The sequence below is a fragment of the Salvelinus namaycush genome, chromosome 1, assembly GCF_016432855.1.
Source record: "Salvelinus namaycush isolate Seneca chromosome 1, SaNama_1.0, whole genome shotgun sequence".
Lineage (NCBI taxonomy): Eukaryota > Metazoa > Chordata > Actinopteri > Salmoniformes > Salmonidae > Salvelinus > Salvelinus namaycush.
The window spans coordinates 44,727,453-44,798,319 of NC_052307.1; the positions used below are offsets into that span (position 1 = coordinate 44,727,453).

A 70,867-nucleotide genomic window follows, 5' to 3' on the forward strand; every position below is an offset into this window, starting at 1 on the left:
ACCACCAGCTTCAGCTTAGCTCAGGGTGACGTTCATCCCTCACAACACCGCGCATGTCAATACCTTTACAGCTACCTACAGTAGAGAACCAGAATACAATGATTCCTTTCTCTGTATGAGTAGGTACATGCACATTTGTTTGGGAGAGAAGCGCGCGAGAGAGACAACATTTGTTATCTCCATTCTAGACTAAATACTATTGGATGCTCTCTAGGACTATTTACCAAATAAACTAAACATTTTAAGTGAGCATAAAATCCATGTCTAAGGGTTAAAAATTATGGTATTAGGCAACAGACTGCACTGTGCCGCATAAACGCCTCAGGGCTATTATGTGAAGGTAGTTAAGTTTATATAGTAAAGGCATGAGGCTTGGTTCAGTGTATTGATGTATAATCGTTCTATGGGAATCCCCAGCCATCTTTGTCTACACAGCCCAAACTCCAGACAGACAGACACGAGATGAGGTGGAGGGTGTTGTCCTGGGTTGTACTCTCTACAACGGCTTTGTTTTCAATCCTAGTTTAGGAAGGCTTTGTGTATGTCTGCTCTACAGTTTGGTAAACTTGTAGATAACATCCGTAGAAGGTTTTGTGCGATGGCTCACGCAACATAACAAAGCTGGACACAGGGAGAATGAGAAGTAAACTGTTTGGGTTGGCACCACTGGGAGTTTGATAAATTATGCCAATGAGAAAGCAAAGGCCTCTGTTATCCCACCCACCAGACTGTTTACCTTTGTAAAACTATAGGTTACATCCACACGTCTGTCACATGCAATCTCATTCCATGATAGTGGCATAATAATGCCTCGTCCAGAGCTCTGCACGTCAAGTTCCTTTTATTGAAGGGATGTTGCAGCCATTTCACTATTCACCTGGGTCTAAATTCTACCTTGAGATATTCACAGGCAACAGGTAAATCATGCACTGACGTCAATGGGAGATTTACAGAATCATTGAGTTTCACATGGGGATCACAACCTCTCCCTCAATGTGAGCAAGACAAATGAGCTGATCGTGGACTACAGGAAAAGGAGGGGCGAGCACGCCCCCATTGACATCGATGGGGCTGTAGTGGAGCGGGTCGGGAGCTTCAAGTTCCTTGGTGTCCACATCAATAAGGACCTAGTGGTCCAAACACACCAAGACAGTCATGAAGAGGGCACGACAATGCCTATTCCCTTCAGGAGGCTGAAAAGAGTTATACAGCTGCACCATCGAGAACATCCTAACGGGTTGCATCAAATCAAATCAAACTTTATTTGTCACATGCACCGAATACAACAAGTGTAGACCTTACCGTGAAAGGCTTACTTACAAGCCCTTAACCAACAGTGCAGTTCAAGAAGAGTTAAGAAAATATTTACCAAATAAACTAAAGTAAAAAATAAAGTAACACAATAACGAGCCTATATACAGGGGGTACTGGTACCGAGTCAGTGTGCGGTGGTACAGGTTAGTTGAGGTCATTTGTACATGTATTTAGGGGTGAAGTGACTATGCATAGATAATAAACAGCGAGTTGCAGCAGTGTACAAAACAAATGGAGGGGGGGGGGGCGGTCAATGTAAATAGTCCGGTGGCCATTTGATTAATTATTCAGCAGTCTAATGGCTTGGGGGTAGAAGCTGTTAAGGAGCCTTTTGGTCCTAGACTTGGCGCTCCGGCACCGCTTGCAGTGCGGTAGCAGAGAAAACAGTCTATGACTTTGGGTGACTGGAGTCTCTGACAATTTTATGGGCTTCCCTCTGACACCGCCTATTATATAGGTCCTGGATGTCAGGAAGCTTGGCCCCAGTGATGTACTGGGCCGTACGCACTACCCTCTGTAGCGCCTTATGGTCAGATGCCGAGCAGTTGCCATCCCTGCTTGGTATGGTAACTGCTCGGCATCTGACCGCAAGGCGCTACAGAGGGTAGTGCCATCCAGGACCTCTATTCCATCACACTCTTTACATATGCTGGTGCTTTTCTCTGTTTATTATCTATGCATAGTCACTAACCCTACCTACATGTACATATTACCTCAATTACCTCGACTAACCCATACCCTCGCACATTGACTTGGTACCGGTACCCCTTGTATATAGCCTCATTATTGTTATTTTATGTTACTAGTTTTCCTTTGCAAATTTTTCTTACTTTTTAATATTCTGCATTGTTGGTTAAGGGCTCGTAAGTAAGCATTTCACGGTAAGATCTACACCTGTGATGTATCTGGCGTATGTGACAAATACCATTTGATTTGAAGCTAGGATTCGGCCCCCTAGTTTATATTGTGTGGACTGAGTGTTCTTTCTGAGGATCATTAAACGTGTAAACAAGTGCATGTAGCGTTAGCAATTATTAACATGGATAGTGCCTCAGGACAGCCTTCTGGAACATTTAGGTCTCACTTTAACATGTTGAGATGTTCCAGAACACTCACTGGAACAGGGTGGAAATAGGTGCTTATGGTATCAACCTGAGGATGACCATTAAGTTTGTGGTTGGGTGTTTTTGGAAACAATGTACAAAATCCAGAATTTTGTCTGTAAAGTGCTTTGTTCAATATGTTTTAGTTTAAAACTGACAATACTGTGAGATGGGCTAAGTGTTGGGGTTTCATATTGTGAATAAACATTTTTGTACTTGGTACAGTGTATATAACATGATACTGCTGAGTAATCCAGGCAGGCCATTGCTGTACCATGAGTCATAATGCGATTGTTAGGTTGAAAAGATGCAGAACGCATGTATATTGTCAAACATACAGTACCAGTCAAAAGTTTGGACACACCTACTCATTCCAGGGTTTTTCTTTATTTGTACTATTTTCTACATTGTAGAATAACAGTGAAGACATCAAAACGATTAAATAACACATATGGAATCATGTAGTAACCAAAAAACAAATCAAAATATATTTTATATTTGAGATTCTTCAAAGCACCCAGCCTTTGCCTTGATGACAGCTTTGTACACTCTTGGCATTCTCTCAACCAGCTTCATGAGGTAGTCACCTGGAATGCATTTCAATTAACAGGTGAGCCTTGTTAAAAGTTAATTTGTGGAATTTCTTTCCTTCTTAATGCGTTTGAGCCAATCTGTTGTGTTGTGACAAGGTACGGGTGGTATACAGAAGATAGCCCTATTTGGTAAAAGACCAAGTCCATTTTGGTCTGATGAGTTCAAATTTTAGGTTTTTGGTTTCAACCGCCATGTCTTTGTGAGACACAGAGTAGGTGAACGGACACTTAATGGGACTATCATTTGTTTTCCAACACCACAATGACCCAAAACACACCTCCAAGCTGTGTAAGGGCTATTTGACCAAGGAGAGTGATGGAGTGCTGCATCAGATGACCTGGCCTCCAAAATCACCCAACCTCAACTCAGTTGAGATGGTTTGGGATGAGTTGGACTGCAGAGTGAAGGAAAAGCACCTCTTTCAAGACTGTTGGAAAAACATTCCTCATGAAGCTGGTTGAGAGAATGCCAAGAGTGTGCAAAGTGGTCATCAAGGCAAAGGCTGGCTACATTTGAAGAATCTAAAACATAAACATATTTTGATTTGTTTAACACTTTTTTGGTTACTACGTGATTCCATATGTGTTATTTCATAGTTTTGATGTCCTCTATAATCTCCAATGTAGAAAATAGTAAAAAAGAAAAGAAAACCCCTTGAATTAGTAGGCGTGTCCAAACTTTTAACTGGTACTGTAACATAAAACCATTTCCTCTCTAGTTTAATAGACCCATTAATCAAGTTAAGTATGCCTTTTCAGTATGGTCCCTTCACTACACCCAGCTCTTCCCTTTCAAGACCATATCTCACTGCTCATTATGTCCAATTTGTCTATAATACATTTTTATTATTTTATGATTTTAATTCATCTTAACTATATTTGTTCGTTCTACTCTTTGTCAGGTTGAGTGCTTTGATTGCACTGTACTTCCTCAATTGTAAAAAGGTTCATTTGTTCACATACTGCTACCGTATGCCTACCTCACTCCAAATGTTGCAGTGGGATCTGGTGACAGCTATTTCACTCCTACCGGCTTGCCAAGACCAGAAGTACGTCATTACCACATCAGGAGGGCAGTAGGATCGCTGTGTCATGTTAAGTCTCATTCCCCAGAGAGTCTGAGGGCAGCGGGGTGCTACCTAGTAACCCATACTTACTGTAGGGTCACTCAGACAGTATCTGCAGCAAAGCTCTCTCTAAACAGCATTGTTTGTGTATCCAGTCATTAAAGCTGTAACTACACAGGTTTAGCAGCAGTAGGCTATTCAGTTTGATTTGAATGGACTTCACAGGTATGTGTTATGTTCAAGTCATGTCTGGAGGCTAAAGGAACTTCTGTCAGGTCCTACTTAACCCACACAGAACAAGTCAGAAGATACTGTAGGTCACAGGTGTCAAACTCATTCCACGGGGGGCCGAGTGTCTGCGGGTTTTCGCTCCTCCCTTGTACTTGATTGATGAATTAACATCACTAATTAGTTAGGAACTCCCCACACCTGGTTGTCTAGGGCTTTATTGAAAGGAAAAACCAAAAACCTGCAGACACTAGGCCCTCCGTGGAATGAGTTTGACACCCCTGCTGTAGGTCTTCCACCATCATCTGAACATTGCCTCAGTGTTCTCTCCATGTCAGCGTTTTGTTCAGAGATGGTGTTTTAGGTGGCTGGGCTCTCAGGAAGAGAACTCCTCACAGGTAGACGGGAGATTCTTGTCCTGGACAGTGCTTCTCTCTAAAATGACCTCAATTGTGACTGAGCATTGCACTCACACCTTCTTCTTTCCCTGGTCTGAAATAAAATATGCAATAACAGCAAGTTGTCCTTTGGGTTTGCATAATGTTTCTCACCTAAAACTATTGGCAAAGAGCAAAATGTTATTTTCACACACAGCACTTGTTGCAAGGGGCATGTAGACTACTGTTTTTGGAAGAAGGGGAATAGGGAGAGAAATGAGAGCAATGAGAGTAATCTCATTTGTAAATGCAGAGTTCGTGTGTACTACTGAGTGCAATATTCTGTAAAAACACACCGCAATACGCACATCCTCAGTTTGATCTTATTTGCCTTAATTAATCTCTTAGCAGGCTTTAAAATGTTAAATATGCAGCATTTTCTTTGATGAATGACGGAAGATTAATAAACCCAGTATCCCGAGACACCAGTGCTGCCAGTTGCCGAGCCAACAAAAACACACCCTAGCAGCATCTTATCCTATAATCTGTTTTAAAGAACTTAGACACAGCAACATACTGGGAAAAGTTGTCATGTCACCAGCTGCAGAAAATGTTCCCGTTCCCATTACATCTGTATATCACATCTATAAATCGAGAGAGACAGAGAAGAGTTCCCAAAGCTTAAACTTGTAATCCCAGAAAAGAAGCAGCAGCACAGGGGAGGAATAGAATAACATGAGTATTTGTTGATCAAGCATTTATGAGGACACAACGGTCGTTTCACAGGGGTGATGGAACACTCTTCTTAAAGGCCCAGTGCAGTCAAAAATGTGATTTCCTGTGTTTAATATACATCTACACACTATGAGGTTGGAATAATACTATGAAATTGTGAACATAATGATAATGCCCTTTTAGTGTAAGAGCTGTTTGAAAAGACTGTTTTGGTGGGATGGAGCTTTGGCTTGCCTGGTGACATCACCAGGCGGTAAATTAGTAGACAAATAAGAGAGTTCCAAACCTCTCTGCCAATAACAGCTAGTTTTCAGTTTTAAGGTACTTTATTCTTGCTTAAGCAAAATTCTTGCATAAGAAATGCATCTTTGCTAAGAAGCTATTTTTGTTTCTTTTTGACCATTTTCATTCAAAATAATCACAGTAAGGTACTTTATTGTTACCCAGAAATGATTTGATACGGAGATAAAAATGGCCGCATTGGACCTTAAAGTCAGAGACTTTCTCACACTTTTTAAGTAGCCAACAATCGTTGATGTCATAATCGGAAAATGTGTTTCAATCAGATGACATACAACATTCCATCAGACAAGCAGTAACTGTATGTTTTATAACATAAAAACAGATCCGATCCATGGGAATTTGCAAATGGCAGATCTAGTAGGATATAACTATTTTTAGCAAATAAAAGGTTCTGACTAACTCTTAGGGAGTCAATATGGAGCCTCCACACAACAATGGCTCTTGTTTGTGACTTAAAAGTATTTGTGCTGTCTATTCAGCTTAGTCTACATAACAGGCAGTTTCCCAAGCCCATGCCATGAATGCTCAATAGTTGTAGCATTATGTGGAATGAACACATTATGTGAGCCACAACAGTTATTTTTCCCCATTGATGACTTATCTCCCCCCAAATGAAAAAAAACAACAGGGATAACTTAGCCAGAAATGTTTTTGCCTGTGGTACTTGAGTAGGCTATGTTGGAGTTTACTGAAGTCTCAATACATAATTCATACTTTACCGTTATGCCACTGTTTTGATACACAATACAATTTTCCAGACGTCACAGAAAGACCTCTCAACTTCTAAAACAGGGCCAAGCAATACACCTACGATCTGGATCTATGATAGTGTGCTTTTCTTTGTGGTTGTGGCCTACAGATAAGGCTAAGAAATGCAACTGTATTCATGCCTGCGTAAAGGACACATTTTGTTTTCCCTAGATCATTCATCAGTTCCCCTAGGATTGTATAACATGGGGATTCATTCCCCTGGGAGAAAACACAGGCACGCGCACACACCAGCGCACACAGCCTGCATGTACGCTCACAAACACCTCATTCTGATAGACGAGAGGAAAAGGAGTGGGAGGATTTCCCCCGCATTTCTTATTTTCGGCTTACATGAGGTCATAGTGACCATCAGGCTTAACAATCACTAGACTGGAGCTAGACCAATAACATCATGTTGATGTCCACAACAGGAAATACAATATACTTTCAAGAAAAGTAAAAAAAAATCTAAAGAAAACAAAGCTAAGGACAAAACAGAGGTTATGAGTATTACGTGTAAAACCACTTAAAAGTTATAACTACAAACTAAGTCTTTGCTTTGTTTATACTTGTGTATAAATAATCAAGTAAAGAATCATTATTTGAAGATCACAGTAATTTAATAGACAAACTTCCATTATGGGGAGTTTTGATCTTGTTTACAGTATATTGCTAATCTGCGAATGGCATTTGTCCAGCAGACAAATACTTGATTTTTTGCTTTTCACGTACATATGATATTATTTCAGATATGACCCACGCTTCTTGTGTATGTTTCACTGAAGACGTTGTACGGACCCAACAGTTTATGAAAAAGCACCAGTACTATGTATTGATGCTTTGTGGTGGTAGAAACTGCAGGGGACGCACCCTCGTTGTAGAGTGAGCCCCAGTGGAAGGGGTCAATCCAGCTGTTTGTTCAGCCCTGCTTTGCAGCTGCCTTGGCTGCCTGATGGGCCCGTCTATCCTCCTCAGCCCTCTCCCTCATCTCTTTCTCCCTTCTGATGAGCTGCTGCCTCTCTGCCTCCCACTCCCCCACCTTTCTCTGGTACTGCTCCATGTCAGGGCCCTCTGCGGAGGCTAGGCTCTGCTGGACCAGGCTGGAGACCAGCACCTGCAGGGGACTAGGGTCCACCTTTCCCCTGGACTGGAGCTGCCCGCTCAGATCCTACACATGGCCAGAGGAGATGAGGTGGTGAGCGATGGGGTGTATGGAAAAAGAGGCATTAAGGCCTAGATTCAATCAGATCAAGTGTTAAACGGCGATAGCCGACACCCGCATAGCTGATGTTTAGCCTGGTGTCAGACGGTGTAATTGCTATCAAACCGGTGAGCAGCTACTCTTGTGATCATCACGATGAGGATTTATTTTAGCCTAATCAAGGTGTAGGCCTAGATTACATCACACATTCCAGTATTCGAACTGGTAAACATGGGTAAACATGGGATTCCTACTAATGAGACTCCGTGCTGCCAAAGGCATTGTCCGCGATAGTTATACCGGAAGCCGCTTGTGGATTTAACAGCTCCAACGCGGTTCCACCTCTGACACCGTCAAAACACATGCTATGCGGGTGTCGGCTGGCGCCAATCTAATTGAATCGAGCCCTAAGTGTAACTGTCGTTGTAGATGAGTGCTTAATAGCAATTTATTCAACTGATCAAAACAAGAAATCTGTAACACAACATAAATGCAGTCCATACACAGGCTCTTCCCTTGTTTGATTGATCTTCCCTTTGCCCAGTACCTTAAACCTGCTGGCATAGAGGGGTAGCTTATCTCTCTCTGCCTGGTCGTCCTCATCCACCTCCTCCTCTTTCTTCCCCTCCTCTCCTCCTGACTCGTCGTCCTCTCCAGAGGAGGAGTCTGAGGCAGAGGACAGGTCCTGCAACAGACCCGCCAGGTAATCCACCTAGGAGAAACACACACACACACACACAGCACAGGTTTAAGGAAACACACAGACGCAACTGGGACAGGCGGACATGCACTGACAGACCGACACGATAACTCTGGAGCAATGAGCATCCCCTCATTGTCCATCACCTCATTTGTCCATCAGGACAAAAGACGGACGCGAAAACAAACACACGCAGACAATGGCACACACAATTAATATTTCCTGATCTACACAGAGCCATCAGTTCTGACACTGTCCTGCTTTCTGGCAAACCTGGTTTGGTTCCCAAAGTCTCACAGATTCCCCCTGGTCTCCAGACTCCACTAAATCACATTACTCTGCTCAGAGTTGAACTACTGAACTAGATAGGGCTAAAGGAGCACTGCACCAGGGTGAGTTAATGTGCGTCTGGATATAAATAACCCAGATAGAACAGTCTCAACACTAAGCCCTGGAGATAAACCCTCAGACCGTCTCATACCCTGTACCTGGATAGTAACAGCTCTCTACTGCCACCAGGTTGGTGTCATATGCTCATTGTGTTATTTGCAGCATTTGATGAGTAAAATGAGATTGTAAACAATCAGCTAAACTGTACAGGCTTCTTATTCATGATAATGCTTTATAATGAGTTCGTCTTATACGTGTATAATGTGTTACTAATGATCTTGTTCGTGTTAGATACTGATTTAGTAATTGTAAAAAGTACAGGACTAAGACAGGTATTGGTGAGTACATACAGCATCCTTTGATAGTTTGCCATCTCCAGGAGCGGCAGCTACTCTCTCCATGACGGCCAGGGCCCGGCCCAGATACCCTGGGGTCCACATCAGAGGCATGCCCCTGAACACAGCATGGATCCCTGCCGCCATCTCCACCTTACCTAGAGACAGACAGAGAGAACGAGAGAGGAGCAGGAAGTGGAAACTATCAGAGATGTGATCAGCACAACATGACAACCAGACCATGCGGTTTGGAGAGGTTGATTTAAATGTTTGACAAGAGGATAAAGCAGGGTTTCCTGAGAAATCCTCATCCTTCTGCTATCAACAAATGGTTAGGAATATGAGGAAAGGCTATGGCTTGTTTTAGGACCAGGGGTATGGTCTGACTGGGGGAATTACATACCTAGTAAAGCACAGCCCAGCAGTTGAGCGCTGAGGCCTATAGAGCCGTCCTGCTTCAGACCAGATATCAGCAGCGATGCTCCCAGAGCCCTCTCCTCTGACATCTGCACAGTCAACCAACACAAACATACACTTATGCTTCAGACAACATTTGAAAATAGCATAATGACTGACTTCCACAGAAATACAGTAACTGTGGCTGCTAAATTTAAATGCATACATTTTGCACTCGCCTTTTCCTACTAGCACTGACTGGTGATAAATACTTTGTTGAGGGAAAATCTACTTGCTGCGATTGTGATAAGTTGTCTCACCTAGCTATCTTAAGATGAATGCACTAATGTTAGTCGCTCTGGATAAGAGCATCTGCTAAGTGACTCAAATATTAAAAATATGTAAAATATATATATGTAAATATCCATATTTATCAAGGGGGATGGTGTTGTGCTGGGATCATAGTGATCTTCTCTACACACATACGCCCTCCTTACGTTACCAACAATCACTACTTTCTACAGAATCCAGACACTCCAAATGTTCTTTGGCACGATAACTTCTCCGGACATGTTGGTACACATGAAGTACAGAGCAGTGAATGCTACTTTACTTACGCTGAGCTCTGGTTTGGTTGCAAGGTAATTGCTAAGTGCATACAGGGACAGGATCTGTGTTGTGGGCAGATCAAAAGACTCCTGAAGCATCACCTCTTCCACGACAGAACAGGCACCTGCAGAAGAGGAACAACCTTGTGAGGTTTTAAGCTACATGTCATATGTGTGTACATTGGCTTAGTTTTGTTTAACTGAGTTTTTCCAAAGGGGTTCTGGGATAACTTTACAGTTTGACAGATATTACAGTTTCAGAAGTCAGAGACTCTTTACCTTTGAAGTCTTCATCTTTTATGAAGGAATCTATCAGAATGTTGAACGTGAAAACATCTGGGAACATTCCATATTGCACCTAAATACAGAAACAGAGAACGGTTAAAAACTTTCCATAATCACAATATCATAGTCAACCTCAGACATTGAGGTCAAACTCTTTAGAATGTGGATTTTCAAAAGGCACCTTGTATTGGACAATTACCATTCTAGGTAGAACATTAATGAGAATGTTATGGTCATGGAACATTGGGTGCCAACATGGAGGACAGTTTGTGACACTGTGTTTCTATACTCAGAGTTGATATTCACGTCATACAAGGAATTCCTCTTGACCATCCCCTCAAATTAGGTAAAACATTGATACCCATTGTAAAAAAAAAAGCCAACTTCGTCGTCAGTTTTTGTTATACAGAAACAAAAAAACCATGCTGCTGTATTGTTCAATGTACAAGTAACCAGATCAAAAAATCACGACCTTTGGTAGCTTAATGTTCCAGTCGGTAGCTAGCTAGCACTCACTAACTCGCATAACTGCTAGCACCGTCATGAAAAGGGCATGAGCGAAGCCCTACAATATTAGGTGTTTTAGTATTGAGAACGCACAGGAGCAGGTAATGTTGAAAAGTCATCTTTTGACATGTTGTACTTTTCTTAAATGTAGTTGAATTTGCAATTGACAAAAACAAGCAGACAACAAGAAAATGTCAAGTTTTTGAAATGAGCCAATGGGGTAACCCAGCTAACCACAAGTTGTTTTCACCATTTTCATTCTATCTAATACCGAGTGGACTATGGCTCTGCTTAGCATAATGTAGTCCTACCTTGTTCTTGACTGTGTGCAGGGCCTTGTCTCTGGCCCCGTATCTGAGACACTGTCTGACCCAGCTGTGGACAGTCCAGTCTCTGAGGTACCAACAGTTTGGGCTGTGGCGAAATCTACAGGAGCGAGAAGAGAGATGTTCAGACATAAAAAACAAGAACAAACAAGTCATGAATGTTTATGACTTCCGTTATGTCATTTTTCTGACGCTTTTATGCAGCATAGGTCAAGGCAAGCGTAACCGCTTAACCCATAGGCTTGCAACGCAATATTCTTGTTAATCTTGTAATCACATAAGAAACAGATTCCAGAGGAGGGGAGAACAGGGAAGCTCTTAGACAGCATCGAAGCACAGAACAAACATGCATGTGACTGAACATAAACACACCATAAAAAAAACTTTGGAAGAAAACAGAGGTCAGAAGACAGTGGCCAGGAAGTGAACACCCTAACAAAGAAAATAACATAACAGGGCATGCAAATTAGGCTTACTTATACAGATAGTACTCTGCTTGCTCAACCTCTTCTCTTGACGATATGTTGTCAACAAACTGAAAAAGAAAACACACAGAGATATGGTTATTATTTCATCCCGTTGACTACAGTTTGATCAGAACCTAAATCATATTAGTCGTATTATTTATATCTTACCCAACATGTCATTGGTGTACCAGATATGACAATGAAGTAGTTTGCTACAGCAGAAACTGGTTGACATACATACAAGCTACAAGGATGAAATCTCCCGGTACTCTAACATGCTCTTACACGTGATATTGACAGGGAGCTGACAGGGAAGTTTCGGTCGTACGTCCTATCCATCAAGGCGGCCAACAACGCTGTAGGGTGACATGTTCATATACAGCTTTACTTTCACATTTCACAAGAGCTAGACTTGCTGAAACTTTCTGCCGTTTAAATATATGACTTAAATCTTCAAAAGACTTTACACTACTAATAACACAGTACAGTATCTGTCCATGTGTAGCTAACACTGCCCCCCTGTGTTAATTTAGTGCAGACATTGTCACTGACTTGACAGTTACATCTTCAGTACTACTTATGCACAGAATAACAAATATTTTCACACGTCACTGTGTCTCCCAAAACTAAAATGCAACTGATGTCATGTCCACTTAACAGCTAACAGGTGACAGATATGGTTGAGGCCCACCTTTCATTTGTTGTGCGGGGTAGGGACAAAGAGAATTGTTAGCAATGAGTTTCTTTGGATAGCTGTCTTACCCAGATTTTGATGATCTTTCTCTCTTGCGTCCCATAATTTGGTGTCTGTGTATGGTGTGGAAAGTAGACATCTTCTGGCTGTAGGACATAAACAAGAATGACCACACGTTACATAGAGTAGACAATGGACTCTGAAGGTAACATGCACAATGCGATTACAGTACAAGCAAATACTAAGTTAAACTTTGAACAAACGGGATAAGATGCATCTTATTTAGTTTAGCTTGTTAGGAGTTAGGCTAGGTCAGAATGGGTTCATTATACGTAGCTAGCTAGGTAGCCACCTGGCTAGCCTGCTAGCTACTTGCCTGGCAAAACACAAATAGTTCGGACAAACAGTGAATCAATCAATGATAGAAAACGTTACTGATTTAAATACCTATTTTTTAGTATTAAAAAACTGTACCTATAAAACTGTGATTTCCACACTTCTGGATAACTTTGACAGCTCCTAAACAACGCTTCAAAGTGTAGGCTGCCATCTTGGGACGATACCAATATATGACGGAGGGGAGCAACAATGTTGCGTGAGAGAGAGCCTTGCTCAAATACATGTTTAATGCGAACCGTAACACCATGAAAAACAGTATATATAATACTGAAATTGAAACGGAGTTATTTTTTCTAAATACTATAATTATGTATGTTTAATAAAAATATCAAACATAACATTAGAATGAAACCCTTTATATCTATTGGTACGGCCTCAAGTGCCTGTTATGGTGAATGTCAATTGTCCCAGTGGCAAATTCATTGGTAATAGGTAGGCCTGTCTGATCAAACCCATCAATGATTTTATTTATTTGATTATATCAAAAAGTCGTATCAAAGGTCTAGATATTATGTGCAGACTGCATAGTCATTCAGACTGATGATGGCTCCGCTCCAGTTAATTTATGGCTCTTCCAGTTCTTCCAGGAATGGGCAACATTGATCCATAAAACCAATAGAGATAGATAGAAAACGAATCTTTATATCTGTGCTATTATAGCGTCTGTGACAGCATGGGCAGCGCCATTGAGGCTACAACCCATAGGAATCCCACCCAGGTGACTACTTTAAAATGACTCAGGCATGGCGGAGTCCCTGAATGGCGCTACCCATGCTAAAACGGCCTTTTGGCCACTACAGGCCTCAATCATTCTCTATGATAAAACCACAGTTTATAAACCATATTTGATAAAACCCTACTGAATCGAAGGGAATGGGAAACACTGTAAACTTTGATTTAAAAAAATACACACTATTGTAATGTTAGGCTGGGCGACTATGGGAGTCTTATTCATTAGGCACCAATAGGTACAGTACGCCTTAGAGTTCCAAACATTTTTGGGCTCCACAGTTTTTGGGCTGTGGAATGGTGCAGCGGTCTAAGGCATTGCATTTCAGTGCTAGAGGCGTCACTACAGGCCGTGGTTCGATCCCAGGCTGTATCACAACCGTCCGTGATCGGGAGTCCCATAGGGCGGCACACAATTGCCCCAGCATCTTCCGGGTTAGGGGAGGGTTTGGCCGGGGTAGGCCGTCATTGTAAAATAAGAGTTTGTTCTTAACTGATTTGCTGGTTAAATTAATTATTATTTTCCGATTCAAAACAGTTATTTTTTTAATGTTGTGCCTTAATGAATACGACCCTGATGTCATAACCTGCCCTCTGTCACCTGTTCAGGTACTGTGGGTGCGGATGAGCTGAAGAAACAGTAGGCTCTCCTCCCACAGATCTCAGCTGCCCTGGCAAGACTCTTTTGCTTCCCCTGCAAAAAAGGAGCCAAAAAGTAGTTGTGCAGTTATCAATACCAACTTATTTCAGTGCACCTTCCACCGCTCCTCAAACCCAGAGCAAACAGAAGAGGGAGACAAACACATCCTCTTCTTGATTTTTATCAGGCCCACTAGGCTACAAATTCTGAAGTGCATTTTGCTGTGTGTAGTGCATCATTATTTTGACTAATCACTGTGCCAGTCGTACAGCCAGTGTAGGATATACTGCCCTAACTGTATTGCAATTGACACAATAAGAGTTACTGTAACTAATAACACAAAAAATGCATCCCACCCTGACTCCACCACTCAAATATAAGCTACTTCAAATGTAAGAGATAACGCCCCCTTTAATGGCTTAATCTTCTCTGAATCCTTTAAATGACTTAATTTACCAATACAAAGGTAATGCATAGGCCAGGCCTTTCTAACCAAAGACCATATGGCTGCTAAAGTAGCTTCTAATGTATTTGTGTCAGATCATAGTCCTTCACCTTGAACCATTGTTTTTATATACAAAACATAGTGTAATCTATTTGTTTACTACGGGACGCTCCTTGACCGTGATTATGTGAACTTCTTGGCCCAAGGTCTAGGCAGGTGACAGGTCATGTCCTGGGTGGGTCTCTTTTATTAAACAAAAGCGGGAAGAATTTCTGCACCCTTTAGTACACTGACCACCAAAACAGGAAGTCCCTACCTGAGAACCGTGCCAAAGAGAACACACAGGAAGTGAAGCGTTTTAGCAACACAGTTGCTGCAGACATAACTCTGTCCCTCATCCCGAGACATTATGGCCTCTGTGCAACTTTACAGGGAGAGCTTTGAGTTCCAGCTGTGTGTTCCTGGAAATAGTGAATGAAGAGAGGCAGAGAGGCCACACACCCCACTTAGTCTTACAACATTTACATAAAGACCCTACAACACCATCTCTACACATTATGCACTGATTCAGGTAGACACGATACGATTTATCCTTGCAGTTTGATATTCTACCAGGTTATGAGAATTTACCCACCACGTCTAAAAATGTTTTATCTCAGTGACTGTGAGGTGGAGATAAAGAATCCAGAAGTAGTATTTTTCAGTACCAAACTGTCTTTCATCCCTTAAACCGGTTCCTCTTTATTTTAAGATAGATTTAGCCTGATTTGTGTGTACACTGTACTGTAAAAAGTATGAAAATGTATGCACTCGCTACTGTAAGTCACTCTGGATAAGAGCGTCTGCTAAATGTACCACTGCTGAATTTGTACAGTTCAACTGAGCCATTCATGGTGATTACTGATTAATACATTATTGCTATATTTTAGTAGATGCTCTGGATGACATACATGAGCAATTTGGGTTAAGTGTGTTGCACACTGACATACACTCAGGATATGAGGCAGGTCCTCACCAGACATCACCGACAACAACGTCGCCTGTGGGCACAAACCCACCGTCGCTGGACCAGACAGGACCGGCAAAAAGTGCTCTTCACCGATGAGTCGCGGTTTTGTCTCACCAGGGGTGATGGTCGGATTCGCGTTTATCGTCGAAGGAATGAGCATTACACCGAAGCCTGTACTCTGGAGCGGGATCGATTTGGAGGTGGAGGGTCCATCATGGTCTGGGGCGGAGTGTCACAGCATCATCGGACTGAGCTTGTTGTCATTGCAGGCAATCCCAACGCTGTGCGTTACAGGGAAGACATCCTCCTCCCTCATGTGGTACCCTTCCTGCAGGCTCATCCTGACATGACTCTCCAGCATGACAATGCCACCAGCCATACTGCTCGTTCTGTGCGTGATTTCTTGCGAGACAGGAATGTCAGTGTTCTGCCATGGTCAGCGAAGATCCCGGATCTCAATCCCATTGAGCACGTCTGGGACCTGTTGGATCAGAGGGTGAGGGTTAGGGCCATTCCCCCCAGAAATTTCCGGGAACTTGCAGGTGCCTTGGTGAAAGAGTGGGGTAACATCTCACAGCAAGAACTGGCAAATCTGGTGCAGTCCATGAGGAGGAGATGCACTGCAGTACTTAATGCAGCTGGTGGCTACACCAGATACTGACTGTTACTTTTGATTTTGACCCCCCCTTTGTTCAGGGACACACAATTCCATTTCTGTTAGTCACATGTCTGTGGAACTTGTTCAGTTTATGTCTCCATTGTTGAATCTTGATATGTTCATATACATATTTACACATGTTAAGTTTAGTGAAAGTAAACGCAGTTGACACTGAGAGGACGTTTCTTTTTTTGCTGAGTTTAGTTTAGAGCCTGCTGGACTACAACCCAGTTTGGGACTCTGATGACAGTTAAAACTGTGGTGCAAGGACACAAACATCCCCATTAGAACAGACAAACTGTACAGGGCTGTACTCTGCTGTGCTCTAATGTAGTGCACTGTACTCTACTGTACTGAACTATAGTTTACTTTTCTTTACTGTACTGTACTCTGCTGTGCTCTACTGTGCTGTACTGTGCTGTTAAAACTTGTGAAACATCGATGTCTGTGATTGGTTCAACAATATAAAGACTACAAAACCCAATTTAGAGTCTGCAACATTACAACCCAGTTTGGGGCTCTAATGACAGTTAAAACCCGAGGTGCAAGGACAGTAACATCCCCATGAGAACAGACAGACCTGACCAGGGGAGAAGAAAGGAACTGTATAATTTACATTGAATAAGCAAGAGGAAGAGTATATTTTTGAAAAGAGAAGAGGTTGTATCAACCATTTTAGATAACATCCTAACCATAACATATTAGGTAGAGGGATACAAAATGGTGCTCTGTAGTAACTGCCTGCAGCTCTAGCTGTTATTGTTCAATACATTTACCAACATATATCTGGCTTTGAAATTGAATACAGCTTTGTTATGGTGATTAATCCTGGTTCATCATTAGATTAACACCATACTGCCTGATTTGTAAAAGCACAACCTTTTCAGACCAATCACTAACGGCCACACCAACCTTTTTTCAGCCACAGGACACATTTTCCCATCAGAGTGAATGACTAATTTACCAGAGTCCCTTATTCCTGACTCCCCCCAACGGTTTCACTTCAGCAGAACCTGTGTGAGAGTGAACACCACTACCTCATTGAGAGGTCTTCTCTCTGTGCTCTATCTGGAGCAAGTAGACGTTGCCCTTAACTGCTGATCTATAGTCAGTTTTGAATTTTCCCTCTCACGACTAAGGTTCGGATAGGGGGAAGTTGAGCTGATCGTAGATCTGTGCCTAGTAGGGGTAATTTCTTCCCTTCTCTGTGCTTACTTTCCGTGCCATTTAGCCGACGGTTTGGGTTGAAACATTTAGGTGAGGAGAGAAGAGAAGAAGAGGAGGATGTGAGAAGTTCCTCTTGACGTTTGCAGTTTCATACCTGGGATTTGGTGGTCTCTCTTGATAGAATAGGGAAGCATTGCTACATTGTATTCTCATTTTAAAAGTAATGTCTACCACTTTACCTGCGATGACATAAATGGTGGGTTGGCTGATGCAAATGTCAAATTATCAACATGTCAGTGACCTTCAAGTCAAATAGCACAGTGGATGACAAATTGCTCTTTAATCACAGAAATAACACTTTAGATCAAACCTACAAGGACAATGCACACACTCCTCCTTTCCTACAATCAACAATAAAATGCATTATTCTGAATCACGTGAGTGTTCAGGAGGCGTGTTGTCTGGAACACCCACAGAGTCTCGTGAACGACCGTTTGATCGGGACGTAAAAAGAGGTATGGGGAGAGACGTTCTCTCTTCCGCTTCCTCTCCTTTATGAGAGAAGCGAGAGATCTCTGTTCTCCAAGAAGAAAGTCAACTCGTTCGCAAGTCATTGTGATCATCTCTGGTGCTGTACTGTGTGGTTTTAGAGAGGAGGAAACGTGGCAGTTGGATGAGTCCCTGGGGGAACAGGAGATCTGAGTCTTGCACTCTCATACGTTGTAATTCGTCTCTTAAGTAGACCTCCTAGTATGGGCGTCTCACTGGTTCTGCAGTCGACAACGGTACATCATTGCCTGGCCAATAAAGACAACTGTAAATTGGCTAAAACTGAGACAGACTAGCACCCAATGCGAGACCTAAAATTCACTTTTCATTATTCTAGTGTTAAGTCATGTTTCTCTCTTATCATCAGGCATGCAGTAGTTGCTATAGAAGGCACATTTGGATGTATACAGTAGATCAAAGGCAATCATCATCAGGCCATTCAGCCATATACACAATGCTTTAGCAGAGTCATACAGAGAGATGGAGTTGACAAGACTGGAAAGGACTACGGTCAGACTACTATACTCAACTCGTTAGGCTTCATACCCTCCCAGTAAGCAAAATAAAGTATTTTCCAGGCGTTGAAAATACATATTCTCCGGATGTTGAAATCAGATTCATTTTCGGTTCTGAATGACAGTTGGAAAGACATCACTAACAGACATTGAAAAGATGTATTTCTTTTGTCATTGATAATGTGGTTACATTTTCTACTGCACGTACATTCCTAATGAAGTAAGCATTGTATAATAATCATATTTGTTATCCATTTAATATAGGAAAGAGGAGCCAACTGAAGATTGCAAAATATACTATTTATTATTGCCCTCATCTGTTACATGCACTTATGATTGCATTCTCAAAAGCTTTAAAACCAGCAACTATGATTTTCTGAGTAATACAATTTACAGAATAAACCAACAGACCACTTCAACTACAATAACTTTCTCAGCAATGGTTACAGAAATATTTGTTGTTGTTGCTATGACTGTGATATGTTATTGTTAATCTACCTTAATTGAGTGCACTGACTGTAAATTGCTCTGGATAAGAGGGTCTGCTGAATGACCAAAATGTAAATGTAAAAACAAACACTTCAAATCAAATCACATTTTATTGGTCACATACAAATGGTTAGCAGATGTTATTGCGGGTATAGCTAAATGCTTGTGTTTCTAGCTCCAACAGTGCAGTAATATCTAACAAGTAATATCTAGCAATTTCACAACAATACACACATTACACACAATCTTGCAGAGCATGCTGGGTATTATTATCATGAGCTCAGCCCCCAAACAAGTAAAAATCTGAATGAATCAAGGCTGGTCGAAATCTGAACGAATCATAGACATTTAGACTATGTTTCACAAGTTTGAACAGCACAGTACAGTACGGCACAGTTCAGTACAGTAGAGCATGATTGGTTCAGTACTGGACCTAATCTGAACCAATCATAGATGTCTATGTTTGAGCCAAATTAAGGTTGGTCCGGACCAGATCAAATCTGAACCAAGCATGGACGTCTATAATTGGTTCAGATTTGGTCTGGTCCAGACCAAAAATCTACGTCTGTGGATGTTGAAATCAAGGCCAGTCCGGACCGCACCAAAAAAGGCGGCCAGCCCAGACACGACCAATAAAAGACATCCATAAGACGCCTCCGTTGGTCAGTGCTTAGTGGGCTGTGGTGTGCCTTCTCATTACTGTTCTCTACACAAATCTCCCCCCCAAAAATCCTTAATTCTTACAGCACTTTTATTCATTTCAAAGTCTCTCATTAGATGAGATTACTTTTGTTTGTTCATTATATCACACAACAAACAACATCATTTACAGACCTATTAAAGCTTCCAGTAGAAGAGCATTTGAAACTAGCATTAAAAAAATAGAAATAACTGTTATCACATTGTAATCCCATGCTAATTAATTATAGATTGACAAGTACAAGTTAAAAAGTAACAATTTAGAAAAAATATATTTTCAAAACAATTGAATTTTATTTACAGCACAATTTCACCCTGATTTCAACTAAGCCTTTCTTTAAGACACATATTTTCACATGCACATGTATTGTCCGTTCTACCAGCCTGAAATACAATACACTTCACAGCTTATTAGTTAATCGCATGCTATTTTACACATTTTGCCAATTGGGCTGTGAGAAAATGTTGCTATTTTACATCTTGAAAGATGTAAAATGCAACTAACTGGGTTCAACTCCGTCAGACACCATAAAAGGCCTTTCATTTTTACAATTATTGTCCAGCAAGTGTTTAAAGGCCTTCATTGCTTAATTCTAACATTTGATTATTCAAATATGTCATACAAATTCCAAACTTATTTTTGTTTTGTTTTATAGCAATATTAAATGCTACAGGGCTAATTTTGTTAGCAATTTGGCATGTTTTTCTAGATTTAAAACAACACTTATAAAGCAAACATTATCTCTGAGGTCTTGCGGGAGCGTGTGCTACGCCAGTGGCTTATTCGAGTTACTACTCAATTCTTTCCCCACCCTTTTACAATAGCTCTCAACCCTCTTCTCTTCAGCACAGTAGCCTATTCACTACTCTTACTCCTCTTGTCACTACTCTGTAGAAGAGGAACTCTTACTATCGTTATAACTCCTTACACGTCTGTATTCTTCCCTGCTAAGATAACGTCTAAACTGCTTTCTCTGTTCTTCCTCTACCCTGCTCCCAGCTCTCACCAAATCCTCCTCTTCCTCCTCATCAGTCCCTATGGTTTTTGTTAAGACACCAGGGTCTGAGTGGTAGTCTTTTTCACATGGTTCAGGTGTGTCCATCATCTCCTCGCCTGGATCAGAATGGTACACCTGGTCACCTATCTCTAGCTGGTCTGGGTCAGGCTGATACGACTGGCAACCTACCTCGGAATCTGAGTGGTACATATGTTCACCTGTATTACCTGACTGTGGGTAACACAGCTTGCCACCTATGTGGTGTTCACCTGCCTCTGACTCCGTTTCATACATCTGGTCACCTAATTCTAGGTTAGGTTGGTACAGCTGGTCACCTAGCTCTGAGTCAGAGTCATACACCTGTCTACCTGTCACACATTGGTACAACTGCTTATCTGCATCACCTGGCTCTGAAACAGGCTGATAAACCTCACCATCTGCCCCAGGCGGGTACACCTGTCCACTAGTCTCCATGTCCTGTCTATACATCTGTTTAGTTGTCTCAGACCTGTACGCCTGTCCCCCAGTGTGGTGTTGGTAGACCTCAGGGCTGTACTGGCTCCTCCTGTACAGGCTCTCCTCCTCATCCTCGTCCTGACAGGAGCTCCCCGGGACGCTCTCCCCGTCCGACTGGGAGAGGCGCAGGCAGGGCCGTGGCCGCCTGGGCTTCTGGGAGAGGTCAAAGGGCTCTTCCTGGCTGTAACGGGTCAGGAGGCCCAGAGGGGCCGACAGGCAGAAGCGCCCCTGCCGCCTGGACACTGAGGGACAGAGACTCATGTTACAAACTGACTGGCTGATTCTGATTTAGCTTCAGGGTAGGAATGTTGTAGGAAGTCTCAATGCAGGAAGGGAGGAACCATATAATGAATTCCTCCATAGCCTTTAGTAATTACCTCTTGCATCCAGGCCCCTATCCATGATCCCATGTTTGACTTTCATGTGGCGGGTGAGATTTCCCTTCAGAGTGAACTTGCTGGGGCAGTAGAGGCACTTAAAGGGCCTACTGTCAGAGTGCAGGTGCATATGGCCCATCAGGTTATGCATTCTGTTAAACTCCTTCCCACACAGCTGAAAACAAGTAAAAACAAAGAAAGCAGTCAAATATGTGCTCACGGACAAACCAATAAGTATTAAAGAACAAACCTATTATGGAACAGATTTATTTTCGGCCTAAAAAGACTTCATCAGGGTCTTAGGAAAGATTTGTACGTGCTTGAAAGCAACAGACAGATAAGTTGATAAACCAAAACCAAGATGTGCTGTAATTTCTCCTCAAATAAATAATTAAATAGCAACTATTGAAATAATTCGTGTACACGTTCCTTGATTACAATTTGTGAATTCCGTTATTCCCCGAACCACATCCGTGGCAATTCATGGTGTAGTAAACACCATTCAATGGCAAAACTGCACGCCATGTAGTCTAAACTGTGCCCATTGATCAAACTTTCGTTTTTATCAAACAACTAATGTGTTAGATGACTAATCCTCTCTGCACTCAGAGCTGTAACCGGAGCTGGACGTACTCATGAATGAATGTGCGCGTGTGCGCTCACACACACACACACACACACACACACACACACACACACACACACACACACACACACACACACACACACACACACACACACACACACACACACACACACACACACACACACACACACACACACACATACCCACACACAGGGCAACTCCTGCGCTGTCCTTCCTCTGCATTCTTTTTTATTAGGGTGGTCCTTTCCTTCAGGAGGAGAGAGGGACTGTAAACTGTCCAAGAGGACCGTGAGAAAACAGGAAGCATTCCCTCCAGCAACAGAGAAAGCGAGATGAAATCTATTTGTGTGGCCCATTCTCCCGGGAGGCTGGGGGCCATTGTTAGAGAGGCAGTTTGTGCAGCGATATCCTTCCTATGGACGAGGATGGACCTCACTGCCAAATCCCCTGTCTATCTGCTATTTGCTAGTGTGGAGTTGCTTCAGAGTGTCAGTTGGCTTCATTAGTTCATTAGTTTAAACGTGGTCCCACCAATATTTATAACCTGTCAGAAATGTCCAGATCAACTAGCCCATGTCAGCTAACGCTTTTTTATTTAGGTTTTTTAGCCCATAGATATTGTTGTAATTTTTTGGTCAAATATCACATGAATACACATTAGACATGGCAAAATGTATAGAATTGCAAGAACATTAGCTTTAAAACTTCTAAATGTTCTTTACACCCCATGACAAAGTGTGTAGTTTTGCATTAAATAAGTTTTATACCTGCTAAATTCTCTCCAACAACAAGAGGGGTGTGAACAGTTTTTTTCGGGGGGGGAGGGGGGGGGGTCACTAATCCTGGAAGGGGGGCCCCAAGTGAAAACGTTTGGGAACCCCTGCCAAAACACATGTTCAACCATCTGTGTTCAAGTAACCAAGCAGGTTAAATTGGTCAGAGATGTTAAAAGGCACACAAGGCAGATAGCCAATTGTGATACTATTGACATGCATCTACAAGATGTATTATCTTCAAATACCCTGGCTTTAAAAGGAGTTGTTGCATGTGGCAATTCAAATATCATAAGAACATTCCCCATCAGAACACTCACCTTGCATTTGTAGGGTTTGATGTCAGAGTGGACGATCATGTGGGCCTTGAGGGTCTGTTTCTGGACAAAGCTCTTGAAGCAGAGGTGGCACTGGTAGGCCCGGATGTTAGTATGGATCAGGATGTGACGCTTCATGTTGGCCAGAAGGGTGAACTCACGACCACAGATACGACACTTGTGCTCCTTCACCCCCTGATATATAGAGAGAGAGAAAGAGAGAGAAAGAGAGACAGAGAAATAACCATCATCGTGGAACATTTTCTTACGTCTTGGCAAGCAAGTCCGTCAGGGACAAGCAAGACATCGCAGCAAGATGTTAGCATGACACCAAGAGAGTGGATGCCTTGTATCATTAAAACAATGCCTAAACATGCAGCTACTGTTACTGTAACCAGCACTCACATCTCTCTCTTAACCTGTCTGGCCCAGGCGTTCCGCTAGCGGAACTCCTCCCACATTCCACTGAAAAGGCAGAGCGCGAAATTCAAAAAATATTTTTTAGAAATATTTAACTTTCACACATTAACAAGTCCAATACAGCAAATGAAAGATACACATCTTGTGAATCCAGTCAACATGTCCGATTTTTTAAATGTTTTACAGCGAAAACAGCACGTATATTTATGTTAGCTCACCACCAAATACAAAGAAGGACAGACATTTTTCACAGCACAGGTAGCATGCACAAAGCCAACCTAACTAACCAAGAACCAACCAAACTAACCAAGAAACAACTTCATCAGATGACAGTCTTATAACATGTTACACAATAAATCTATGTTTTGTTCGAAAAATGTGCATATTTGAGGTATAAATCAGTTTTACATTGCAGCTACCATCACAGCTACCGTCAAAAATAGCACCGAAGCAGCCAGAGTAATTATAGAGACCAACGTGGAATACCGAAATACTCATCATAAAACATTTCTGAAAAATGCATCGTGTACAGCAAATGAAAGACAAGCATCTTGTGAATCCAGCCAATATTTCAGATTTTTTAAGTGTTTTACAGCGAAAACACAATATAGCATTATATTAGCTTACTACAATAGCCTACCACACTTCCGCATTCATTCATCAAGGCACGTTAGCGATAGCAATAGGCACGTTAGCGTTAGCGAATAAACCAGCAAAATATATTAATTTTCACTAACCTTCATAAACCTTCCTCAGATGACAGTCCTATAACATCAGGTTATACATACACTTATGTTTTGTTCGAAAATGTGCATATTTAGAGCTGAAATCAGTGGTTATCCATTATGCTAACGTAGCTTCTTTTTCCCAGAATGTGCGGATATTTCTATTAGACTCTCACCTATTCTGACCAAATAGCTATTCATAAACATTACAAAAAAATACATGTTGTATAGGAAATGATAGATACACTAGTTCTTAATGCAATCGCAGTGTTAGAATTCTAAAAATATCTTCATTAGGACATAAGGCTTATGTTATAGCGAGAGAGTGGCCAAAACCTGGGCGCAAAACTACTAGTATACAGTTCGACAGATATATGAAATAGCATCACAAAATGGGTCCTACTTTTGGTGATCTTCCATCAGAATGTTGGACAAGGGGTCCTTTGTCCAGAACAGTCGTTGTTTGGATTTAGAACATCGTTTTTCCCTCTTGAATTAGCAAGCACAATGGCCAAGTGGCGCGAAGCTCTCCTTTCTGAACAAAGGCACACAATGCAACACGCCTAACGTCCCGAATAAATTTCAAAAATCTAATAAAACTATATTGAAAAAACATACTTTACGATGATATTGTGACATGTATCAAATAAAATCAAAGCCGGAGATAGTAGTTGCCTATAATGACGGCTTTTCAGAAGGCAATTCCAGTTCCACCTTCGCGCTTTCCAGAAAACAGGAAATGGATGACTCGTCGTGTCAAGAGGATATATTCCACCTCAGACCAAGATAAACACTTCCTTTCTTCTCTCACTTCATCTTGACATCTAGGGGAAGGTGTATGACGTGCATGTATACTCATACGTATCATGCCCATTTATAGGCAGGCCCTTGAACAGAGCATCATTTTCAGACTTTCCACTTCCTGGTCAGAAAGTGTGCTGCCAAATGAGTTCTGTTTTACTCACAGACAAAATTCAAACGGTTTTAGAAACTAGAGAGTGTTTTCTATCCAATAGTAATAATAATATGCATATTGTACGAGCAAGAATAGAGTACGAGGCCGTTTAAATTGGGCACGATTTCCCCCCAAAGTGTAAATAGCGCCCTCTATCCTCAACAGGTTTTAAGCCTCATTTGTCTGTTTTTGAGGATAGCTGCTCTTTGTCCTGGCTTCACCATGTAGTACTAAAATACTGTTTGAAGCAGAAACAATGATGTGCAATGATGCCCAGTAGTGTAAAAGCCATCGTACTGTCATGAATATCCTACAGCAAATGAAAAACAATAACAACCAAAACCATTTCAAGTCACCAAATGGAAAGGCTCCTGATGTAGGCAAAGTGTCCTGTCACCAACAGGTATAGTCTACCTTAACACCCACTGACCCACAGGTAAACGCTTCATCTCCACAACACAACCTAGCCCTGTAAAGACATTTTCCTCCGAACACACATGTTGACATTAGTGGACATTAGTACTTGGACAGTATGAAGACCCCAGCCTTACTTTATGTGTGAGTGTGTGCTGTTTGAGGTGATGGGACTGTATGAACTCCATGCCACACTCGCTGCAGATGTATGGCCGGATGTCTTTGTGCTTCATCATGTGGTTCTGCAGCTGACTGGGGTACTGGAAGCTCTTCTGGCACTCACTACACCTATACAGAAAACAGACATTCAGTACACCTATACAGAAAACAGACATTCAGTACACCTATACAGAAAACAGACATTCAGTACACCTATACAGAAAACAGACACTACACCTAGACACAAAACACAAACTCACTACACCTGGACAGAAAACAGACACTCTGAAGTGGCCTGGATTTATCCAAAAAAGCTAAATCCTTCCACTACCTTGGGAGTCAACAGAAAGTTGCATGCATTAAATAACATGTTTAAATTTAAGTTCAAGCTCAAACTGAAAGTGAAAGAGATATTCAGCCACTTGATGAACATGTAGGTCCAGTCATAACTGTACTTCTTATTTATTAAAAGTTTACACATTTCGGCATTGGAGCCTTCATCGGAGCGTTTGCTAATACCAGAGACTGTATAACTGTATAATCATACTGTATTAGATGTATACAGTAGTAGACGTGTAGCCTTCGGTTTATAAGGACTTTTATTTTAGTGTTAGGTACTGTAAGTCTTTTGAGTCTTTTGGGACTTTTATTTTGAAAGCGACAATAAATGTCCCTGGCTCCTTGGTTGTCTTGGTCTGGAGACAACAAGTAATAGTTTCCTGTTATAATCCGCATTTAATTTTTTGCTGCCGTACCCACAACCAGAAATAAGGGTAACAGAAGTATGAGGTAATGTGTTTAAACCACTTTTTTTTTTTTTTACATTTTCTGGTTTAAACCCCAGCTGGTGTTTCTGGGTATATGTACCTGTAGAGGGTGGGTCCTCTGTGGGCCGTCAGGTGTCTCTTGAGCTGGGCCAGAGTGGGGAAGTCTAGACCACACTCTACACATACGTTCTCCTGGCCCTTCTCATGCTTCAGCTCATGGGCCCGCAGCTCACTAGGATAGGCAAAGCCCCTCCCACACACCCCACAACTGGAGAGGAGAGATGAATAGCAATTGATTATTTGTCTAGCAGAAAGTAGACACTAACTAATCAAGAGTCATGAATAGTCATATTTATAACTATTCCTGAACTTTAGTTTATCTTCTTAAAGGGAAATTCCACCCAAAAGCTATATTCTGGTATTTGTTTCGTTAGTCCATTGTTGATACAGTCCCAACATGTTTTGCATGCCTGCAGTCACATTTTAATAAATACTGCTGGCATGATGCATTTTGCATCATAAGGGTGGAGTTTTCCTGTAAGTTTGAGTCAAAGACGGAAGGCATGTAATGTAAGGTCCTTGTTAATTCAATAATTTTCTTAGTTATCAACTCGACTAACAAAACAGTATCTCCTGGATGTGTGAAACAGAACAGACAGTCTAGACAAAGCTCATCCCAGTACTGACCTGTATGGCTTCACATCACTATGCTGCATCATGTGTCTCTTCAGGTGGCTGGTCTGGGTGAAGGCTTTGTGGCACACCTGGCACTTGTGTGGCCTTGTGCCCTGGTGGGTAAGAAGGTGGGTGTGCAGGTGGCTTAGCTGCTTGAACAGCTTGCCACACAGGTGGCAGCCGTGAGGCTTGAGCCCGCTGTGGCCCAGGATGTGTGTGACCAGGTTATACTTGGAGGTGTATGACTTTTCACACATACGGCACTTCCAACGCTTCTGGTCTCCCCCTACGTCTACGTAGTAGCTGTCGTCAATGTGGATGTTGAGACCTAGCTTCTCAGCGCTGGTCATCCCACCTCGGGGGCCTCCGTCTGGGCCACACCGACTAGGTCTGAGGGCCTCTCTGGGGTAGAAGGCTCCAGGAGAGAGGTGCATGACAGGCCCAGGCATGAAAAAGGGGAAGGGGAGGAGGCTGGGGTGGAGAGAGGGAAAGAATGGGGGAGGAGGGTGGTGCAGGAGGAGAGGAGAGGGAGGCCACAGAGGTGAGGGGCTGATTGGTTCCTGTTTCACCTGCACTGCGAGGCCCATAGGTGGATCATACCTGGACCGAGCCCTGCTGTGCAGCTGGAGCCGGGTCAGGTCGATCATACCTGGGATGGGCATGGGAGAGGGAGAGAGACGCGGATGAGAAGGGAGGGAGAACGGACGGTGGGAGAGATCAACAGTCCTGGTGTTGCCTCGACGCTCCACCTCCTCCATGTCTCCAGGAGTGGGGGATTCGGAACCCTCCATTTTGAGTGGAGTTCTTTTGCGTTTTTGGGAGCCTTCGCTCTGGGTGTAATGAATTCCCTCAAGGCCCATAGGGAGATGGTGAGTCAGAGGGCTGAAGGTGGTGCTGTAGGCCTCTCTGGTCAGGGAGAGGGAGCGTTTGGGGGGGTTCAGGTAGAGTGGAGATTGGCTCAGGTAAAGACTGGGGTGAGAGACAGGTCTCAGGTCTTCCCTAAGAGGACTCCTCCTGTCTGGTCTGAAACCTAGGACATCTGTGTCCATCATTTACCTGCATGGGGAAATACAGAGAGGAAACCAGTTATTTATTTAAACTATTACAATATATTTATCATAAGAATGCTTCTTCGAGACCTGAAGAATAGGAAACAGCACTTAATTGAGAGTTATAGTGACACACCTACAGCACAGGTAGTAGTGACAAACCAAAATGCTGTCCTCTGTTATACCTCTTTAATCTGTCACTTCTCTCAACCACCCATTTTTATTTTATTTAACCAGGCAAGTCAGCTAAGAACAAATTATTATTTACAATGACAGGCTAGGAACAGTGTGTTAACTGCCTTGTTCAGGGGCAGAACGATTTTTACCTTGGCAGCTCTGGGATTTGATCTAGCAACCTTCCGGTAACTGGCCCAACACTCTAACCACTAGGCTACCTGCTGCCCCTCTGAAATCAGGAACTAACTTTTACCTCTCCCTCCTGCACACTTTACACTTCTCCCTCTCTATCTGCTCTGTTCATTTTTTTGCACGGATGGGTGGAAGGTTACTTCTCCTTTTGTCCTCCGCTAGTGCTCGATATATGATATCTTACTGTGCTTTAGAGATCCACATGTTCCAAACACATGGACAATTTGTAGGTCTGCATACCCTGTATTCTCTCTGAAGAACCAATCAACTACATACACTAAAGAGTAGCCTGTGTATGATCAGGCTAATGTTGGAGTTTTTGTGGTTATGAATGGAAGACAGACAAATGAGATTAGCTGTGATAGAATGAATCAGACAATGTGACGGGGAACTGTTCAACTTCTGCAGATTAGCTAAAAGAGGATGAGACAATACTGTTCATAATAAGGCTATTTATGTAAATACAGTGTGAGGGATGTTTCTGTGAACTGTTATCATCCTACAGCAGTGGGGGGTTGCTGAGAGGAGGACGGCTCGTAATAATGGATGGAACGGAGCGAATGGAATGGCATCAAACACATGATACAGTGGTGGAAAAAGTACCCGGATTGTCATACTTGAGTAAAAGTCAAGTCACCCAGTAAAATACAACATGAGTAGAAGTCTAAAAGTATTTGGTTTTAAATTTACTTAAAGCATCAAAAGTAAATGTACTTGCTAAAATATGCCTCAGTATCAAAAGCAAAAGTTAAAGTAGAAATACTTTTTTATTCCTTATATTAAGCAAACCAGACGGCTCCATTTTCATGTTTTTATTTTATTTACGGATAGCCAGGGGCACGCTCCAACACTCTGACATAATTTACAAACGAAACACGTGTTTGGTGAGTCCGCTAGATCAGAGCCAGTAGGGATAACCAAGGATGTTATCTGGATAAGTGTGTGAATTAGACCATATTCCTGTCCTGCTAAGCATTCAAAATATACTTTTGGTTGTTAGGGAAAATGTATGGAGTAAAAAGTACATTATTTTCTTTAGGAATGTAGTAAGTAAAAGTAAAAGTAGTCAAAAATATAAATAGTAAAGTAAAATACAGATACCCCAAAAAATGACTTAAGTAGTATTTTAAAGTATTTTTACTTAAGTAGTTTACACCACTAATTTGATACCATTCCACCTATTCCGCTCCAGCCTTTACCACGAGCTAGTCCTCCCCAATTAAGGTTTCACCAACCGCCTATGTTCTACAGAGAAAGACCAGTGAGATCTTCCAATGTTGATAGGGATAGGGAACGGGATGGTGATGGTCATCATAAAGGATAAAGATTCGATCACAAATCAATTCTTGTTCATAGAAAGACACAGCAAATAGTCTACTCTAAGCTTCAATTTGTTATTGCGTTCAAAGTGTGAAAAGAATATCATGATGTGAAGTATACAACATTACAATACTATACACAGAACATGGTACAGCATGGAAAGACCCCTCTGTCGCTCTCTGTCTGTCTGCCATGCTAGTTTGCATCCCCAGTGAATACAACACAACTCACACATTAAAACAAAAGCCCCTCCTCATCCCCCTGCCATACCCTACCCTGTTAGTCCTATGTTGGATCTGAGGGACTCACCAGCTCAGTGTAGCTCAGCCTGTCTGTCCTCTCCTCTGTACTGTTGCAGTAGTGCAGTAGCTGTGTATTAGGCTGAGGTACCAGCTCCTGTACCTATCTCTCTGGCTACTCTGCTCCGCTCTCGCCCTGCTGCTGTCCTGACAATGAGCTACCCGTCCACGGACAGCATTTGAAGTGACTTAAGAAAGTGAACAGGAACAATCACTTTGTTCTCATTTTTCAGATGAGTACCTTCGGAGAGAAGGAAGGAAGGGAGGGGAGAGGAAGTCAACAAGCCTAGTGCCTTCCTGCAGAAAAATAAGGAAACCCTAGATAGACATCTTCATTTCTCTACAAAATAAGGATTTACACTGCTTTGGGGGTGACTGGATGAGGCTCGTTTTTAACAATTCAATAGTAGTACAACGTTGTTTAAGTATTGTGTATTCATTAAAAGGCATGCAAGTCTAGGAGAGGAGTTTTAGACTGTCAACACCAACAGTTCTGGGAGTCACTTTCACATGTCTGCTTTTCCCATCCTGCAGGGTTGAACATAATACCACTGTACGTAGCTATGAAGTTAGTGCAATAATGGTTTCAGGAAATGTGCAAAAAAAAATGATGCTGGAAAGACAATTTATGCATATATGATTTAATTGAATTAGGAATAAATATTTCGTTTTGTGAAGCTGATGAATGCTCTTGGTTAGGTTATCATTTCTATTTAGAAAGTTTAAGTGCCATGATGACATGACTTCAGGATTTCAAGTTGTATAGACACAAAACTAAATCAAAGTCAAGCTCTGTCTGCTTTGACATATTGTATATTAGGGTATCAATGTAATGACTGGGAATATTAGAGTATTTCAAGGTATTCCTTTGTTCACCTGGTCTGCTTTACCCACTTGGGTGATGGGGAGGTGTTCTGCAGCATAAACAGAAGGATTGAGTTGAATCGTATTAGGACAGTGTAACATGTAGTGAGTCAATACAGCCACATGGCGTTGGAGAACCTCGCTGAAACACGGGAGAAGAGCTCAGTTGTTGAGCAATATGTCTGACTGGTAGTCTACCAGGTATTATACAACGGGTAGGTCTAATCCTGAAGCCTGATTGGTTAAAAGCGCATTCCAGCCAGTGTCTATTCCACAAGTTACCAACGGCTATGACGTTCAAATTCCTATTTACTCTGTTCCATCTGATTGCGCAATCCACTGTCTCATCAAGCCAGGCATTGCAGTTACAAACTTGATATCCACTATAAAAAGCAACTAGACATTCTCACATTTATTTTAGACTAACATTTAGTTTTAGATTTGTATGAACTTTGCTGTCTGTCTCTCCGACATTTGCAACATTGTTTCAATATTCAACTCCAACTGCTCCATAGTAATGAATGTGTCGGAGTCGGGAGTCGGGACGAGAGAGAGTGGCAGGCAGCGTTTCTCAATCAGTCTAAGTCATGAATCAGCTGGCATAATTTTTATGGATATATATACAAAGAAATGTAAATTGAAAAAAGGTCAAACGAAACAAAGTGTTGTTAGTTTGCAGTCTTTCCAGCTTCAGTTTGAAGTTATTGTGTCTCAATATTGAATTGCGATCTCCAAATCAAATCAAAGTTTATTTGTCACGTGCGCCGAATACAACAGTGAAGTGCTTACTTACAGGCTCTAACCAATAGTGCAAAAAAGTTATTAGGTGAACAATAGGTAGGTAAAGAAATAAAACAACAGTAAAAAGACAGGCTATTTCCAGTAGCAAGGCTATAAAAGTAGCGAGGCTACATACAGACACCGGTTAGTCAGGCTGATTGAGGTAGTATGTACATGTAGATATGGTTAAAGTGACTATGTACAGTGGGGAGAACAAGTATTTGATACACTGCCGATTTTGCAGGTTTTCCTACTTACAAAGCATGTAGAGGTCTGTAATTTTTATCATAGGTACACTTCAACTGTGAGAGATGGAAATCCAGAAAATCACATTGTATGATTTTTAGGTAATTAATTAGCATTTTATTGCATGACATAAGTATTTGATACATCAGAAAAGCAGAACTTAATATTTGGTACAGAAACCTTTGTTTGCAATTACAGAGATCATACGTTTCCCGTAGTTCTTGACCAGGTTTGCACACACTGCAGCAGGGATTTTGGCCCACTCCTCCATAGAGACCTTCTCCAGATCCTTCAGGTTTCGGGGCTGTCGCTGGGCAATACGGACTTTCAGCTCCCTCCAAAGATTTTCTATTGGGTTCAGGTCTGGAGACTGGCTAGGCCACTCCAGGACCTTGAGATGCTTCTTACGGAGCCACTCCTTAGTTGCCCTGGCTGTGTGTTTCGGGTCGTTGTCATGCTGGAAGACCCAGCCACGACCCATCTTCAATGCTCTTACTGAGGGAAGGAGGTTGTTGGCCAAGATCTCGCGATACATGGCCCCATCCATCCTCCCCTCAATACGGTGCAGTCGTCCTGTCTCCTTTGCAGAAAAGCATCCCCAAAGAATGATGTTTCCACCTCCATGCTTCACGGTTGGGATGGTGTTCTTGGGGTTGTACTCATCCTTCTTCTTCCTCCAAACATGGTGAGTGGAGTTTAGACCAAAAAGTTATATTTTTGTCTCATCAGACCACATGACCTTCTCCCATTCCTCCTCTGGATCATCCAGATGGTTATTGGCAAACTTCAGACGGGCCTGGACATGCGCTGGCTTGAGCAGGGGGACCTTGCGTGCGCTGCAGGATTTTAATCCATGACGGCGTAGTGTGTTACTAATGGTTTTCTTTGAGACTGTGGTCCCAGCTCTCTTCAGGTCATTGACCAGGTCCTGCCGTGTAGTTCTGGGCTGATCCCTTACCTTCCTCATGATCATTGATGCCCCACGAGGTGAGATCTTGCATGGAGCCCCCTTCTTCCATTTTCTAATAATTGCGCCAACAGTTGTTGCCTTCTCACCAAGCTGCTTGCCTATTGTCCTGTAGCCCATCAGAGCCTTGTGCAGGTCTACAATTTTATCCCTGATGCCTGATGTCCTTACTCAGCTCTCTGGTCTTGGCCATTGTGGAGAGGTTGGAGTCTGTTTGATTGAGTGTGTGGACAGGTGTCTTTTATACAGGTAACGAGTTCAAACAGGCGCAGTTAATACAGGTAATGAGTGGAGAACAGGAGGGCTTCTTAAAGAAAAACTAACAGGTCTGTGAGAGCCGGAATTCTTACTGGTTGGTAGGTGATCAAATACTTATGTCATGCAATAAAATGCAAATTAATTACTTAAAAATCATACAATGTGATTTTCTGGATTTTTGTTTTAGATTCCGTCTCTCACAGTTGAAGTGTACCTATGATAAAAATGACATACCTCTACATGTTTTATAAGTAGGAAAACCTGCAAAATTGGCAGTGTGTCAAATACTTGTTCTCCCCACTGTATATATGATGAACAGAGAGTAGCAGTAGCGTAAAAGAGGGGTTGGCGGGTGGTGGATGGGACACAATGCAGATAGCCCGGTTAGTCAATGTGCGGGAGCACTGGTTGGTCGGCCCAATTGAGGTAGTATGTACATGAATGTATAGTTAAAGTGACTATGCATATATGATAAACAGAGAGTAGCAGCAGTGTAAAAAGAGGGGTGGGGGGTTGGAGGGGGCACACAATGCAAGTAGTCCGGGTAGCCATTTGATTACCTTTTCAGGAGTCTTATGGCTTATGGCTTGTTGAGAAGCCTTTTTGTCCTAGACGTCCCATATAATACGAATGTGTCCGAAGGAGACAGACAGCAAATTGAGCTGGTTGTCATAGCAACATACACCACTTTTTTTTCAGTTGACTGGCTAAATCGATACTTTGTAACAACACCGTGCCAATATATCCTCCAAACGCCAGCTTCTCTGCATCATCACTTAAAATGAGCCTCTTCAAATCAACTTCAAAAGTGAGGAAGGATGCATATAAAAAATATTTGAACTGGGCCATCATCAGTCTCTCAGTCAGGCCTATACACAAGCATATAGACAGGTTTCTGGCAGCAACACCTAGCCTGTTCTTGTCTTACGTCACAGTGACTCATCATACAAGAGGAGTGTTTACTGTCTCTGAAAGGTTGAAAACTATGACGTCATCTTATGACACGTGTATGTACCAATTGTCTGACGTGAACTACATTTGCATAAATCTTGACCCTGCCTTTCTCCATCAATAACCGGATTACTAATCCGGAAGGCACTAATTGAGCTCATCTCATTGGAAGAGTGAAAAGCCTTTAATAGGAAGCTGATTAGCATTGTCTGTGTTAATGGGCTCATTTAATCAATTAACCTAAGACCTCGACAATGTGTACTAAATCCTTTTAGGTATTAGCAAGTTTATTAAAGGTGACATATCAGGTATATCAGGAGTGTGTGTGTGCGTGCATGTGTGTGTGTTTGTGTGTGCGTGCGTGTGTCTGTACACATTTGACAAAGATTGTGTAATCATATTTATGTAATTGTGGACTACGCTAGCTGCATATTGTTGCTTTTTAATTAGCAAACCAAACAAAGATGAATTTGATTTAGAAGATGATGTGATGCTTCTTGTAGTCCTTAGCCAATAAGATCATGAAGTGTATTGATAAGAGAACCCCTAGTGGAGAATCTCAGTAAGGGGTACAAATATGTCCAGATAGGTCTTATCCAACCACTTTATGATACTGCTTCCCAGTCCTTGATCTGGAACACATATAGGATGTGGTCTGCCAGTCTGTCAGATAGTCAGCTAACACTGAAAACTGCTCACTGAAAAACATTGCTCACTGCTCTCATCTTTCTAATAATAGGCCATAGGTCTAGGTTCAACACTCCTCCCCATCTCCATCTACATACTAAACACCTTTGCTCTGTCTCATTCTTAACCCCTCTCCTCTCTCACATGCATGGTCACGGACACAGGCCCTCCACTAATGACTGTCTCTATGGCTTGGACCACTCCAGGCCACTGTATGGCTGTACCACTGGCCAGGCCTCTGCCCAGCCCAGCACTATCAGGGGGAAGGGGGAGTAAGACAGGCTCATTAATACACACCTTAAGTGGTTGTCAGGGGTCCGTGTCACTCCCGGAGAGGGTGTATAAGAGGTCTGGGTGCCACTGAAGATACAGAACTTCAACATTCACCTGGGAGTCCCTCCGGAACGAGCAAACGCATTCGCCTTGTGCTGTACACCGGGAGATCAGCAAGTGAGCTTGTCTCTGTGGATATGTGTATAGGTGTTGTCTGTCTCTGGTTGTATGCCTTGTTAGTTTGTTTGGATTTCAGTGTTTCAGATTTGTATGATGTTTTCAGTTGACAGCGTAATGGGAATGTTAGACGTACTATTCGGACTCCTCTCCGTCCATGTCTGCAGCCCTCTTATCCCTTTCGCTCTCTCTATTCCTCATCTATCATTCTCTCAGTAGAGATGACTGGAGCCGCCGTGTCCGTGTGTCTACTTTACGTCCTGTCTGTCTGTTCAGCCTGCTACATCTCCAACTGTCCCATCGGGGGCAAGAGGTCCATAATGGACGCTCCACAGCGCAAGGTGAGCTGCAACAGAATCCATCTATATCTAAACTCTTTAAATATAATGTGTAGATAACAGGTATGATTTGTCTTAGAGGTGCATCAAGATGAGTAGGAGCAAAGTGAGGCTCTGTAAAAGGACTGAATTGGGAGAATTGACAATGAACCGTTGTCTTCCTCCTGTAAAAGGGAGCAAGAATGTCGATAAGAATCTCTTTTTTGGAATGATGGAACAACCTCACACCCGACTGTCCCTTCTCTCCCCTTGCAGTGCATGTCTTGTGGGCCAGGGGAGCAGGGCCGCTGCTTTGGCCCCAGTATCTGCTGTGGGGAGGATGTGGGCTGCTGGATGGGCTCTCCGGAGACGGCACATTGCATGGAGGAGAACTACCTGCCCACCCCCTGCCAGGCGGGAGGGAGACCCTGTGGATCTGATACAGCACGCTGCGCCGCACCGGGTGTCTGCTGTGACTCAGGTGAGGGCACATCAATCCTATATTTCTGTGATGATCATTGTGGTTATATACCACTGAAATTGTTCTAATAGAGTGGCGGATACAATTATGTGCTTTCTGACTTGTGTGTCCTCCTTCATTCTTTATTTTGTATCTCAGAGGGCTGCAGTGCGGACCAATCTTGTCTCGCTGAGGAGGAAGGCGACAATCAAATCGGCCAATCAGAGGGCAGCGACTCTGCAGACGTCATCCTCAGGCTCCTGCACTTGGCTGACCACACGCCTCCTCATAGAGTCCACCAATGAGCTGCAAGTGAGACCAGGGTTCCATGGGGGTCACTTGAGAGATTGGTTGATAGGATTTGTAGTTACCTAGATGTAGTTCATAGTTCACCCACCTATTTCACCCACCCATTTACTGACCTCCTTCTTCAGTATATTTTCAACCTCACTAGATGGGATCTAGCTAAGAATTTATCTCTGTGTTTGACATGTAATGTATATCAAAACACAGCAGTTAAATTCTTAGCTAGGACCCTGAGCACTCCTCTGTAGATTGCCTTTATATTGCATACTTAAATATTGTAGCTATATACTGTATGTACAGAAATAGCTGTAATAATTATTACACGTGTAAAGAGTCCAAATGTGTATGTTAATAAAGCTTGTGCGAGTATGCGTGGTGTATGTATGTTTCTCTCTCAGCTGACTCAAACAATGACCACTTGTCCAGTGCACAACAACATCCACATCTGAAACATGAGTGCTGTGCGTCGTATAGTTCTCATATTTTCTGTAACACCAGGCTTAGTGTTTTGGCCCGTGCTTTTAAAAGCAGTGTGTCTGTTCTAATAGTTCTAATCCAGTGGACTTTACTCTCCCTTACTGGCTTTCATTATTTTGGTCTCAAATCACACAAACCTTTGAGCGAATCTCCAGTAGGCAATTTAGAGTTTTTAATGTCCAATGATGAACCAACCATAAACATAAAATGTAAATGCTGATTGTGATTTGATATCCAAAATAGGTTGTATCTATAGGCATCGGTTGCGTTCGTAAATTGCCTCCAGTGTGTCAGGGTGCGCTCTGGGTCGTTTGTAAATTCAGAGCGTTGTCAGATTGTCTGTCCATAAATTCAGAGCGTTTCGCTCTCGGGGGGCGTTTAGAGCGACACGTGGACGCTCTGGCCGAGGAGTAGGGTTGATCAGGGCGTTCTGACCTCACAACTGCAGTCAAGCACCCAAGCTAACTGGCTAAAGTTGGCTAGCTTGCTAGCTACTTCCAAACACAAATGAGAGAACACCTCTCTTACCATTTTACTTGCCCTAGCAGAGCTGGTTAGGCTGTTTTCATGTTATCCATAGCATTAGTGACTGCAAATGTGCTGCTGGCAACAATTTATTGAATTTTTCCCCCAGACGTTTACTGGCATCGGTCATGTTCAGCGAGTGTTTAAATGAATTCTGCACTCTGGCAGTCAGACGAGAGTGCTCTGAAATCGGAGTAGATAGCCAGAGTGAATTTACGAATGCACCCATCATGCTACATAGCAACCGTAAACATGTTACATAGTAGCCATAGACATCATGTTACACAATAACCATAGACATCATGTTACATAGTAACCATAGACATCACGTTACATAATTAGTAATTATGTAATTCTATAGCGAGGTATAGAGTATAACATCTAATCAGGGAATATATTCAAATGTTCCACAATTTTTTTTTAAAAAGGAGCATAATTTAGATGCAATGATATACTGATAAGCTTTAATGTTTTGTGAATCAGCTTTTAATATTATTTGTTTGTTCTTTTGAGGTTTTCTTTACATTCTGCACTACATCCTGCAACTGGTTTAAAGTGTCCTTAAGTCTGGTCCACCAGCTGAATCTCTCTCTGTCTACTATGGAGTAGCAGTTAGCCTTGGATAGTGACGTTTAGTTTTAGATAAAACCTTTTTATGATTACTACTACCTTTTATCATTACTACATTGGTGTAGATATATAATATTGATGTAATCCTGATGTAACTTGGTCCGAATCATAGAAATATAATTTAGAGAACATATGTTTACAAATTTACATTTAAGTCATTTAGCAAATGCTCTTATCTAGAGCGACTTACAATTAGTGTGTCAAAATATTCATGTAACGTATACCAGCCAAAAAACCAAAGGGACATGACACATACACGCCAAAATACATCATAAATATACCTACAGACTTCAGAATTAATATCTCGTCTACTCGTGGCTTAATGTTAATTATTCCATGCAGTAGTCAATTCTCTCTGAATAACCTCAAGAAGGTTCAACCATGTCCATTCTGCTTTATGTTTTTCATAGAGAGGCAGTGTCCATGTTCTCATGACTACAGGAGCTCTTATTGGTTCAGTCTCAGCACACAGACCAAAATGAGATACTGCAGATCAGAGAACACACAGAGACATCTACCCTATTTAATTGATAATGCCCGAGAAGCCGGTGTTTGGAGGATATATTGGCACGGGGGTTGTTAGGCCCGAGACGAAGTCGAGGGAGAGCAAACCCGTGCCAATATATCCTCCAAACACCGACTTCAAGGGCAGTATCAATTTTATACAACGGGTTACCAACAAATTCATATAATGACTGACAAATTCTCATTAAAAACTTTATTTTTATGAATTTATTCATACATTTAAGTCATTTAGCAGACGCTCTTATCCAGAGCTATCATACTATTTCATCCTTCCACAAGATATAGTCCCGACACAAATCTAGGGTTGCTACCCAAGCTGGCTGGTCATTCATGCTATCGGTTCGGTTGCCAGAGACGGTATCGGTTCGGTTCCCAGTCTTTCATGTCTTTTTGTTCTGTATCTATGGACGTGACCCAGTCGTTCGTTCGTTCTAAATGTTCCATTGCCAAACTGGCTAGCAACGTTCTTATTCCATGCTTTGCTAGCTAGCCAACTACGGCTAACGTACAATCACGTCAAACAGTGCAGCCAGAATAACAACAGTAGCTGCATTTGCATTTGTTTAAGCTGTTTTCTAGTGACATTTATTTGGATGCATCCATAACAATGAGCTAATGAGGTGCGATTTCGCCTGGCATAGAAATTGTGCTTTCTCGTCAGGACACTGCCAGTCAGAGGAACTAGCCAACGACACAGCTAAAAGAATCACTTCAAACTGAAGCTGGAAAGACTGCAAACTAGCCGCACTTTGTTTCTTTTGACCTTTTTTCAATTTACATTTCTTTGTATATATACATAAAATGAAGCCAGCTGATTCATTATTTCGACTGGATGAGAAAAGTTGACTGTCTTTCTGTCTCGTCCCGACTCCCAACACGTTCATTACTATGGAACAGCTTGAGATCGAATTTGAATATTGAAACCATGTTGCAAATGTCGCAGAGACAAACAGCAAAGTTTATACACATCTCCACTGTTGAAAACTAAACTTTAGACTAAAAGAAATGTAAGATAATGTGTAGATGCTTTTTATAGTGGAGATCAAGTTCATAAATTGCCTGGCTGGGCTGATGAGACTGTAGACTGTGCAGTGGGATGAAACAGAGTAAATAAGCATTTTAACATCATAGTATAAACATCATGTATAAAAACTTGTTGAGTCAAATTACAATTTCATGTTTGTTTTTGGAAGTCAACACTGTATGTTGGTTCAGGTATATTCCCGGATGTGGAGCAAACTCACAACCCTATTGCAGCTGGTTGCCTTACAATTGTACATTGATTCAACTTTTTTATAGTGCAGGTAGACAAAATACACCTCTCAACTCAATCACCTCAAAGTGCAATGTAGCCTAGTTTAATTTCAATACAGGTGTATAGCGAGATAAAGTCAAGTTGAATTTGAAATGTGTTGATTGATCCATACACTTGTAATACAATGACGAGACTGCTTATCATTTTTCTAAGGAGTCGAGGAGGCCTTGCTTATCAAAACAGATCAATGATCACTCACACCGCCAAAGTAGAAGAAGAGAGGATGAGAAGGGGAGCACAATAAAGTTGACCATTGCTATGTAGATTAGTTGCCCTTGGCTGGGAAGCTGATCCTAGATCTGTGCCTACAGGCAAGTAGCAGGGAAGATATGAGGGGGAGGGGTTCTCAATTGTAGACACCTTTAGTTAGTTAATGAGTGCAGGGCTGGATAGATGAGGGTATAAAGACAAGCAGGGAGCTGTGGCTGTCTCTACCGTCACTGCCTTATAGTCACCATGTCTTTCTCAGGGATATACCAGATGGAGACACATGAGAACTTTGAGTCTTTCATGGAGGCTATTGGTAAGTTTTGCTGTTGGGTTGTACGTTTGATTAGACTTTGGGTGTTAATTTCAGAAGTCGTAGTCCTTTCAGTAATGATGTTCAATGGTGATTGCGAATGCAATGGTTACTTCTGAGGCGCAAACCCAGGTAGCACACTAGTTTCCTTGGATGTTCTGAGAATGGAAGTGAGATGTAGGAATGTTTTTTTAATTTGATTTTTTATAGGTTCCAGGGAGGTTCTGAGAACATCTTACTATGTTCTCCTGGGAGGTGTTAGTTCTTTTAACAAAAAATTATAGGTTATTTTCTGTGTTTTTAACTTTCACTGAATGTTTAATTTAAGACTAAGAAACACTTTGTTTGGGCTAACTATTTTGAGCTTCCAGCACACATGGGTTTGTTAAATGATTTGTTTAGGCTTTAATTATTTATTGTATCAGTGAGATTAAACCTATGCTCTTCTGTCCTCTATCCATTGAATTAATCCACTGTGCTTCCAGGATGGAGTTGTCATGCATTAGTTTTGTAACTCATTGAAAGTGGATAAAAGTAGTCTATTCAAACACTATTTCAACAGGAACGAGCACTCATTAAGATCAGGTGTGGCCAACTACTGTGGTCAACACACTTAACAGATGATGGTGATTGTTGAAGCTGAAAACCGAATGCGTGTTTCAGTAATTCATTTTTTGTTTTCATATGGCAAGTTTTTAGTGTTCTGAGGACTTGACTTTAACTGGAACTGAGAACCTAAAGAACATTATGCTGAAGTACTGAAATTCCCACAGGAGAACATTTAGTCAGCTGAACAACTTGAGAACATTCCCAATGTAAAATTCCTAATGTTCCTAGAACTTTACCTTCAATTAAATGTTTGAACTTTCAGGAAATATTCTGATCAAATAATGAAATGCCAAGAATAACATTTTGTTGAATTCCTTAATGAGAATGTTCCAAAGCCAAGCAACTGTCCTGCACCATTGCCAGAATGTGGTATGCAAAATAACCAAGCCCTAAAACGTATGGTCCTCAGAACGTTATGTGCTAGCTGGGAATGCATTCAATGTTTGCATTCAGTTCATTGTTGCCATATTATAGTGCATCAGAGCTTTACTTCAGCTGTAATAATTCAGTGTTCATGTCCCACTTCATTAACTTTCTGTAATACTAAAAAGCGCAGTGTATATGACTCTCTCGCTGCCGCAAACATGTAGGTCTCCCTGATGAGCTTATCCAGGAGGGCAAAGACATCAAGAGCATCTCTGAGATTGAGCAGACTGGAGACCACTTCAAGATGACTGTCACCACGGGGACAAGGATCCTCACCAACTCCTTCACCATTGGCCAGGAGACGGAGCTCGAGTCACCGACCGGGGAGAAAGTCACTGTGGGTGGCGCATGTCACAACCCAACCATGAGTTTCATACATGTAGCCTGGATTTATCCATCTCCCTACATATACAGCCAGTATCTAACTAAACTATAAGTTGAGCTGATGTGGGGTCACTATGGTTAGTTCAGGTCCCAGTGATGTTGTGGGAGGACTGACTTTCTGTCAGAGAATCTCCTCTGCTCTCCAGGGACTGGGCTCAGTTGCAAAATTATAGCAGTTTACATCTCATAACCAACTGTCTCTTTTTTTTTTTCTACATATATGGCCATCCAACTTGGGCCTGTTAAATTGGTGCTAGTTGACTGTAGTTGGTGACCACTGCTTTCAGATCTAACCATTGACCTCTCCTGTGTTTCAGTCTGTGGTGATGAGGGAAGGTAACAAGCTGACGTCCTTAATTAATGGGATCGAATACGTCACAGAACTTATAGACCCAAACATCCTCGTCAACGTGAGTCCGGGGAATATGGCTGGGGGTTCACGAAGCGACACTATTTCAGGGTTAATTTATACCATTAACAAAATGGGTAGTCTTTAACAGTGTTGTGAATGCAATTCAACAGTTTTCTGCCACCAATGTTCTAATTACATGCTGACCCCACCGCTCGCGTCGCAAAATAAATGTACACCCACACTGCTCAAATAGAAATTGGTTTTATTTGATGCTCAGCGTGCTGCAAGTCTGGCCTCTCCCATCTCCTCAATGGTTTCTAGGAGCATATACCCATGTGTGTGATTGAAAGATTGACTTTGAGGTCCACACTGGTCAGTTGTGGTAAAGTTGGTTGTCAACCGCCATATAAAGGAGGCAAGATGACGATAAACAAATTCGGTTCACTGTTTTCTGTGGATTAATTGTCAGAGTAGACCTTGTGCATTTCAGGTAAAATAACAACCCAATGTTTGTATACCAGGACAAATTAGCTAACTAAATGCCTTTTGCCCCCAAATGAATGTAACTGTTTTTATATTTCAACCTGCATGTCCTGACCACTTGTGTGGGTGAACAAAATCAATGTGCGAATGAGCGCGTCCGGTTTGGTCAGCATAGTGTTCTGGCATGGATTTATTGAGTGTAATGATTAATGATGCTTTCTCTTTTCAGACCATGACTCTGGCTGGCATCTCATACAAGAGGACCAGCAAACGAATATGAAGATCTACTGCACTCTGGATTAATAAAATGTGAATTGCATGGAATGGTCTGGTCTCAGCATTTCATATCAATGGGTAGAACTTCAGGGAAAATTGAGGTTTGTAATGAGGCAAGGTTTGACATGGATGAGTGACGACCTCAGTGGGATTCAGTAGAAAGGCGTAGTTCCGTAAACAGTACACAATGGCCAAGATGGATTTTCTACATTTGCTATAAAGCAGTCACATTAAAATGTGAACCCAGCATTGTAGAAATGAAGGCTTTGGTTGTTCCATCTAGTGTTTTGCAATATGGGTCAGAATCCTACCACCATTGGGTGCGTCAGTTTTAAAAGCAGATTCCTCAATTTCCAGTTACTTTTGAAAATCAAGTTTCAGGCATTCTAGTGGCTGTGCTTTTGGACATTGCTTTCACTAGTTCCACCCCAGTGTAGCTGACAAAGGGCTAAAGGTGCACCATTTGAGGGTGACTGGTTTCCCAGCAACAGTGTGGTTGGGAAAGCTAAGGACCCGGGGACTAAACACATCCCTCTGCAACTGGATCCTGCACTTCCTGACTGGCTGCCCACAGGTGGTAAGGTTAGGCAACACATCTGCCACACTGATCCTCAACACTGGGGCCCCTCCTGTACTCCCTGTTCACCCATGATGGCGTGGCCACAACTGCGTGGTAAAACAACTCTCACACCAAGTTTGAGGTGCACCACAACACCAGTGGTAGGCCTGATCACCGACAATGATGAGACCGTCTATAAAGAGGTCAGACCTGGCAGTGTGGTGCAAGGACAACCTCAATGTGAGCAAGACAAAGGAGCTGATCATGGACTACAGGAAAAGGCGAGCTAAACAAGTCCCCATTAACATCGACAGAGCAGATCGCGAGTTTCAAGTTCCTTAGTTCGTTGGTAATGTGGACACCATGGTCCAAACAAACCACGACAGTTGTGAAGAGGGCACAACGTCTTTCCTCCACCCCCTCTGTTGTACACTGCTGCTATTCGATGCATAGTCACTTCACATATGTACAAATTACCTCAACTAACCTGTACCCCTGCACATTGACTCGGTACCGATAGCCTGGTCATTGCTTTTTAAATTTTTAAATTTATCTTCTTGAACTGCACTTTTGGGTAAGGGCTTGTAAGTAAGCATTTCACGGTAAGGTCTACACTTGTTGTATTTGGCGCTTGTGACAAAGTTTGATTTGATGTGTCATGGACGTAGGAATCGAAGGGTTGATTTGTCTGACATATTTGTATAATAATGTGAGGTCACTACTACTGCTGGCTGTTGGTTTCTTGACACCTGCCGCCATAGGTTCGTTCATGCTTATTGGCTAGTCCTTCAGGGCCCCGTGTGTGTGTAGAAAATATTACTCATTCTACTTAAACATCCTTTACTCCAACTGTCTTCAGAACCTAGGTGGGGTCATAAAGATGCATTTTAATCTTGCAGATCATCCTGTGTGGTTCATGTCTTACCGCAAGGTCTTTGTGTGGGTTCTCTGCAGGATGGCGTAGGCCTTACACATCATGCAGTGTCCCACCTATCTTCCCTGCCTGCACTGGGGCACCCCTGCCTTCATTGTTACCATCCCCAGAGCAGTGATAGAATGGTATAGTTTACTGTCAAAGTAATACTGAGCCATTTATACTGCACAAATATAAACGCATTGTCTAGTCTTTTCATGTGCTGAAAAAAAGGATCCCAGAAATGTTCTCAAAGTGCACAAATTTGTATACATCCTTGTTAGTGAGCATTTCTCATTTTAATAAGATAATCCATTCACCTGACACGTGTGGCATATCAGGACAATAAAAGGCCACTAAAATGTGCAGTTTTGTCACAATGCCACATATCTCAATTTGAGGGAGTGTGCAATTAGCATGCTGACTGCAGCACTGTCCACCAGAGCTGTTGCCAGAGAATAAAATGCTCATTTCTCAACCATAAGTCGCATCCAACGTCATTTTAGAGAATTTGGCAGTACGTCCAACTGTGGAAGCCGTAGGAAGTGAAAACTCATATCTCGCTGTAATTTCATTGAGAGCTTGGTTGAAAATCTGCCACCTCAGAAAAAATTCAAACAGGAAGTGGAACTTCTCAGGTTTTTGCCTGCCATATGAGTTCTGTTATACTCACAGACATAATTCAAACAGTTTTAGAAACTTCAGAGTATTTTCTATCAAATATGAATAATAATATGCATATATTAGCAACTGGGACTGAGGAGCAGGCCGTTTAATATGGGCACCTCTGTGCACCTTTCATCCAAGCTACTCAATACTGCCCCTGCAGCCATAAGAAGTTTTAAGTATGCTCCCTCTAATACTCTCTCCCTCCCCTCCCGGAGGACCTGAGCCCTAGGACCATGTCTCAGGACTACCTCGCCTGATGACTCCCGACTGTCCCCAGTCCACCTGGTCGTACTGCAGCTCCAGTTTCAACTGTTCTGCCTGCGGCTATGGAACCCTGACCTGTTCACCGGACATGCCACCTTGTCCCGCACCTGCTGTTTTCGACTCTCTCATTTGATTGATTTGAGTGCTCAGGGTCCCATCTAGCTAAGAATTTAACTCCAATATTTGACATACATGAAATGTCAAAGAGTGAAATTCTGAGCTAGTTCCCTTCCAGTGATGTTGCCTATATACTGAAGGAGGTCAGTAAATGGGTGGGTGAAATAAGTGGGCTGTACAAGGAACTACAAATATGTAACTTTTAGGAACTACAAATCCTATCAACCAATTTCTCAAGTGACCCCCATGGAACCCTAGCATCACTTGCAGCTCATTGGTGGACTCGATAAGGAAGGCTGTGGTCAGCTAAGTCCAGGAGCCTGAGGATGATGTCACCAGAGTTGCTGCCCTCTGATTGGCTGATTTGATTGTCACCTTCCACCTCGGCCTTCCAAGATTGGTCCACACTGCAGCCCTCTGAGATACAAAATAAAGGATGGAGCAGGACACACAAGTCAACACCCTCCCTGAATTGCAGTATCACTTTTCTAACCACCAAGTGCATAATACTCCACCTGTCCCTTACATACCACGTTTGCATTCCCGAAGCCCCCCAGCATAAAACCTAAAAATCCCTGATGTGGGGAGTGAGTCTACTCTTTAGTCATTATAGACTAGATAGCAGATTTTGGTTCATAGGAGTGGTCAATATTGATAAAAAGGCAAATAACTATATTAAAGAAAAATATCAAATTAACACGCGACAATTTCAACACTTTAATTAAGTTACAGTTCATATAAGGAATTCAGTCAATTAATTAGGCCCTAATCTATGGATTTAACATGACTGGGCTGGGGCGCAGCCACTTGGGAGCCAGTACTACCCACTCGGGAGCAAGGCCCAGCCAATCAGAATGAGTCAATCCCCACAAAAGGGCTTTATTACAGACATAAATACAGTTTAATCAGCTGTCCAGGTGGCTGGTCTCAGACCATCCTGCAGGTGAAGAAGCCGGATGTCGAGGTCCTAGGCTGGTGTGGTTACACGTGGTCTGCGGTTGTGAGGCCGGTTGGACGTACTGCCAAATTCTCTAAAATGACGTTGGATGCGACTTATGGTAGAGAAATGAGCATTTCATTCTCTGGCAACAGCTCTGGTGGACAGTGCTGCAGTCAGCATGCTAATTGCACACTCCCTCAACTTGAGATATGTGGCATTGTGACAAAACTGCACATTTTAGTGGCCTTTTATTGTCCTGATATGCCACACGTGTCAGGTGAATGGATTATCTTATTAAAATGAGAAATGCTCACTAACAAGGATGTATACAAATTTGTGCACTTTGAGAACATTTCTGGGATCCTTTTTTTCAGCACATGAAAAGACTAGACACAATGCGTTTATATTTGTGCAGTATAAATGGCTCAGTATTACTTTGACAGTAAACTATACCATTCTATCACTGCTCTGGGGATGGTAACAATGAAGGCAGGGGTGCCCCAGTGCAGGCAGGGAAGATAGGTGGGACACTGCATGATGTGTAAGGCCTACGCCATCCTGCAGAGAACCCACATAAAGACCTTGCGGTAAGACATGAACCACACAGGATGATCTGCAAGATTAAAATGCATCTTTATGACCCCACCTAGGTTCTGAAGACAGTTGGAGTAAAGGATGTTTAAGTAGAATGAGTATCATTTTCTACACACACACGGGGCCCTGAAGGACTAGCCAATACGCATGAATGAACCTATGGCGGCAGGTGTCAAGAAACCAACAGCAGTAGTGACCTCACAGTATTATACAAATATGTCAGACAAATCAACCCTTCAATTCCTACGTCCATGACACGTCAAATCAAACTGTCACAAGCACCAAATACAACAAGTGTAGACCTTACTGTGAAATGCTTACTTACAAGCCCTTAACCAAAAGTGCAGTTCAAGAAGATAAATATATTTACCAAGTAAATAAAAAAAGCAATGACAAGGCTGTCGGTACCGAGTCAATGTGCGGGGGTACAGGTTAGTTGAGGTAATTTGTACATATGTGAAGTGACTATGCATAGATAAGCAGCGAATAGCAGCAGTGTACAACAGAGAGGGTGGGGGAAAAGACGTTGTGCCCTCTTCAAAACTGTCTTGGTTTGTTTGGACCATGATAGTTCGTTGGTAATGTGGACACATGTGGACACCAAGAAACTTGAAACTCGCGATCTGCTCTGTCGATGTTAATGGGGACTTGTTTAGCTCGCCTTTTCCTGTAGTCCATGATCAGCTCCTTTGTCTTGCTCACATTGAGGTTGTCCTTGCACCACACTGCCAGGTCTGACCTCTTTATAGACGGTCTCATCATTGTCGGTGATCAGGCCTACCGCTGGTGTTGTGGTGCACCTCAAACTTGGTGTTGGAGTTGTGTTTTACCACGCAGTTGTGGCCACGCCATCGTGGGTGAACAGGGAGTACAGGAGGGGCCCCAGTGTTGAGGATCAGTGTGGCAGATGTGTTGTTGCCTAACCTTACCACCTGTGGGCAGCCAGTCAGGAAGTGCAGGATCCAGTTGCAGAGGGATGTGTTTAGTCCCCGGGTCCTTAGCTTTTCCAACCACACTGTAGCTGGGAAACCAGTCACCCTCAAATGGTGCACCTTTAGCCCTTTGTCAGCTACACTGGGGTGGAACTAGTGAAAGCAATGTCCAAAAGCACAGCCACTAGAATGCCTGAAACTTGATTTTCAAAAGTAACTGGAAATTGAGGAATCTGCTTTTAAAACTGACGCACCCAATGGTGGTAGGATTCTGACCCATATTGCAACACACTAGATGGAACAACCAAAGCCTTCATTTCTACAATGCTGGGTTCACATTTTATTAATCCAGAGTGCAGTAGATCTTCATATTCGTTTGCTGGTCCTCTTGTATGAGATGCCAGCCAGAGTCATGGTCTGAAAAGAGAAAGCATCATTAATCATTACACTCAATAAATCCATGCCAGTACACTATGCTGACCAAACACGCTCATTCGCACATTGATTTTGTTCACCCACACAAGTGGTCAGGACATGCAGGTTGAAATATAAAAACAGTTATTCATTTGGGGGCAAAAAGCATTTAGCTAGCTAATTTGTCCTGGTATACAAACATTGGGTTGTTATTTTACCTGAAATGCACAAGGTCTACTCTGACAATTAATCCACAGAAAACAGTGAACCCAATTTGTTTATCGTCCTCGCCTCCCTTCTTTATATGGCGGTTGACAACCAACTTTACCACAACTGACCAGTGTGGACCCCAAAGTCAATCTTTCAATCACACACATGGGTATATGCTCCTAGAAACCAATGAGGAGATGGGAGAGGCCAGACTTGCAGCACGTTGAGCATCACAAATAAAACCAATTTCTATTTTAGCACCTGGCCACGCAGACGCTTGCTGAGGTGCGCGAGCAGTGTGGGTGTACATTTATTTTGCGACGCGAGCGGTGGGGTCAGCATGTAATTAGAACATTGGTGGCAGCAAACTGTTGAATTGCATTCACGACACTGTTAAAGACTACCCATTTTGTTAATGGTATAAATTAACCCTGAAATAGTGTCGCTTCGTGAACCCCCAGCCATATTCCCCAGACTCACGTTGACGAGGATGTTTGTGTCTATAAGTTCTGTGACGTATTCTATCCCATTAATTAAGGACGTCAGCTTGTTACCTTCCCTCATCACCACAGACTGAAACACAGGAGAGGTCAATGGTTAGATCTGAAAGCAGTGGTCACCAACTAGGGTCAACTAGCACCAATTTAACAGGCCCAAGTTGGATGGCCATATATGGAGAAAAAAAAAGGGTGACAGTTGGTTATGAGATGTAAACTGCTATAATTTTGCAACTGTGAGCCCAGTCCCTGGAGAGCAGAGGAGATTCTCTGCCAAAGAAAGTCAGTCCTCCCACAACATCACTGGGACCTGAACTAACCATAGTGACCCCACATCAGCTCAACTTATAGTTTAGTTAGATACTGGCTGTATATGTAGGGAGATGGATATATCCAGGCTACATGTATGAAACTCATGGTTGGGTTGTGACATGCGCCACCCACAGTGACTTTCTCCCCGGTCGGCGACTCGAGCTCCGTCTCCTGGCCAATGGTGAAGGAGTTGGTGAGGATCCTTGTCCCCGTGGTGACAGTCATCTTGAAGTGGTCTCCAGTCTGCTCAATCTCAGAGATGCTCTTGATGTCTTTGCCCTCCTGGATAAGCTCATCAGGGAGACCTACATGTTTGCGGCAGCGAGAGAGTCATATACACTGCGCTTTTTAGCATTACAAAAACTTAATGAAGTGGGACATGAACACTGAATTATTACAGCTGAAGTAAAGCTCTGATGCACTATAATATGGCAACAATGAACTGAATGCAAACATTGAATGCATTCCCAGCTAGCACATAACGTTCTGAGGACCATACGTTTTAGGGCTTGGTTATTTTGCATACCACATTCTGGCAATGGTGCAGGACAGTTGCTTGGCTTTGGAACATTCTCATTAAGGAATTCAACAAAATGTTATTTTCTTGGCATTTCATTATTTGATCAGAATATTTCCTGAAAGTTCAAACATTTAATTGAAGGTAAAGTTCTAGGAACATTAGGAATTTTACATTGGGAATGTTCTCAAGTTGTTCAGCTGACTAAATGTTCTCCTGTGGGAATTTCAGTACTTCAGCATAATGTTCTTTAGGTTCTCAGTTCCAGTTAAAGTCAAGTCCTCAGAACACTAAAAACTTGCCATATGAAAACAAAAAATGAATTACTGAAACACGCATTCGGTTTTCAGCTTCAACAATCACCATCATCTGTTAAGTGTGTTGACCACAGTAGTTGGCCACACCTGATCTTAATGAGTGCTCGTTCCTGTTGAAATAGTGTTTGAATAGACTACTTTTATCCACTTTCAATGAGTTACAAAACTAATGCATGACAACTCCATCCTGGAAGCACAGTGGATTAATTCAATGGATAGAGGACAGAAGAGCATAGGTTTAATCTCACTGATACAATAAATAATTAAAGCCTAAACAAATCATTTAACAAACCCATGTGTGCTGGAAGCTCAAAATAGTTAGCCCAAACAAAGTGTTTCTTAGTCTTAAATTAAACATTCAGTGAAAGTTAAAAACACAGAAAATAACCTATAATTTGTTGTTAAAAGAACTAACACCTCCCAGGAGAACATAGTAAGATGTTCTCAGAACCTCCCTGGAACCTATAAAAAATCAAATTAAAAAACATTCCTACATCTCACTTCCATTCTCAGAACATCCAAGGAAACTAGTGTGCTACCTGGGTTTGCGCCTCAGAAGTAACCATTGCATTCGCAATCACCATTGAACATCATTACTGAAAGGACTACGACTTCTGAAATTAACACCCAAAGTCTAATCAAACGTACAACCCAACAGCAAAACTTACCAATAGCCTCCATGAAAGACTCAAAGTTCTCATGTGTCTCCATCTGGTATATCCCTGAGAAAGACATGGTGACTATAAGGCAGTGACGGTAGAGACAGCCACAGCTCCCTGCTTGTCTTTATACCCTCATCTATCCAGCCCTGCACTCATTAACTAACTAAAGGTGTCTACAATTGAGAACCCCTCCCCCTCATATCTTCCCTGCTACTTGCCTGTAGGCACAGATCTAGGATCAGCTTCCCAGCCAAGGGCAACTAATCTACATAGCAATGGTCAACTTTATTGTGCTCCCCTTCTCATCCTCTCTTCTTCTACTTTGGCGGTGTGAGTGATCATTGATCTGTTTTGATAAGCAAGGCCTCCTCGACTCCTTAGAAAAATGATAAGCAGTCTCGTCATTGTAATACAAGTGTATGGATCAATCAACACATTTCAAATTCAACTTGACTTTATCTCGCTATACACCTGTATTGAAATTAAACTAGGCTACATTGCACTTTGAGGTGATTGAGTTGAGAGGTGTATTTTGTCTACCTGCACTATAAAAAAGTTGAATCAATGTACAATTGTAAGGCAGCAGACTGCAATATGATTGTGAGTTTTCAAAAATGTTTGGCATATAGCTGAACCAACATAATGTTCACTCAACTTTTCATTTTACATAGAGTGAACATACAATTCAACTTGAAAATTTGGAATCCAGCCAGAGAACGTTAATCACCCCCAACCTGCACTGACAACCTGCACTGACAATGACTGCCAGGAAATACTTCTATTTGATTTAGGTAGTCTCAATAATAACTGGAACAGCCATCTCAGTAACAGATGCAAAAAGTCCAACTAGCACAGGTCTTAAAAAAAAACAATTCAATGTACAATTTATAAGGCAACCAGCTGCAATAGGGTTGTATAGAGTTTGCTCCACATCTGGGAATATAACTGAACCAACATACAGTGTTGACTTCCAAAAACAAACATGAAATTGTAATTAGACTCAACAAGTTTTTATACATTCAGCTCACTGTGAGCAAAGTTTGTTGAGTGAACAAACGTTCACCCATTAGCTACATTTATTTTCCTTCTGAAGTCCAACAAACTCAGAGAATAACACTGATTATTAATCAATTGGTTAAGTGAACACACTTGCCAGTTGTTGTGCGCATGCTCGGAGTACACGTCCTGGTAATCCTTCTCGTCCTGCGGCCTTGTGAATGTTGACCTGTTTAAAGGTCTTACGCACATCGGCTACGGAGAGCGTGATCACACACTCGTCCGGAACAGCTGATTCTCTCATGCATGTTTCAGTGTTACTTGCCTCGAAGCGAGCATAGAAGTAATTTAGCTCGTCTGGTAGGCTCTGGTAGGTGGTGTACTCCTCAATGCCATCGGAAGAATCCCAGAATATACTCCAGTATGTGTTAGCAAAACAGTCCTGTAGCATCTGCTTCATCTGACCACTTTTTTATTGACCGAGTCACTGGTGCTTTCTGCTTTAGTTTTCACTTGTAAGCAGGAATCAGGAGGATATAATTATGGTCAGATTTGCCAAATGGAGGGCGAGGAAGAGCTTTGTACTTGTCTCTGTGTGTGAAGTAAAGGTGGTATAGAGTTTTTTCCCCCTCTGGTTGCACATTTAACATGTTTGTGGGAATGACGTAAAACGGACTTAAGTTTCCCTGCATTAAAGTCCCCGGCCACTAGGAGTGCCGCCTCTGGATGAGCGTTTTCCTATTTGCTTATGGCCGTACACAGCTCATTGAGTGCGATCTTACTGCCAGCATTGGTTTGTGGTGGTAAATAGACAGTTACGAAGAATATAGACGAAAACTCTCTTGGTAAATAGTGTGGTCTACAGCTTATCATGAGTAACTCAACCTCAGGCGAGCAAAAACTTGAGACTTCCTTAGATTTCGTGCACCAGCTTTTGTTTACAAATATACATAGACCGCCACCCCTTGTCTTACCAGAGGTGCCTGTTCTATCCTGCCGAAAAGCGTAAAACCTGCCAGCTGTATGTTATTCATGTCGTTGTTCAGCCACGACTCAGTGAAACATAAGATATTACTGTTTTTAAAGTCCCGTTGGTAGGATATACTATACGGGCTCGTTGCTCGTCTATTTTATTATCCAATGATTGTACTTTGGCTAATAGGACCGATGGTAAAGGCAGATTACCCACATTACCCACCTTACAAGGCAGCCAGACCTACGTCCTCGATATCTCCATCTCTTTCTCCTGTGAATGACTGGGGTGAGGGCCTTGTCGGGTGCCTTTGCGTCCGACTCGTTAAAGAAAAAAATATCTTCTTCCAGTACGGGCTGAGTAATCGCTGTCCTGATATCTAGAAGCTCTTTGTGGTCATAAGAGAGGATGGCAGAAACATAATGTACAATATGAGTTACAAATAAAGCGGGAAAAACACACAATTGGTTAGGGGATCGTAAAACGGCAGCCGTTCTCTCATCTAATCTATCAACATAGACAGGGCTCTAACTCCTCCAGCTAAACAATGAGATAGAGGGCAGGCCAGGCAGCAGGCTGTTAGCAAGCCTGCCAGCTTAGTGGAGTCTGCCACTAGCACTGTCAGTGTCGCTCAGCTATCCCCATTGACATCGTGTCTGTGCCTCAATCTAGGCTGGGCAAAACTAAACATGGCGGTGTTTGCCTTAGCAATCTCACTGGAGTAAAGACTTCCTCCATTGTTGTCATTATTGAAAGAGATTGTGATATCTCACATCGCAAAATAGGGCTACTTAATGTTAGGTCCCTCACTTGCAAGGCAGTCATAGTCAATGAACTAAACACTGATCATAATGTTGATGTGATTGGCCTGACTGGGTCCACCTACTAAAAATAGGGAAGCTCATTAAACCAAACAACAGAAACACAGGTGAAACTATTAAGACAAAACAAACAGACAAACGAAAAAGGGATCGGTGGCGGCTAGTAGGACGGTGACGACGACCGCCGAGCACCGCCCGAACAGGCAGGGGAGCCAACTTCGGCGGAAGTCGTGACACTGACTGAAACATGGTTCAAGCCTGATGGATTTACTGTGTTAAATGAGGCCTCTCCTCCAGGTTACACTAGTGACCATATCCCCCGTGTATCCCACATAGGCGGAGGTATTTCTAATATTTACGACAGCACATTTTTATTGTCAACAAAAAAAGACTTATTACATTTGCAATTGCAAAAAATAATCTGCTCAGACCCCAACCAGGAATCATCAAAAGCCATGCTATAAATTCTCGGACAACCCAACAATTCCTAGATGTCCTTCCAGACTCTCTCCACCTACCCAAGGATGTCGGAGTACAAAAATCGGTTAACCACCTAATTGAGGATCTAAATTTAACCTAGCATAATACCCTAGATGCAGTCGCACCCCAAAAAACAAAAGACATTTGTCACAAGAAATTAGCTCCCTTGTATACAGAAAATATCAGAGCCCTGAAGCAAGCTTCCAGAAAATTTTTACGGAAATGGCGCTCCACCGAACTGGAAGTCTTGGAAAAGACAGTACTGTGCAATATCGACGAGCCCTCACTGCTGCGCGATCATCCTATTTTTCCAACCTAATTGAGGAGAATAAGATCAATCCTAAATGTATTTTTGATACTGTCGCAAAGCTAACTAAAAAGCAGCATTCCCCAAGAGAGGATGTATTTCACATCAGCAGTGATGAATTCCTGAACTTCTACGACGAAAATATCATGATCATTAGAAAGCAAATTACGGACTCCTCTTTGAATCTGCGTATTTCTCCAAAGCTCAGTTGTCCTGAGTCTGCACAGAACTGCCAGGACTTAGGATCAATGGAGACACTCACGTTTTTTAATCCTGTATCTCTTGACACATGCAAATAGTCATGGCCTCTAAACCGTCAAGGTGCATACTGGCCCCTATTCCAACTCAGTGGTTTAAAGAACTACTTCCTGTGCTTGGCCCTCAAATGTTGAACATAATGGATGGCTCCCTATCCTCCGTATATGTACCAAACTCTCTAAAAGTGGCAGTAATAAAGCATCTCTTGAAAAAACAAAACATTGACCCGGCCGATTTTGAATATCCTATTCCTCGAACAGCAACAAAAAATAATACTATTGCCCAGCATCTCTCTGCCTTCCTGAAGACAAATAATGTATATGAAATGCTTCAGTCTGGTTTAAGACCCCATCATAACACTGAGACTGCACTCCTGAAGGTGGTAAATGACCTTTTAATGGCGTCAGACCAAGGCTCTGCATCTGTCCTTGTGCTCCCAGACCGGATTTTGACACCACCGATCACCACAATTTTGGGGAGAAATAGGAATCCCTAATTGGTCTACACGGACAAGTTCTTGCCTGGTTTAGATCTTATCTGTCGGAAAGATATCAGTTCATCTCTGTGGAAGGTTTGTCCTCTGACAAATCAATTGTAAGTTTTGGTGTGCCTCAAGGTTCCATTTTAGGACCACTATTGTTTTCACTATATATTCTACCTCTTTCACTGCTATGCGCACGACACACAGCTGTACATTTCGATGAAACATGGTGAAGCCCCAAAATGTCCTACCCTGGAAGCCTGTGTTTCAGACATAAGGAAGTGGATGGCGGCAAATGTTTTACTTTTGAACTCGGACAAAACAGAGATGCTAGTTCTAGGTCCCAAGAAACAAAGAGATCTTCTGTTGGATCTGACAATTCATCTTGATGGTTGTACAGTCGTCTCAAATAAAACTGTGAAGGACCTCGGCATTACTCTGGACCCTGATCTCTCTTTTGACAAACATATCAATAATATTTCAAGGACAACTTTTTTCCATCTTTGTAACATTGCAAAAATCAGTAATCTTTTGTCCAAAAATGATGTAGAAAAGCTAATCCGAGTTTTTGTTACTTCTAGATTAGACTACTGAAATGCTTGACTCTCCAGCTACCTGGATAAAGCACTAAATAAACTTCAGTTAGTGCTAAACACGGCTGCTAGAATCTTGACTAGAACCCCAAAATTGTATCAAATTACTCCAGTGCTAGCCTCTCTATACTGGCTTCCTGTTAAGGCTAGGGCTGATATCAAGGTTTTACTGCTAACCTACAAAGCAATACATAGGCTTGCTCCTACCTATCTCTCCAATTTGGTCCTGCCGTACCTACACGTACGCTATGATCGCAAGACGCAGGTCTCCTTATTGTCCCTAGAATTTCTAAGCAAACAGCTGGAGGCAGGGCGTTCTCCAATAGACCTCCATTGTTATGGAATGGTCTGCCTATCCATGTGAGAGACGCAGACTCTGCCTCGACCTTTAAGTCTTTACTTTAGACTCATCTCTTCAGTAGGTCCTATGATTGAGTGTAGTCTGGCCCAGGGGTGCGAAGTTGAACGGCAAGACACTGGAGCGTCAAACCGCCTTTGCTCTCTCTGCCTGGCCGGCTCCCCTCTCTCCACAGGGATTCTCTGCCTCTGACCCTATTACGGGGGTTGAGTCACTGGCTTACTAGTCCTCTTCATGCCTTCCCTAGGAGTGGTGCGTCACTTGAGTGGGTTGAGTCACTAACATGATCTTCCTGTCCGGTTTTGCGCCCCTTCTGGCTCGTGCAGTGGAGGAGATCTTTGTGAGCTATACTCAGCCTCCCCCCCCCCCCCCCCCCACCACTCTAGTCAGTTTGTTATATCTGGTGTAATTCTCCTGTCTTATCTGGTGTCCTGTGTGGATTTAAGTATGCTCCCTCTAATACTCTCTCCCTCCCCTCCCGGAGGACCTGAGCCCTAGGACCATGTCTCAGGACTACCTCGCCTGATGACTCCTGACTGTCCCCAGTCCACCTGGCCGTACTGCTGCTCCAGTTTAAACTGTTCTGCCTGCGGCTATGGAACCCTGACCTGTTCACCGGACATGCTACCTTGTAGCTACAAATAGGATTTGTAGTTCCTAAAAGTTACCTATCAACCAATTTCTCAAGTGACCCCCATGGAACCCTAGCATCACTTGCAGCTCATTGGTGGACTCGATAAGGAAGGCTGTGGTCAGCTAAGTCCAGGAGCCTGAGGATGATTTCACCAGAGTTGCTGCACTCTGATTGGCTGATTTGATTGTCATCTTCCACCTCGGCCTTCCAAGATTGGTCCACACTGCAGCCCTCTGAGATACAAAATAACCTACCTATTTGTAGTTCCATGTACAGCCCACCTATTTCACCCACCCATTTACTGACCTCCTTCTTCAGTATATAGGCAACATCACTGGAAGGGAACTAGCTCAGAATTTCACTCTTTGACATTTCATGTACGTCAAATATTGGAGTTAAATTCTTAGCTAGATGGGACCCAGAGCACTCAAATCAATCAAATGAGAGAGTCGAAAACAGCAGGTGCGGAACAAGGTGCTTTTCGGCAGGATAGAACAGGCGCCTCTGGTAAGACAAGGGGTGGCGGTCTATGTATATTTGTAAACAACAGCTGGTGCACGAAATCTAAGGAAGTCTCAAGTTTTTGCTCGCCTGAGGTTGAGTTTCTCATGATAAGCTGTAGACCACACTATTTACCAAGAGAGATTTCGTCTATTTTCTTGGCAGCTGTCTATTTACCACCACAAACCAATGCTGGCACTAAGATCGCACTCAATAAGCTGAATACGGCCATAAGCAAACAGGAAAACGCTCATCCAGAGGCGGCACTCCTAGTGGCCGGGGACTTTAATGCAGGGAAACTTAAGTCCGTTTTACATCATTCCCACAAACATGTTAAATGTGCAACCAGAGGGGAAAAAAAACTCTATACCACCTTTACTTCACACACAGAGACAAGTACAAAGCTCTCCCTCGCCCTCCATTTGGCAAATCTGACCATAATTCTATCCTCCTGATTCCTGCTTACAAGTGAAAACTAAAGCAGAAAGCACCAGTGACTCGGTCAATAAAAAAGTGGTCAGATGAAGCAGATGCTAAGCTACAGGACTGTTTTGCTAACACAGACTGGAGTATATTCTGGGATTCTTCCGATGGCATTGGGGAATACACCACATCAGTCACTGGCTTCATCAATAAGTGCATCGACAACGTCGTTCCCACAGTGACTGTACGTACATACCCCAACCAGAAGCCATGGATTACAGGCAACATCCGCACTGAGCTAAAGGGTAGAGCTGCCGCTTTCAAGGAACGAGACTCTAAGCTCGTTCCTTGAAATCTCGCTATGCCCTCTGACGAACCATCAAACAGGCAAAATGTCAATACAGGACTAAGATCGAATCGTACTACACCGGCTCTGACGCTCGTCAGATGTGGCAGGGCTTGCAAACTATTACAGACAACAAAGGGAAGCACAGCCAAGAGCTGCCCAGTGACACGAGCCTATCAGACGAGCTAAATTACTTCTATGCTCGCTTCGAGGCGAGTAACACTGAAACATGCATGAGTACATCAGCTGTTCCGGACGAGTGTGTGATCACGCTCTCCGTAGCCGATGTGCATAAGACCAATCATATTGCAGTCTGCTGCCTTACAATTGTACATTGATTCAACTTTTTTTATAGTGCAGGGAGACAAAATACACCTCTCAACTCAATCAACTCAAAGTGCAATGTAGCCTAGTTTAATTTCAATACAGTTGTATAGCGAGATAAAGTCAAGTTGAATTTGAAATGTGTTGATTGATCCATACACTTGTATTACAATGACGAGACTGCTTATCATTTTTCTAAGGAGTCGAGGAGGCCTTGCTTATCAAAACAGATCAATGATCACTCACACCGCCAAAGTAGAAGAAGAGAGGATGAGAAGGGGAGCACAATAAAGTTGACCATTGCTATGTAGATTAGTTGCCCTTGGCTGGGAAGCTGATCCTAGATCTGTGCCTACAGGCAAGTAGCAGGGAAGATATGAGGGGGAGGGGTTCTCAATTGTAGACACCTTTAGTTAGTTAATGAGTGCAGGGCTGGATAGATGAGGGTATAAAGACAAGCAGGGAGCTGTGGTTGTCTCTACTGTCACTGCCTTATAGTCACCATGTCTTTCTCAGGAAAATACCAGATGGAGACACATGAGAACTTTGAGTCTTTCATGGAGGCTATTGGTAAGTTTTGCTGTTGGGTTGTACGTTTGATTAGACTTTGGGTGTTAATTTTAGAAGTCGTAGTCCTTTCAGTAATGATGTTCAATGGTGATTGCGAATGAAATGGTTACTTCTGAGGCGTAAACCCAGGTAGCACACTAGTTTCCTTGGATGTTCTGAGAATGGAAGTGAGATGTAGAAATGTTTTTTTATTTTAATTTTTTTTAGGTTCCAGGGAGGTTCTGAGAACATCTTACTATGTTCTCCTGGGAGGTGTTAGTTCTTTTAACAACAAATTATAGGTTATTTTCTGTTTTTAATAACTTTCACTGAATGTTTAATTTAAGACTAAACATTTTGTTTGGGCTAACTATTTTGAGCTTCCAGCACAGATGGGTTTGTTTGAAAATGATTTGTTTAGGCTTAATCATTTATTGTGTCAGTGAGCTTAAACCTATGCTCTTCTGTCCTCTCTCCATTGAATTAATCCACTGTGCTTCCAGGATGGAGTTGTCATGCATTAGTTTTGTAACTCATTGAAAGTGGATAAAAGTAGTCTATTCAAACACTATTTCAACAGGAACGAGCACTCATTAAGATCAGGTGTGGCCAACTACTGTGGTCAACACACTTAACAGATGATGGTGATTGTTGAAGCTGAAAACCGAATGCGTGTTTCAGTAATTCATTTTGTTTTCATATGGCAAGTTTTTAGTGTTCTGAGGACTTGACTTTAACTGGAACTGAGAACCTAAAGAACATTATGCTGAAGTACTGAAATTCCCACAGGAGAACATTTAGTCAGCTGAACAACTTGAGAACATTCCCAATGTAAAATTCCTAATGTTCCTAGAACTTTACCTTCAATTAAATGTTTGAACTTTCAGGAAATATTCTGATCAAATAATGAAATGCCAAGAAAATAACATTTTGTTGAATTCCTTAATGAGAATGTTCCAAAGCCAAGCAACTGTCCTGCACCATTGCCAGAATGTGGTATGCAAAATAACCAAGCCCTAAAACGTATGGTCCTCAGAACGTTATGTGCTAGCTGGGAATGCATTCAATGTTTGCATTCAGTTCATTGTTGCCATATTATAGTGCATCAGAGCTTTACTTCAGCTGTAATAATTCAGTGTTCATGTCCCACTTCATTAAGTTTTTGTAATACTAAAAAGCGCAGTGTATATGACTCTCTCGCTGCCGCAAACTTGTAGGTCTCCCTGATGAGCTTATCCAGGAGGGCAAAGACATCAAGAGCATCTCTGAGATTGAGCAGACTGGAGACCACTTCAAGATGACTGTCACCACGGGGACAAGGATCCTCACCAACTCCTTCACCATTGGCCAGGAGACGGAGCTCGAGTCGCCGACCGGGGAGAAAGTCACTGTGGGTGGCGCATGTCACAACCCAACCATGAGTTTCATACATGTAGCCTGGATATATCCATCTCCCTACATATACAGCCAGTATCTAACTAAACTATAAGTTGAGCTGATGTGGGGTCACTATGGTTAGTTCAGGTCCCAGTGATGTTGTGGGAGGACTGACTTTCTTTGGCAGAGAATCTCCTCTGCTCTCCAGGGACTGGGCTCACAGTTGCAAAATTATAGCAGTTTACGTCTCATAACCAACTCACACACCTGATGCACACTGTCACCCTTTTTTTTCTCCATATATGGCCATCCAACTTGGGCTTGTTAAATTGGTGCTAGTTGACCCTAGTTGGTGACCACTGCTTTCAGATCTAACCATTGACCTCTCCTGTGTTTCAGTCTGTGGTGATGAGGGAAGGTAACAAGCTGACGTCCTTAATTAATGGGATCGAATACGTCACAGAACTTATAGACACAAACATCCTCGTCAACGTGAGTCCGGGGCATATGGCTGGGGGTTCACGAAGCGACACTATTTCAGGGTTAATTTATGCCATTAACAAAATGGGTAGTCTTTAACAGTGTCGTGAATGCAATTCAACAGTTTGCTGCCACCAATGTTCTAATTACATGCTGACCCCACCGCTCGCGTCGCAAAATAAATGTACACCCACACTGCTCGCGCACCTCAGCAAGCGTCTGCGTGGCCAGGTGCTAAAATAGAAATTGGTTTTATTTGTGATGCTCAACGTGCTGCAAGTCTGGCCTCTCCCATCTCCTCAATGGTTTCTAGGAGCATATACCCATGTGTGTGATTGAAAGATTGACTTTGAGGTCCACACTGGTCAGTTGTGGTAAAGTTGGTTGTCAACCGCCATATAAAGAAGGGAGGCGAGGACGATAAACAAATTGGGTTCACTGTTTTCTGTGGATTAATTGTCAGAGTAGACCTTGTGCATTTCAGGTAAAATAACAACCCAATGTTTGTATACCAGGACAAATTAGCTAACTAAATGCTTTTTGCCCCCAAATGAATAACTGTTTTTATATTTCAACCTGCATGTCCTGACCACTTGTGTGGGTGAACAAAATCAATGTGCGAATGAGCGTGTTTGGTCAGCATAGTGTACTGGCATGGATTTATTGAGTGTAATGATTAATGATGCTTTCTCTTTTCAGACCATGACTCTGGCTGGCATCTCATACAAGAGGACCAGCAAACGAATATGAAGATCTACTGCACTCTGGATTAATAAAATGTGAACCCAGCATTGTAGAAATGAAGGCTTTGGTTGTTCCATCTAGTGTGTTGCAATATGGGTCAGAATCCTACCACCATTGGGTGCGTCAGTTTTAAAAGCAGATTCCTCAATTTCCAGTTACTTTTGAAAATCAAGTTTCAGGCATTCTAGTGGCTGTGCTTTTGGACATTGCTTTCACTAGTTCCACCCCAGTGTAGCTGACAAAGGGCTAAAGGTGCACCATTTGAGGGTGACTGGTTTCCCAGCTACAGTGTGGTTGGGAAAGCTAAGGACCCGGGGACTAAACACATCCCTCTGCAACTGGATCCTGCACTTCCTGACTGGCTGCCCACAGGTGGTAAGGTTAGGCAACAACACATCTGCCACACTGATCCTCAACACTGGGGCCCCTCCTGTACTCCCTGTTCACCCACGATGGCGTGGCCACAACTGCGTGGTAAAACACAACTCTCACACCAAGTTTGAGGTGCACCACAACACCAGTGGTAGGCCTGATCACCGACAATGATGAGACCGTCTATAAAGAGGTCAGACCTGGCAGTGTGGTGCAAGGATAACCTCAATGTGAGCAAGACAAAGGAGCTGATCATGGACTACAGGAAAAGGCGAGCTAAACAAGTCCCCATTAACATCGACAGAGCAGATCGCGAGTTTCAAGTTCCTTAGTTCGTTGGTAATGTGGACACCATGGTCCAAACAAACCACGACAGTTGTGAAGAGGGCACAACGTCTTTCCTCCACCCCCTCTGTTGTACACTGCTGCTATTCGATGCATAGTCACTTCACATATGTACAAATTACCTCAACTAACCTGTACCCCTGCACATTGACTCGGTACCGATAGCCTGGTCATTGCTTTTTAAATTTATCTTCTTGAACTGCACTTTTGGGTAAGGGCTTGTAAGTAAGCATTTCACGGTAAGGTCTACACTTGTTGTATTTGGCGCTTGTGACAAAGTTTGATTTGATGTGTCATGGACGTAGGAATCGAAGGGTTGATTTGTCTGACATATTTGTATAATAATGTGAGGTCACTACTACTGCTGGCTGTTGGTTTCTTGACACCTGCCGCCATAGGTTCGTTCATGCTTATTGGCTAGTCCTTCAGGGCCCCGTGTGTGTGTAGAAAATATTACTCATTCTACTTAAACATCCTTTACTCCAACTGTCTTCAGAACCTAGGTGGGGTCATAAAGATGCATTTTAATCTTGCAGATCATCCTGTGTGGTTCATGTCTTACCGCAAGGTCTTTGTGTGGGTTCTCTGCAGGATGGCGTAGGCCTTACACATCATGCAGTGTCCCACCTATCTTCCCTGCCTGCACTGGGGCACCCCTGCCTTCATTGTTACCATCCCCAGAGCAGTGATAGAATGGTATAGTTTACTGTCAAAGTAATACTGAGCCATTTATACTGCACAAATATAAACGCATTGTGTCTAGTCTTTTCATGTGCTGAAAAAAAGGATCCCAGAAATGTTCTCAAAGTGCACAAATTTGTATACATCCTTGTTAGTGAGCATTTCTCATTTTAATAAGATAATCCATTCACCTGACACGTGTGGCATATCAGGACAATAAAAGGCCACTAAAATGTGCAGTTTTGTCACAATGCCACATATCTCAAGTTGAGGGAGTGTGCAATTAGCATGCTGACTGCAGGACTGTCCACCAGAGCTGTTGCCAGAGAATGAAATGCTCATTTCTCTACCATAAGTCGCATCCAACGTCATTTTAGAGAATTTGGCAGTACGTCCAACCGGCCTCACAACCGCAGACCACGTGTAACCACACCAGCCTAGGACCTCGACATCCGGCTTCTTCACCTGCAGGATGGTCTGAGACCAGCCACCTGGACAGCTGATTAAACTGTATTTATGTCTGTAATAAAGCCCTTTTGTGGGGATTGACTCATTCTGATTGGCTGGGCCTTGCTCCCGAGTGGGTAGTACTGGCTCCCAAGTGGGTGGGCCTATGCCCTACCAGGCCCACCCTTGGCTGCGCCCCAGCCCAGTCATGTTAAATCCATAGATTAGGGCCTAATTAATTGACTGAATTCCTTATATGAACTGTAACTCATTCCCCACATCAGGGCTTTTTAGGATTTATGCTGGGGGGCTTCGGGAATGCAAACGTGGTATGTAAGGGACAGGTGGAGTATTATGCACTCGTGGTTAGAGAAGTGAAAGTGCATTTCAGGGAGGGAGTTGACTTGTGTGTCCTGCTCCATCCTTTATTTTGTATCTCAGAGGGCTGCAGTGTGGACCAATCTTGGAAGGCCGAGGTGGAAGGTGACAATCAAATCAGCCAATCAGAGGGCAGCAGCTCTGGTGACATCATCCTCAGGCTCCTGGACTTAGCTGACCACAGCCTTCCTTATCGAGTCCACCAATGAGCTGCAAGTGATGCTAGGGTTCCATGGGGGTCACTTGAGAAATTGGTTGATAGGATTTGTAGTTCCTAAAAGTTACATATTTGTAGTTCCTTGTACAGCCCACTTATTTCACCCACCCATTTACTGACCTCCTTCTTCAGTATATAGGCAACATTACTGGAAGGGAACTAGCTCAGAATTTCACTCTTTGACATTTCATGTATGTCAAATATTGGAGTTAAATTCTTAGCTAGATGGGACCCTGAGCACTCAAATCAATCAAATGAGAGAGTCGAAAACAGCAGGTGCGGGACAAGGTGGCATGTCCGGTGAACAGGTCAGGGTTCCATAGCCGCAGGCAGAACAGTTGAAACTGGAGCTGCAGTACGACCAGGTGGACTGGGGACAGTCGGGAGTCATCAGGCGAGGTAGTCCTGAGACATGGTCCTAGGGCTCAGGTCCTCCGGGAGGGGAGGGAGAGAGTATTAGAGGGAGCATACTTAAAACTTCTTATGGCTGCAGGGGCAGTATTGAGTAGCTTGGATGAAAGGTGCACAGAGGTGCCCATATTAAACGGCCTGCTCCTCAGTCCCAGTTGCTAATATATGCATATTATTATTCATATTTGATAGAAAATACTCTGAAGTTTCTAAAACTGTTTGAATTATGTCTGTGAGTATAACAGAACTCATATGGCAGGCAAAAACCTGAGAAGTTCCACTTCCTGTTTGAATTTTTTCTGAGGTGGCAGATTTTCAACCAAGCTCTCAATGAAATTACAGCGAGATATGGATGAGTTTTCACTTCCTACGGCTTCCACTAGATGTCAACAGTCAACAGAACTTTGTCTGATGACTCTAATGTGAAGGGCCGAAGGAGACAGGAATGAGTAATCACTGCCACGAGCTGATCACGCATTCACCATGCGCCTTCACATGAGGAGGACGTCCGTTCCACCGCTCTTCTGAAGTCAATCTAATTCTCCGGTTGGAACGTTTTTCAAGATGTATGTTAACAACATTCTAAAGATTGATTCAGTACATCGTTTGACATGTTTCTACTGACTGTTACGGAACTTTTGGACATTTCGTCACGTTATAGTGGAGGCGCTTTGTGACTTTGGAATTGTTTACCAAAGATGCTAACCAAAGTAGCTAATTGGACATAAATAACGGACATTATCGAAGAAAAAGCATTTATTGTGGACCTGGGATTCCTAGGACTGCATTCTGATGAAGTTCATCAAAGGTAAGGAAACATTTATCATGTATTTTCTGGTTTCTGTTGACACCAACATGGCCGCTAATTTGGCTATTATTCTGAGCTCCGTCTCAGATTATTGCATGATTTGCTTTTTCCGTAAAGTTTTTTTGAAATCTGACACAGCGGTTGCATTAAGGAGAGGTATATCTATAATTCCATGTGTATAATTTGTATTATCATCTACATTTATGATGAGTATTCCTGTTGAAACGATGTGGCTATGCAAAATCACTTGATGTTTTTGGAACTAGTGAATGTAACGCGCCAATGTAAACTCAGATTTTTTGTTATAAATATGAACTTTATCAAACAAAACATGCATGTATTGTGTAACATGAAGTCCTATGAGTGTCATCTGATGAAGATAATCAAAGATTAGTGGTTAATTTTATCTCTATTTCTGCTTTTTCTGACTGCTATCTTTTGCTGGAAAAATGGCTGTGCTTATTGTGGTTTGATGGTGACCTAACATAATCGTTTGTAGTGCTTTCGCTGAAAAGCATATTTGAAATCGGACACTTTGGTGGGATTAACAACAAGAATAGCTTTAAAATGATATAAGACACATGTATGTTTGAGCAATTTTAATTATGAGATTTCTGTTGTTTGAATTTGGCGCCCTGCACTTTCTCTGGCTGCTGTCATATCGATCCCGGTAGCGGGATGCAGCCATAAGAAGTTAAATCCACACAGGACACCAGATAAGACAGGAGAATTACACCAGGTATAACAAACTGACTAGAGTGGTGGGGGGGGGGGGGCAAGGCTAAGTATAGCTCAGTCAAGCATTTCAGTAGTCTAATCTAGAAGTAACAAGAACTCGGATTAGTTTTTCTACATCATTTTTGGACAAAAGATTACTGATTTTTGCAATGTTACAAAGATGGAAAAAAGTTGTCCTTGAAATATTCTTGATATGTTTGTCAAAAGAGAGATCAGGGTCCAGAGTAATGCCGAGGTCCTTCACAGTTTTATTTGAGACAACTGTACAACCATCAAGATGAATTGTCAGATCCAACAGAAGATCTCTTTGTTTCTTGGGACCTAGAACTAGCATCTCTGTTTTGTCCGAGTTCAAAAGTAAAACATTTGCCGCCATCCACTTCCTTATGTCTGAAACACAGGCTTCCAGGGTAGGACATTTTGGGGCTTCACCATGTTTCATCGAAATGTACAGCTGTGTGTCGTCCGCATAGCAGTGAAAGAGGTAGAATATATAGTGAAAACAATAGTGGTCCTAAAACGGAACCTTGAGGCACACCAAAACTTACAATTGATTTGTCAGAGGACAAACCTTCCACAGAGATGAACTGATATCTTTCCGACAGATAAGATCTAAACCAGGCAAGAACTTGTCCGTGTAGACCAATTAGGGATTCCTATTTCTCCCCAAAATTGTGGTGATCGGTGGTGTCAAAATCCGGTCTGGGAGCACGAGGACAGCACGAGGACAGCCTTGGTCTGACGCCATTAAAAGGTCATTTACCACCTTCAGGAGTGCAGTCTCAGTGCTATGATGGGGTCTTAAAACAGACTGAAGCATTTCATATACATTATTTGTCTTCAGGAAGGCAGAGAGATGCTGGGCAATAGTATTATTTTTTGTTGTTGTTCGAGGAATAGGATATTCAAAATCGGCCGGGTCAATGTTTTGTTTTTTCAAGAGATGCTTTATTACTGCCACTTTTAGAGAGTTTAGTACATATACGGAGGATAGGGAGCCATCCATTATGTTCAACATTTGAGGGCCAAGCACAGGAAGTAGCTCTTTAAACCACTGAGTTGGAATAGGGGCCAGTATGCACCTTGACGGTTTAGAGGCCATGACTATTTGCATGTGTCAAGAGATACAGGATTAAAAAACTTGAGTGTCTCCATTGATCCTAAGTCCTGGCAGTTCTGTGCAGACTCAGGACAACTGAGCTTTTGAGAAATACGCAGATTCAAAGAGGAGTCCGTAATTTGCTTTCTAATGATCATGATCTTTTTGTCGTAGAAGTTCAGGAATTCATCACTGCTGATGTGAAATACATCCTCTCTTGGGGAATGCTGCTTTTTAGTTAGCTTTACGACAGTATCAAAAATACATTTAGGATTGTTCTTATTCTCCTCAATTAGGTTGGAAAAATAGGATGATCGCGCAGCAGTGAGGGCTCTTCGATATTGCACAGTACTGTCTTTTCCAAGACTTCCAGTTCGGTGAAGCGCCATTTCCGTTAACATTTTCTGGAACCTTGCTTCAGGGCTTTGATATTTTCTGTATACAAGGGAGATAATTTCTTGTGACAAATGTATTTTGTTTTTTGGGGTGCGACTGCATCTAGGGTATTATGCTAGGTTAAATTTAGATCCTCAGTTAGGTGGTTAACCGATTTTTGAACTCCGACATCCTTGGGTAGGTGGAGAGAGTCTGGAAGGGCATCTAGGAATTGTTGGGTTGCCCGAGAATTTATAGCATGGCTTTTGATGATCCCTGGTTGGGGTCTGAGCAGATTATTTGTTGCAATTGCAAACGTAATAAGATGGTGGTCTGATAGTCCAGGATTATGAGGAACAACATTTAGATCCACAATATTTATTCCACGGGACAAAACTAGATCCAGGGTATAACTGTGGGTATAACACCGCCATGTTTAGTTTTGCCCAACCTAGATCGAGGCACAGACACGATCTCAATGGGAATAACTGAGCTGACTACACTGACAGTGCTAGTGGCAGACTCCACTAAGCTGGCAGGCTGGCTAACAGCCTGCTGCCTGGCCTGCCCTCTATCTCATTGTGGAGCTAGAGGAGTTAGCGCCCTGCCTATGTGATAGATACGATGAGAGCACCCCTCCAGCTAGGATGGAGTCCATCAATCCTCAGCTGGCCAGGCTTACCAAGAGAATTTTTGTCTATATTCTTCGTAGCTGTCTATTTACCACCACAAACCAATGCTGGCACTAAGATCGCACTCAATGAGCTGTATACGGCCATAAGCAAACAGGAAAACGCTCATCCAGGGGCGGCACTCCTAGTGGCCGGGGACATTAATGCAGGGAAACTTAAGTCCGTTTTACCTCATTCCCACAAGCATGTTAAATGTGCAACCAGAGGGGGAAAAAACTCTATACCACCTTTACTTCATACACAGAGACAAGTACAAAGCTCTCCCTCACCCTCCATTTGGAAAATCTGACCATAATTCTATCCTCCTGATTCCTGCTTACAAGTGAAAACTAAAGCAGAAAGCACCAGTGACTCGGTCAATAAAAAAGTGTTCAGATGAAGCAGATGCTAAGCTACAGGACTGTTTTGCTAACACATACTGGAATATGTTCTGGGATTCTTCCGATGGCATTGAGGAGTACACCACATCAGTCACTGGCTTCATCACTAAGTGCATCGACGACGTCGTTCCCACAGTGACTGTACGTACATACCCCAACCAGAAGCCATGGATTACAGGCAACATCCGCACTGAGCTAAAGGGTAGAGCTGCCGCTTTCAAGGAACGAGACTCTAACCCGGAAGCTTACAAGAAATCTCGCTATGCCCTCTGACGAACCATCAAACAGGCAAAACGTCAATACAGGACTAAGATTGAATCGAACTACACCGGCTCTGACGCTCGTCGGATGTGGCAGGGCTTGCAAACTATTACAGACAACAAAGGGAAGTACAGCCAAGAGCTGCCCAGTGACACGAGCCTACCAGACGAGCTAAATTACTTCTATGCTCGCTTCGAGGCGAGTAACACTGAAACATGCATGAGAGCATCAGCTGTTCCGGACGAGTGTGTGATCACGCTCTCCGTAGCCGATGTGCGTAAGACCTTTAAACAGGTCAACATTCACAAGGCCGCAGGACGAGAAGGATTACCAGGACGTGTACTCCGAGCATGCGCTGAACAACTGGCAAGTGTGTTCACTTAACCTGTTGAGGACAGAGGGCGGGGGAACTTTGGGGGAAAATCGTGCCCAATTTAAACGGCCTCGTACTCAATTCTTGCTCGTACAATATGCATATTATTATTACTATTGGATAGAAAACACTCTCTAGTTTCTAAAACCGTTTGAATTATATCTGTGAGTAAAACAGAACTCCTTTTGCAGCAAACTTCCTGACAGGAAGTGGAAAATCTGAAATCGATGCACTGTTCTAGGGCCTGCCTATTAATGTCCTTGATATTTATTAGAATAGATGCACTTCATACGTCTTCCACTAGATGTCGACAGGCAGTGAGAGAAGAAATGGAGTGTGTAACTTGATCTGGGGTCGAATAATAGCTCTCGGCATGACGTGTCACCAGTTTCCTGTTTTCTGGAGAGCGAGTGAAGGGACCTGGATTTGCCTTCTGATAAGCTGTCGTTATGGACGACTAATATCTCTGGCTTTGATTTTATTTGATACATGTGACAATATCATCGTAAAGTATGTTTTTTCAATATAGTTTTATTAGATTATTGAAATTTATTCGGGACGTTAGGCGTGTTGCGTTGTGTGCCTTTGTTCAGGAAGGAGAGCTTAGCGCCACTTTGCTAGCTTTCCGTGCTAATTGACTGGAGAAGAGGACATTCTAAATCCAAACAACGATTGTTCCCGACAAAGGACCCCTTGTACAACATTCTGATGAAAGATCATCAAAAGTAGGACCCATTTTATGATGCTATTTCATATATCTGTCGAACATGTTGTACTAGTCGCTTGCGCCCAGATTTTGGGTACTCTCTCGCTATACCTAAGCTGGATGTCGTAATGAAGTTATTTTTAGAATTCTAACACGGCGATTGCATTAAGAACTAGTGTATCTATCATTTCCTATACAACATGTATTTTCTAGTAACGTTTATGAATAGTTATTTGGTCAGAATAGTTGGAGTGTCATAAAAATATCCGCACATTCTGGGAAAAAGATGCTACGTTAGCACAATGTATAACCACTGATTTCAGCTCTAAATATGCACATTTTTGAACAAAACATAAGTGTATGTATAACCTGATGTTATAGGACTGTCATCTGATGAAGGTTTATGAAGGTTAGTGAAAATTAATATCGTTTGCTGGTTTATTCCCTATCGCTAACGTGCCTATTGCTATCGCTAACGTGCCTTGATGAATGAATGCGGTAGTGTGGTAGGCTATTGTAGTAAGCTAATATAATGCTATATTGTGTTTTCGCTGTAAAACACTTAAAAAATCGGAAATATTGGCTGGATTCACAAGATGTTTGTCTTTAATTTGCTGTACACCATCGATTTTTCAGAAATGTTTTATGATGAGTATTTAGGTATTTGACGTTGGTGTCTGTAATTACTCTGGCTGCTTCGGTTCTATTTCTGACTGTAGCTGTGATGGTAGCTGCAATGTAAAACTGATTTATACCTCAAATATGCACATTTTTCGAACAAAACATAGATTTATTG

At 42.5% G+C, this 70,867-nt stretch overlaps 6 protein-coding genes across 6 annotated transcripts; 3 read left to right on the forward strand and 3 right to left on the reverse strand.

The window, feature by feature from the left end:
• Positions 1-5,711: 5,711 nt before the first annotated feature.
• On the reverse strand, positions 5,712-12,931 carry LOC120044558 (28S ribosomal protein S27, mitochondrial-like). Its single transcript, XM_038989222.1, has 11 exons — positions 12,854-12,931; positions 12,448-12,525; positions 11,971-12,041; positions 11,695-11,753; positions 11,204-11,318; positions 10,380-10,458; positions 10,110-10,225; positions 9,500-9,602; positions 9,112-9,254; positions 8,219-8,383; positions 5,712-7,638 (listed from the first exon to the last, which is right to left on the reverse strand). The coding sequence occupies exons 1-11, from the start codon at positions 12,927-12,929 to the stop codon at positions 7,390-7,392; spliced, it is 1,254 nt and encodes a 417-aa protein (XP_038845150.1). The 5' UTR covers positions 12,930-12,931; the 3' UTR covers positions 5,712-7,389.
• A 6,199-nt stretch (positions 12,932-19,130) lies between these two features.
• Positions 19,131-30,575, reverse strand: LOC120044566 (zinc finger protein 366-like). Its single transcript, XM_038989234.1, has 7 exons — positions 30,429-30,575; positions 27,394-28,437; positions 26,807-26,974; positions 25,918-26,068; positions 23,270-23,461; positions 21,570-21,744; positions 19,131-21,434 (listed from the first exon to the last, which is right to left on the reverse strand). The coding sequence occupies exons 2-7, from the start codon at positions 28,431-28,433 to the stop codon at positions 20,563-20,565; spliced, it is 2,598 nt and encodes an 865-aa protein (XP_038845162.1). The 5' UTR covers positions 28,434-28,437; positions 30,429-30,575; the 3' UTR covers positions 19,131-20,562.
• Positions 30,576-35,842: 5,267 nt separating this feature from the next.
• On the forward strand, positions 35,843-36,703 carry LOC120055550 (isotocin-neurophysin IT 2). Its single transcript, XM_039003424.1, has 3 exons — positions 35,843-35,962; positions 36,215-36,419; positions 36,558-36,703. Exons 1-3 carry the CDS (start codon positions 35,843-35,845, stop codon positions 36,701-36,703), a joined length of 471 nt encoding a protein of 156 aa, XP_038859352.1.
• A 3,929-nt stretch (positions 36,704-40,632) lies between these two features.
• On the forward strand, positions 40,633-43,230 carry LOC120055558 (fatty acid-binding protein, liver-type-like). Its single transcript, XM_039003434.1, has 4 exons — positions 40,633-40,699; positions 41,896-42,068; positions 42,433-42,525; positions 43,180-43,230. Exons 1-4 carry the CDS (start codon positions 40,633-40,635, stop codon positions 43,228-43,230), a joined length of 384 nt encoding a protein of 127 aa, XP_038859362.1.
• Positions 43,231-48,580: 5,350 nt separating this feature from the next.
• On the reverse strand, positions 48,581-51,216 carry LOC120055567 (fatty acid-binding protein, liver-type-like). Its single transcript, XM_039003446.1, has 4 exons — positions 51,150-51,216; positions 49,780-49,952; positions 49,319-49,411; positions 48,581-48,631 (listed from the first exon to the last, which is right to left on the reverse strand). The coding sequence occupies exons 1-4, from the start codon at positions 51,214-51,216 to the stop codon at positions 48,581-48,583; spliced, it is 384 nt and encodes a 127-aa protein (XP_038859374.1).
• A 7,925-nt stretch (positions 51,217-59,141) lies between these two features.
• On the forward strand, positions 59,142-61,794 carry LOC120055573 (fatty acid-binding protein, liver-type-like). The gene is made up of 4 exons (XM_039003459.1): positions 59,142-59,208; positions 60,405-60,577; positions 60,964-61,056; positions 61,744-61,794. The coding sequence occupies exons 1-4, from the start codon at positions 59,142-59,144 to the stop codon at positions 61,792-61,794; spliced, it is 384 nt and encodes a 127-aa protein (XP_038859387.1).
• Positions 61,795-70,867: the final 9,073 nt, after the last annotated feature.

Excerpts from the sequence above, each read along its gene's own strand:
- LOC120044558 (XM_038989222.1), bottom strand. The coding sequence starts at position 12,929 with ATGGCAGCCTACACTTTGAAGCGTTGTTTAGGAGCTGTCAAAGTTATC. Across the intron at positions 11,319-11,694 it reads GCAGAGTACTATCTGTATAA|ATTTCGCCACAGCCCAAACT; the intron begins GTAAGCCTAATT and ends TCGCTCCTGTAG. Across the intron at positions 9,603-10,109 it reads CAACCAAACCAGAGCTCAGC|ATGTCAGAGGAGAGGGCTCT; the intron begins GTAAGTAAAGTA and ends TTGACTGTGCAG.
- LOC120044566 (XM_038989234.1), bottom strand. The coding sequence starts at position 28,433 with ATGATGGACACAGATGTCCTAGGTTTCAGACCAGACAGGAGGAGTCCT. Across the intron at positions 26,975-27,393 it reads AGTGATGTGAAGCCATACAG|TTGTGGGGTGTGTGGGAGGG; the intron begins GTCAGTACTGGG and ends TCTCCTCTCCAG. Across the intron at positions 23,462-25,917 it reads AGCACACACTCACACATAAA|GGGGTGAAGGAGCACAAGTG; the intron begins GTAAGGCTGGGG and ends TCTATATATCAG.
- LOC120055550 (XM_039003424.1), top strand. The coding sequence starts at position 35,843 with ATGACTGGAGCCGCCGTGTCCGTGTGTCTACTTTACGTCCTGTCTGTC. Across the intron at positions 35,963-36,214 it reads TGGACGCTCCACAGCGCAAG|TGCATGTCTTGTGGGCCAGG; the intron begins GTGAGCTGCAAC and ends CTCCCCTTGCAG. Across the intron at positions 36,420-36,557 it reads GGGTGTCTGCTGTGACTCAG|AGGGCTGCAGTGCGGACCAA; the intron begins GTGAGGGCACAT and ends TTTGTATCTCAG.
- LOC120055558 (XM_039003434.1), top strand. The coding sequence starts at position 40,633 with ATGTCTTTCTCAGGGATATACCAGATGGAGACACATGAGAACTTTGAG. Across the intron at positions 40,700-41,895 it reads GTCTTTCATGGAGGCTATTG|GTCTCCCTGATGAGCTTATC; the intron begins GTAAGTTTTGCT and ends GCAAACATGTAG. Across the intron at positions 42,526-43,179 it reads ACCCAAACATCCTCGTCAAC|ACCATGACTCTGGCTGGCAT; the intron begins GTGAGTCCGGGG and ends TTCTCTTTTCAG.
- LOC120055567 (XM_039003446.1), bottom strand. The coding sequence starts at position 51,216 with ATGTCTTTCTCAGGGATATACCAGATGGAGACACATGAGAACTTTGAG. Across the intron at positions 49,953-51,149 it reads GTCTTTCATGGAGGCTATTG|GTCTCCCTGATGAGCTTATC; the intron begins GTAAGTTTTGCT and ends GCAAACATGTAG. Across the intron at positions 49,412-49,779 it reads CGACCGGGGAGAAAGTCACT|TCTGTGGTGATGAGGGAAGG; the intron begins GTGGGTGGCGCA and ends CCTGTGTTTCAG.
- LOC120055573 (XM_039003459.1), top strand. The coding sequence starts at position 59,142 with ATGTCTTTCTCAGGAAAATACCAGATGGAGACACATGAGAACTTTGAG. Across the intron at positions 59,209-60,404 it reads GTCTTTCATGGAGGCTATTG|GTCTCCCTGATGAGCTTATC; the intron begins GTAAGTTTTGCT and ends GCAAACTTGTAG. Across the intron at positions 60,578-60,963 it reads CGACCGGGGAGAAAGTCACT|TCTGTGGTGATGAGGGAAGG; the intron begins GTGGGTGGCGCA and ends CCTGTGTTTCAG.